Source organism: Adiantum capillus-veneris, chromosome 21, assembly GCF_014529385.1.
Source record: "Adiantum capillus-veneris isolate H3 chromosome 21, ASM1452938v2, whole genome shotgun sequence".
Taxonomy (NCBI): Eukaryota; Viridiplantae; Streptophyta; class Polypodiopsida; order Polypodiales; family Pteridaceae; genus Adiantum; species Adiantum capillus-veneris.
In genome coordinates, this window is record NC_140951.1 from 12,278,483 (window position 1) to 12,350,571 (window position 72,089).

Genomic DNA, 72,089 nt, shown 5'->3' on the forward strand with positions numbered 1-72,089 from the left:
CTAAAGGCCCGCCGGGCTAAGTATTTAACCCGCCGGGTAAAGCCGTGGCTATATAAAGACGACGCCGGTGCTTGTCTTTTTCACAAGAGAGGTACATTAAAAAGTCTTCTTCACCAAACTTTCTCGCAGCTTTCCACATTCTCAAAGCAGTGTAGCCGTAATTTTTTAATCCTTTATTGATGTTTTTTTGAGTTTTTTGCGTTAAAACTCAAAGGTATAAAATTTCTTTTATCAAATCATCGTACGTGGATACACTGGCATATGGTTGCAATTGCGGCTAGGTGTGTCATTGCAAAAGCGTACGATGATTATGTTTTATATTGCTCCCAGTCATTCATGCTTCGGCACATGGTTGCAATTGCGACTAGGTGTGTTGCTGCTAGATTGACGGTAGCATCTGTTTGAAAGAAGTCACCGTGTGTGGATGCACTGGCACATGGTTGCAATTGCAGCAGGTGTGTCATTGCAAAAGCGTAGGGTGACTATGTTTTATGTTGCTCCCAGTCATTCATGCTTCGGCACATGGTTGCAAATGCGACTAGGTGTGTTGCTGCTAGAATGACAGGAGCATCTGTTAGAAAGAACTCACCGTGCGTGGATGCACTGGCACATGTTTGCAATTGCGGCTAGGTGTGTCATTGCAAAAATGCAAGATGACTATGTTTTATGTTGCTTCCCGTCATTTATGCTTCGGCACATGGTTGCAGTTGCGACTAGGTGTGTTGCTGCTAGAATAACGATAGCATCTAATGCATGAATGTGTGCTCAAATAATTTCATAATGTTTCATATGCTTGAATCTTGAAAGAAGACATCATGCGTGGATGCATTGGCACATGGTTGCAATTGCGACTAGGTGTGTCATTGCAAAAGCATAGGATGACTATGTTTTATGTCGCTCCCAGTCATTCATGCTTCGGCACATGGTTGCAATTGCGACTAGGTGTGTTGCTGCTAGATTGACGGTAGCTCCTGTTTGAAAGAAGTCACCGTGCATGGATGCACTGGCACATGGTTCAATTGCGGCTAGGTGTGTCATTGCAAAAGCGTAGGGTGACTATGTTTTATGTTGCTCCCAGTCATTCATGCTTCGGCACATGGTTGCAATTGCGACTAGGTGTGTTGCTGCTAGAATGACAGGAGCATCTGTTTGAAAGAACTCACCGTGCGTGGATGCACTAGCACATGGTTGCAATTGCGGCTAGGTGTGTCATTGCAAAAGCATAGGGTGACTATGTTTTATGTTGCTCCCAGTCATTCAGTCTTCGGCACATGGTTGCAATTGTGACTAGGTGTGTTGCTGCTAGAATGACAGGAGCATTTGTTTGTAAGTTGTTGTACGGTGAGGCATACTGCACTTTTTCTTTCACGTAGAAAAGATCCAAATGGAGTGGCACATAGTTATATTTCACAATGTGTTGTTTGCAATAATACCATTGCAAGCAAAATGGATCCTTCTGCTACTTCAGTGATAGAGTTCAAAAAGAAAATTAGACAATTGTTGATTACAATCGTCAGTGCACTAGATCCCGACGATATAGCGCAGATTGTTGCAGATGAGTCTAGATTGCAATCATTATACAGTGAGATTGCCCACAAAATTTTGTTGTTATATCCAGATAAAACAACCGAATCAATAATCTCATTACTGAGCAGTTGGGTGGGCAATTTGCCCAAGGTGGCCTCTGATTTGAAAGAGGAATGCCCTCAAGAAGTAGACAAGGGTAAGCTAGAGCATTGGAACGCGAGATGGAGAGCTGAAAAGGAGAGCATCCCACATAGACACACAGTTTGGCCAAAGCAAGAAAATGCGAATGGCTATCACGAGAGTTATGGGGAGCAGCCAAGTTGGAGAACCGTTTATTGAGGAGGCTGCCATTGAGGGAACATCGGGTGCTACTGCTTCTGCCAGTCACCTGGAGAGTAGTATATACAATTCTCAATGTAGTATGACTTTGGGAATTCCAAATAAGTCCATTAAGAAGATCAAGAAACTTGGGTCAAGGGCTTATGGCACAGGGTGGCAAGTTCAAATCAAAGGGATCAGTTTCCTTCCTGCAACGAATACTTATTGTGCCAAGGAGTTCAAAGGACAGGCCAAGCATCACTGGAAAAGCTTTGCATCAGAAAGTGGAGTAGATCTCAACCATAGAGGGATTGTGAGGAGTATTGCCCACTCTGTAACGTTGCCATGGTTTCTGATATTCCCCTACTTCAATGGGGGGAGTTTAGGTGATCTTATGGAGATAGTGCCCCTTCCACATGGCTCTTTCACGACGCTTGTAGCGCATCAAGAGGGGAAAGGAAAGATCCTTGAAGACTTTAAATGGGAGCAGCCCTCTGAAGACAAGAAAACACGTATCAAGAGCCTGTGCAATCATGCTCCCTCGTTGATCCATGCCTTGGTGAAGGCATTGCGATTCGCACATAACGAGGGAGTGATCCACAATGATCTCCATCCATGGAACATCATGTTGGAATTTACCAAGGATCTCACTCCCCATATTGGAATAATTGATTGGGGATTGGCTCTGCGTGTTGGCTTAGAGACACAAAAGACCAACAATACCGATGAAAACTAGCAAAAGATTCATCCTTGGCGAGCTCCTGCGTTACTAGATGGCAAGAATTTATGCCCATGGACCAAGGCCACAAATGTGTACGCCATAGGATGGGTGATATGGAAATTTTGTAAGTTTTGTGGAGAGTTCTCTGACTACTACAGCACAGATTGCTTCAAACATAAGGTTTCATTGTAGGTACAAGCCAGATCTAGGATTGTTGTGGAAGGTTGGGTGAGGAAGAAATCCACAGACAGAAAGACCTTGGCACTTTTGGACGAAGAATTAGAAAGATTTGAAGCCCAGCCAGAACGATGCTTACGCCCTCCCTCTGAAATGAGTGTAGCCTTTTTTTGATGGATATATGATGTACTTTATTAAGCAGGGTTTTCTGAGACTTGTGACTTATAAAAGCACTTTTAAAAATTGGGTTTTATGCGCAATGGATGATGTATGAGTAATAAAAACACTTTGTTATATCTCAATAGACAACAAATTTTCTATGAGTTTTTTTTTCTCTTAAGTTTCAAGCAATAAGCCACGTGGAGTCACTGATTGTCATTCATTGATTTAAAAAATGGTGGTTACTCTTATATCAATTGATTGTCATAAGATGGTGGTTATTCTAATATCAATTGATTAACGTAAAATGGTGGTTACTCTTATAGCAATTGATTATCATTAAGTTTGTATGCCGTAACTGAAGTATAGTGTTTAATCAGGATATGGATAATGATAATCAAAGGGCTAAGCGCGCTTTTGAGCATCTTAGATCCATGTGTCAAGGCGGTGGAGTGAACGACACCGCTCGAATTGCTGCTCGTTGCTCCCAGTGGGTACACAATGGAAAGAGGTGAACACTAGGATTGACCGAGAAATGGTGAAATCCATATGGCCAAGCGTTGCAGATGAAAACGTCAAGAAAGGCCGACTCAAGCTAACACAATGCATTAATGCAGACATACGAGACAATGGAGAGAACATATATCTCGATGTTATGGGTCATCCAGATATGCATCATATGGATTGTCCATTGTGGTTTGCCAAGATGTTATACATGCATTATGTCTTGGGTGAAGCAGTGGACTTTAGCTCAAGGACACCTCACATGACATCTCTTGCAATCACCGTCACACGGCAAGAGATGTCATTGGCACTAGAAGGTGCATCAATGGAAGTGCATCAAGTTAAGGAGGAGCTTCGAACTCAACTCAGGCAAGCATCACAAGCTACACAAGGCTCTCATGCAGAAGAAACCCTAAATAGAGACTTGCAAAGGGAGGTGAAGGTGCTATCTCGCCACGTAAAAGAGTTAGAGGTGACTATAAAAAAACAAAATGCTGCCACATTGATTGAGCACCCAACATCTATTGAGGCCCCTCCAGCTTCTAGTGAGCACGGTGGTCCTTGCCCCATATGTAGATCATTCTTTCATGAGTGGTGTGGTCACTTCAGTTTGCCATGCGGACATATGTATCATATATCATGCTTGATGCAAAGCATGATGAATAACTTTCATTGTGCTATATGTGAGTTTGAGATATCCAAAAAGCTATATGCAATGTTAAAAATGTCCGAAGACTATAATAAGCTTAAATGTCAGCGTGAACAGGAGAATGAAGATATTCTCACAAATATTTCACTATCACTTGGATAGTTTTTTAACATTGACTCGTTGTCTTGCGAGAATTTATTAGTGAATTGTGAATTGTCTTCTCTTCAGCTTCAATTATGATATGTGATAATGCAACGATTTGTTAGGGCTTTGTATATTATGAAGCTTTAATAGTGATTTGTGGCCTTGTAAAGGTTTTTATTAAGGGCTTCTTTTATTATTAAGCAAATGTCTAAACCTTAAACTAAATATAAAAAAAGCTTATAAGATAAACAACTTCTGAACTTAAGCAGAAGTCACTCAATGGATTCGATAATCTATTAATTAAACCACCGTCGCTTGCTGCGACGGGTCAAAGTTGGTTCAATTTCCAAATTCTCTTCAATCTCTTCTAAAGTACATGTAGTTTCTACTTCATGAGATTCCCCTTGCAGCTCACTGTCTTCGTCCACCTCATCATTGGTTACATCATAAGTCCAACGCGGCATCTCCTCTTTGTAGTTCTCAGCTTGCACTCCTACCAATAGCCGATGGTTGCAGTACATATACACCAATTTTTCAACTCTTGAATTTAGAAGGCGGTTTCAGATGGTGGAATGTACATATTTATATGCACTCCAGTTTCTCTCAGAACTTGAATTGGATGCACATTGGGCTAGGATTCTAATAGCTAGGAGTTTAAGGGTGGGTGCACTACCACCATTCATCATCCACCACTTCCACACTGGTTGCTCCGTGGCAAGTTTCTGCACAAATTCTGTACCAAACTTACCCTCTTTGAGTTTAAACTTCATAAGATCAGTAACAGCTGATGCATGCTCATCAGGATCATCATAAAACCTACCTATCACATCATAAAAGCCTTCCAGCACCTCCTCATCAAGTTTGTCTATTTCCATTGCCCAATACTCTGGATCCAATAAGAAAGCTACGCTGTGTAGTGGACTATGTGCTCCAACCCATCGACCATGCACATACTTTCTCAAAATTTCCCTCCTCTTTTGAGTGAATGGTGTCTTCCAACGCTTCACAATTGGCTCCTGGGGCTCCTCTTGATTTGCAAGGCTTTCTTGAACAGTCCACCAAGCCATCCACACCTTACCTATGTTAGGCAAGGCAGAATCCAGTTGGCGGAATGCGAGCATAATGGGCATCATGACATTGTGCACATCCACCACATCATCCCAGAAGTGGCAATCAGCTAGTAGATCTCTGATCACCCCTATTTTGCTTTTTATCTTCTCCCTTTGACCAGCCTCCCATTTTGAAAAAGTGGCACAAACAAATGTCTCCATCACAGCATTCTTATTTTTTATTAGTGATTCTAAAGTATAGTAGTTGGTGCAAAATCTAGTTTCGCACGGCAGTTTTAACATAGTAGACATCCTCTGATGGTACATGTCAAGAACCCTCTGACGCTTCAAAACAAGCGAGCATTGTCTACTGTCCATTTGAACCACTCTATATCCTCCCTCTCGTACCAATCTTGCAATACCAAGTTCAAGCTGTGTGTACTGCAACCAGCACTATATAGATGAGAGAAGTGACTTTCAAGTATTCTACCTGTTGCCCTGCAAATTTTGGCATTGTCCATGATTACTTGGAAAACATTTTCTTTTCCAAGTTCCTCAACTGCGTCGCCAATGATGTCAGCTATAAAACTCCCAGACTTTATTTGACCAGAGCTATCCACAGCTTTGATAAAACATTCACCACGAGGACATACAAGCATGATGTTGATCAATGGCCGCCTTTGAACGTTGGACCAACCATCACTAACTATGGTGTATCCAGATTGTTCTATTGCATTTAATATTACCCTTTGAATTATTATGGAATTGATATTTTATTATTTTTTGCAGCTGACAGGTAAAAAAAGACTGGGACAGAGCTAGGCCTATGCAAATGAAATTATATACATTGTACATTTTATTATTCAAGTGCTCTTTTATGAGCTTTGGCCATTTATGACCGGCCGACCAGTTTGTACTCAATTTGACCATTTAAGAAATCTATAAATGAAATACGTGCAAGAGGGAAATGGTCACTCTTGCACAGGGGGAGATTGTACCCAGTGCTTGTGTCTTGTTCTCTCCTCTCCTCTCTTCTCTCTCACCGTGCCGGCGTAGCACTCCGCTCTAGGAGGTGTGGCTGCACGTGTTCTTTTGCTCTCTCCCGCTCTCTATCTCTCTCTGTTCGTGTACGACTTGATTATATGCTCACATGCTTTGTCAGGTATGCGTATTTGCGGTGTTTTGTTGTTTCCACTACAAGAGGCTATTCATATTAGCAACGCTCACACAGCGACGCTCAAAAAAACAATTATCGGCGTCGCTATGAGCGTCGCAAATTTACAAAGAAATTTGCGACGCTCATAGCGACGCTGGCTGGGCTAAAAAAATAACCGAGCGCGCCCAAAAACTCAGATCTCATATCTGAGTTTTTCGGCGCCCTCAAGCAAGGAGCAGGTAACACTCTCCCTCTCTCTCTCTCTCTCTCTCTCTCTCTCTTTTTCTTCTCCACACACACACACACACACACACACGAGGAGAGGAAGGAGAGCCAGGAATGCTCCTTCCCTCTCCTCATTCTCATGTTCCCTTCCCCTCTTTCTCTCTCCCTCTCTCTCTCTCTCACACACATATACACACACACACACATAGTGTTTTTGAGAGAGAGAGAGAGAGAGAGAGAGAGAGAGAGTACAAACATAAACAAAAACGCACACACACATACATAAACAAAGAATGCACACACACATTGAGAGAGGAAAAGAGAGAGAGAACATGCATAAACAAAAAACGCACGCATTAAGAGAGGAAAAGAGAGAGAGAACATGCATAAACAAAAAACGCACACATTGAGAGAGGAAAAGAGAGAGAAAACATGCATACGATCCAAAAGAACGCACACACATTGAGAGAGAGAGAGAGAGAAACTAGATTAACGTCGTAGGAAACTAATTAAAATTAAAAGACCTAAAGATCTAGCCGACGAGGAGTTGAACTCAAGACCTATTATTCAAGAGGGAAATGGCATAATCAATCTATCATACTTGGCATGGGTGATAGAAAGGTTATACCATTTATCTCTTTTTATTGGCACACACATCCACACACGCGCACACACACAAGAAGAAGAGAGTTAGAACGTCGTAGGAAACTATCTTAAAAGACGTTAAAGATTAGGTTAGATGTAGACTTACGTTAAATTAGATTTAGGTTTATTTAAGTTAAATTAGATTAGATTTAGGTTTATTTTTAACTATATTTACGTTTATTTACGCTAGATTTAGATTTACGTTATATTATATTAGATTTAGGTCTCCATAGACTGCGATGCCTGCATGAAGCGGGTGAAGAAAGCCCTCAATGGAATATAGGGTATTGCTGCCTTCACTCATGGTGGGCTCCGTCGATCCAAAAGTACTGGTGAAATGTGTTCAGAAGATAGGGAAGAAGGTGGATCTTCAGGACGGCAAGAGTCACTACATCCCCGACACAATGACCATCTAGACAACCTCTAGTCATTCAACAGCAACTTCAAAGTTAGTAACAAGAGCAAGAACGGTCTAAAGGGCCAATTGCTGTCGTCAGATGTGGATGGAGATGAGGCAGCATCACCGCCGGAAGTTAACTCTCACATCTTTAGTGATGAGAATGCCAACTCTTGCCGAGTTATGTGAAAAATTATGTGTTAAATCAGTTTAAAGGTTCTTATAATCCCTGTTAGTTTAGTTCTTTGTTTTTAATATAACATAATTTACGTTAGATTTAGATTTATGTTATATTAGATTAGACTTAGGTTTATTTAGGTTTACCCACACACATACACACACACACAAGAAGAAGAGAGTTTTAACATCGTAGGAAACTATCCCAAAAGACGTTAAAGATTAGGTTAGATGTAGACTTACGTTAAATTAGATTTAGGTTTATTTTTAGTTAGATTTACGTTTATTTAGATTTACGCTTATTTACGTTAGATCGAGTCCACGCAAGAATTACTTACGGTTTAGGGTTTAGAGTTAGACGAATAGTGAAAAGATGTTAAGATGCTGTGAAGTGCTACAGCTAGAGAAGAGGCAAAGGGGTTTTGTCCACTACATGCAGTATCATGTAGACGTGGGTGTGTAGATTTCTTGTACCCACAAATATAGGCATTTACCAATAAAGACGAGATTATAACCCGGTGCTTCTGATCTCTGTGCACCTCTAGACCGAGGTGTGCGGGGATTGGACATGACTAGAGAATGTGAGGTAAAGAGAGAGAGAGAGAGAGAGAGAGAGAGAGAGAGAGAGAGAGAGAGAGAGAGAGAGAGAGAGAGAGAGAGAGAGAGAGAGATAAGACGAAGAATGCCAATAGAATATTAAATTTGTTGTCCAGGTTATAAGATTTTTATCCTCATTATGAGTATTGACGAGGATGTGGGACCGTCCAACCGAAACACCTATCTCTCAACGAGGGTCTTATGTCCTTGTAATCAATGCAAGCATGCTGTGCGACGGACAAGACGTGTTTCTTTGCAGCACGTTCGTGAATTTGGCGAGTTCGATCCATGTATTATAGATCGAGTTTTTGCCAATTATAACTCGTCGGACTCTGACGCTGGCCAACAAGCAGCAATCTTGCAACCCAATAGACGTGTTCGCAGGCGCTTTGGTCAAGCAGCATATGTGAGGCCACAAGATGTAGCCTCTGACAGCTCGGGGGATGATCATGCAGAGCACATTCCCAACAAGGCAATGTTTGAGCCCGAGATTGATGAAATGATCAAGACAATCATGGATTCAGAAAGGCTTATCTATGATGATATGAAAAGTGAAGCCGATACGCCATTGTATAATGGAGCACGTATGTCTATATTGAAAGCACTCCTAGTTCTTCTCAACATGCAGGCAAAGTTTGGATGGAGTGACACTAGCGTCACGGCGCTTTTTAGGTGATCTATTACAATTAGTTTACTTTAATAAAACTCTAAATGTATAATAATCTGATAGATTTTTACACGACTGTATCGTATTTTTATGTTGTGTAGATTGCTGAAAGAGCACATACTACCAGCTGACAATGTGATGCCAGATTCCCGAGATGAAGCAAGAAAGATTTTGCGAAACTTGGGGATGGATTACAATTCTATCCACGCTTGTCCTAATGACTGCATTCTTTTCAGAGGGGAATACATAGACATGGAGAAGTGTCCGAAATGTGATTCCGAAAGATATCGAGTACATCTCCACGGGACAAAAATTCCACAAAAGTTTTTGCGACATTTTCCTCTGCTTCCTCGCATCAAGCATTTCTTCGAATGTAAGTCCATGGCCGCCCTAGCATCATGGCATGAGGAGAATAAATCTTCGGATGGTGTGCTACGAATTCCTGCAGATTGCGCAGCCTGGAAACATATAGATGGAACATGGTCGGATTTTGCCAGGGAAGCTCGAAATTTGCGCTTAGGCCTGGCTATGGATGGCGTAAATCCATTTGGTCAAAGATCAACATCTTACAGTGTATGGCCCGTTGTCATCGTCAACTACAACATTCCCCCGTGGTTGACTACGAAGAAGGGGCACCTATGGCTAAGCTTGATTGTGCCACGGCGATATAAAGTGGGGAATATGGATGTGTATCTTCGTCCACTATTGGAAGAGCTACAACAATTGTGGATTGGCATAGAGGTGGTGGATATGAGCCGACACACAGGACGACGGAATGCTTTGATCAGAGGCATTCTAATGTGGACCATGCATGACTATCCCGGGCTAACAGAATGCTCAGGTGATCTATTGACACTCCTCAGTCAGACACTGTAAATCTTGTTTTTTCCCATGGTTGATCTATTATCATGTGTATACATGCAGGGCTTCAAACAAGCGGATACAGAGCATGTGTCACATGTGGACCTAGACTGAATGCACGTAGGGCACCCACACTGAAGAAGCAAATCTACGAAGGTCATCAAGCGTATCTTCCAGAGAATCATGTGTTACGCGATGGCTTTTTGGGAAGAGAGCCACCAAGATGTCTGCACAAGCATGGTTAGAGCAGAAGGAGATGTGCGATGACGGATTGCCTCCAGGGATGAAGAGACTATCTCTATGGTACGAGTTACCATACTGGCCCGACTCATGATCAATCACTTGCTCGATCCAATGCACATATTCAAGAATGTGGGTAATCTACTATGGGACCATCTGACCGTCAAGAAAGATACTTTGGGAGCCAGAGTTGACCTTAGAAATGTGGATCGTATGGAGCAATATTGGCCGCAAACAGCGTCTGATGGATCGATAAAACTCCCTAAAGCACCATGGATTTTCACAGGAGCCCAAGAACGCAAAGTAAAAGAGACCATTCGATCTTTGCGGACCCCCACTGGCGTAATGCACTCGCTCCGAATGTGTTTTACTAAAAAAGGAAAGCTTACCGGTTTGAAGTCACACGATTGGCATAAAATGTGTCAGGTACGTTCATAGTGGACTTTAATATCATTGCATAAAATGTGGACTTTAATATCATTGCTGCACATACTTTACAGTTTATTTTACCGGTTGCCATTGAGGGATGTTTGTCTCTCAACAACCGTAACACAATCTACAAACTTGCAAAGCTGGTGCAATGGATCTCACAAAAGGAGATCAACGTAGAATCCATACCATTCGCCAAACTAAATGCTGCGGAGCTTGTGTGCATGTTTGAGAAACATTTTCCTACTACCATGCTAACCATTCAGGTGCATCTTCTTGTTCACATAGTTGATGAGGTGGAAATAGCTGGCACAGTTCATTCCAGATGGATGTTCTTCTTAGAACGTTTCATGAAAACGCTTAAGGGATATGTGCGTCAAAAGGCACGTCCGGAGGGTAGCATGGCAGAAGGTTGGTTGGTATCAGAGTCCCTAGTGTACATTGGAGAGTGGCTAGACGGATTTGATAAGGCCCGGGACACGCTATGGTGAACCATAGATGATGAGCGCATATCTGGGATTGTCATGTGCAATCTCGGTGTTGAGAAGAAGATGACGGAAGATCTAGAGGCTAAAATCAACCGATTTTGCATGCTTCACAATCCAATGATGCAAAAGTGGATTTCACAATATGAGGATGCAAAGCAAGAGCGACAAAGGGCACGAATCGAGTGGAGACGGGGAAGACGACCACCGATGCACTATCCAGCGGTTCTGGAGAGCCTACCAACCTTCATGAGCTTAAGATGGTTGCACAACCAATTGAAAAGCGCACAACAATGCGGTGACGAAGTGACTGAGGAAGAGTGGGAGTACTCTCGGGGTTGCGCGACCAAGGTAAGTTTGCAATGTACGACTAGCAAGTGACTTTATTTATAAACGTTTGAACGGCCACTCATAATCTTTGTTCCTTGTAGTATAAGTCATACACAGCAGCATGGTGTAAAGGTCGACATTTTAGGGTGGAACGGATCGACAAAAAGCGTTTTACTCAAGATTGTGGAATCATGGCAAAATTTGAACAGTCTAGTCGACGACGTTCCTCTGATGCAGATCTTGTGGTGGCGGAACTCACTTACTTCGGCACGCTGCAAGAGATTTTGAGGATCGATTACAAAGGATTTTTTGTCGACTTGTTCGACGTGCAATGGTTCAAGATAATCATGGAGGGTCGCAACGCTACTGTGCGTAGAGGAGAGTCTGGTTTTCTTGAGGTGGATTCTACTAAGAAATGGACTGACCTAAGAGACACTTTCGTACTACCCGAGCATTGTGAACAAGTAAGTATGTAAATAGTTAACATCCCCCTTTTACAAGTTATGTGCTTGAAAGCTCTCATGTAAGTTATGTGGCTCTGGCAGGTAATATTTCATCCTACAAATTCTACATCAAACTGGTGGTACGTCATAGAGGTAGCCCCTCGTAGTGCAAGGACGTATGAAGGCTACTATGTGCCAATCACAACGGCATCAATGGAGGAGATCAGAGAAGATGCTCAATCAGAAGCCGCTACGGTGGTGCCAGACGAGCATCAAGATGCTACTACTCTATATGGGGTGCATGCAGAGGAGCTACAAAATGAAACAGAGGATATGTGTTTAAACGGAGAGCTCTATAAAGATATAGGAAGTTATGCTGAGTTATGCGAGGATGAGAGAGAGATCTCTTAAAGCCACAAATATTGTATGAACAATTTTGCTCCGTGTTGTAAAAGCTCTGGCTCTCTAAGTACCTTCCATGGTGTATAACGCTCTTTTCTACTCGCACTCACATCTTTTGATTGAAAATTCTGAGTTTTCGACTTGCCTCTTCTATCACTCAATTTATTGCGTCATTGTATTTATATGCGTCATTACGTCATTGTATTTAATGGTCTTTGCGTCATTGTCTACTCTATTCATTCAATATTAATTTTAAATATTCGTGTGTTTAATGCAGGTATGGATGATGAGGAGTTCCTTTCTTCTTTGTCACCACAGCAGAGACAGTGGTACGTGGAGTGTCATCGCTCTAGCGCATCATCTCGCGTTCCTACTCCATCCGCATCTCCCTCTCTTTCGGAGCATTCGGCGCGCTCCGAAGCTTCGGTGTCGACGAGACGAGCTTCACACTCGTCTAGACACCGACGCTCTAGTGGTGGCGGTGGCGGTTGTTGTGGGGATTCCGCCACCGATGCCTCCACACCGCCTCGTGTTCGACGAGGCTCTTTACCCTCCCCTTCTTTCCCCGCCCCCACACCAGCCACAGCATCGCCATCTACGCCAGGTTTTGCACGGCTGACTGTTCCTAGAAGCTACACACCTCTACCTACTCCGCCAGGAGCCACCCCACTCGACACTCCTCGCTTCGGGGCCCAGACGCCGGTGGAGACACGTGACGTCCGTACCCCCATCGACACGCCGCTAGAGACCCCTGCCGGGACACCCAGGTTCAGGCGTCATCGGCCAGAGGGCTTGTCTTACTCCGTCGACTTCAGCGGCGGCATCATCATGGATGATGACGGCAAGAAGGTGATCTCGCGCATGCGTGGTCTTTGCTCTCAGCTGTTTAGACACTACATACTAAACAAATGGAGTGAAGTACCATGTGATTTAAAAAACAGAGTCATCAGCATACTTCGTGATGAGTTTCCCGTTCCAACACGGGATCAGCGCTTCAATGAATACCTGATGAAGATTCGAATGCACGAATACTTCAAACACAAGCGTTTCGAAGTGCAAAAAGCAATCAAGCATGGGTGGAACAGGCCAAATTGGCTGGCCAAAGAAGATTGGAAGAATGCGAAGAAAGCAGCGCGCGAGAATCCCGACAAGTGGAAGCAACAAAAGGATGCAGCTACAGCGCGAGTAGAGGCAAGGAGCTCGCACCACTTGGGGAGCGGTGGATGGGCATCATTTGAGGCCGATTTTGTAAGTGTTTTCGCATTGCTCTTTATGTTCGATAGTTTAGGGTTTATGAGTTTTTTAATTCTAACATAATGAAATCTTTGTATGTTTTGACAGTGGTCGATGACAAGACGTGATCCCACACCGTACGAGCGCGAGTACGCAGGCAGGAAGGGCTTAAACGCCCTGATGGACATTCTCACTTCTCGCGGCGGCATGGTTAGTATTAGGGTTTACTCTTTTCTATTTTTTGTATTGTTTTATAAATGTCGTTATATGTTTATACTTACTGAAAGCTGTTTTATTGTCTTTTTTTGTAGAATCTGACAGATACGCCGCTTGGACGCGATGAGACGTCTGACTAGACGACGTCAGTTTAGCCGTAGCTAGATAGCATTAGTTTAGGGTTTCTCATAGCTTATGTATCATGAGACGGATTTTATACGTCTTTTTGAACCATGTATATTATTACATTTGTCACCGCAGTTCCTTTTCCCAATCAATTCTTTATGCCTATGATGTTGTACAATTGTCATTATTACATTTGCCAATCAATTCATTTTGCCTATGATGTGTACAATTGTCAATTTTGCAAACAATGCGTCTTGTGGGTGACTATTTTGGGTCTATTATCTACCCTTGCACTTTTTTTAAAAAGTGAATCAAGTACAATATGGTTGATGGGTGGCAAAGCATTCAATGTCCTGCCACCAAAAAAAATTCTCTCGGGCGTCGCTATAACCGTCGCTATTTATGGCTCTGTAGCGTCGCTATGAGCGTCGCTATAGTCTTCTGTGTAAACGTCGCTATAACCGTCACTATGAACGTCGCTATGAGCGTTTCTATATAGCAACGCTTATAGCGACGCATATATCGACGCTCTCGTAGCGACGCTCGTAGCGACGGTTTTAGCGATGTCGGGGGTTATAAAAACCCAGTGTATTTCCGTCGCTAACAGCGTCACAAGAGCACACAACCTCTTGTAGTGTTCCATCATGCTATTTGGGGTATTCTGCAGGGACGCTACGTCTTCCGTCTGTAGCAGTGGTATCAGAGCCCAAGCTACGCTCCAAAGATTAAGGATATCAATAATCAAAAGCTAAGTAGATCATTTTTTAATTATGTCTCTATTTTGCTTGAATATGCTTTTAATTGATTGAATTGTGATTGTACATGCTCACTATCGAACTTTTTTTTCTTGATTGGTTAGAACCAATATGAAAATTAGAGTATCTAGGTTAATAAACATGTGAAGCATCTGATGTTTAAAGTAGTTCGTGTTATGATTTCTAAGAATTATAGATTAAATTAATTAGGTGAAGATATACAATTCCAGAAAGGAGGGTGTATAGGCTTTGTTTGGGATTTGTAGAAGAAAAAGAAGGTGGAAGAGAGATTTTAAGAGAATAGGAGTAATTCGATCCTGCAGCAACGGCCCCAAAGCCCTCACTACTTGTGTGCGCATGCAAACTACAAGAGCTCTCTCTGGTCGAATAACGATCACAATCACACGCAGTCCTACCACTCTCTCTCAGTTATCGCTCACCATGCAACCCGCCCTAGATCACTATAGCTGCCGACTATGTGCCACACAACTCTCTCTCTCTCTCATCTGTCTCTCTCTTCAGCCCCACCAGTAACCTTCCCTCTCCCCTTTTGCAGCGTCGTTGTCCTCTCACCTCCTTTTTGTCTTCATCACACAGTGAGAGAATCTGAAGAAAGTCTCATGCTTAAGTCTGAGTTGTAAGGAAACCATTGTATTTTGCGTCCCACAGTTTGTCGAGTCTGCGTGTTTGTGAACAACTCTCTCTCTCAATCGGCATGCAAGGCGGCCCTCGTGCAGTACACACGCACACCAACTTACAGCCATTGGCTTGCAGCCACCCAATACATCGAGTCATCATCCGACTCCCCCCCCCTCTCTCTCTCTCTCTCTCTATCTCTCTCATCAACAGCTGGCGGCCATTTCTACCTTGAGCCTCCCTTCCCATGCACCAAACACACACCTCACCATCGTTGATGGCAGCTGCTTTCCAGCTTGTAGTGGTAGGTTTATACAACCACGTCGCCTATGCCCACTGACTCGCTGAGTACCAACCACTGCATGGACCCCTCACAGCACTTAGCCCTCCTGCAAACCACGTCTCCCACCCATGCGCAGGCCGCCATGCAACTCACTCTTGCGCCACCAATACCCACCGAGGGCACTGCAGTGTCGTCATGCATCGTAGTAACCAGCAGGCTTTTTCTCTCTTTGCCCTACTGGAAGCCACACAACCGCGAACCCCAACTTTTTCTCTCTCTCTCTTTCCCTCTTGCATGGCAGCGCCAATTATTTATATTGTGGTTTTCCTGCATGGGGCACCAATTTGTTTTTATTACTAGCCATCACGAGCAACTGAAACAGCCACTTCTCTCTCAGACCCGCCATCCATCACTCTTTCACTCTATCTCTCTCTACCTATCTGTCCGTCCCTCCCTCCCGACTCTCTGTGAGGCCCATTAGCTGCCAAGATCAGGCTCCATAGCTGCATCACACACTCTCTCTATAGTGGTAATGAGCAATACCCCCTCGTCTGCTGCTTCTGCCACCCACACACCAGTGGCGCCTCTCTCAGTACATATAATTTGCAAAGATGGATATTGAAGCAGCACTTCATCCTCTTGAGCCATAATCCCTCTATTTTTCTCTCTCTCTCTCCCACTGTGTACAGAAGAGAACATTGACGAAGCTCGACAATGACTGCTGGATACTTTCTCAGACACCGTCAGGGCATTGACGATGCTACTATTGAGGACTCTTGGGATAGTTTCCTACGACGTTAAAATAGTCTTCTTCGCTACTCTCTCCTAGTACAACTCCCTACAGAAGAGGACATTGCGAAGTTCTTCAATGATGTTCTATTACTCTTCAGACATTGGATTCGTCGATCCACAAGGAGTGTATCAGTCTGGAGCTTGGTTCTCACAACTCTCCTCACAAAAGCCAGTTCTATCGACATCATCAATCGCTTTTCCATCGGGTCACTCGAAACTTCTCTCCCCAATGCTCCTCACATTTACACCATCACCTATGGCTTTGTCTTCGCCCAACAAAACAACCGACATCCTTAACACCTCCCAGTCCTTGCAAGATGAGCTCACACAACTTTGGCGAGACTACGACCGCTTGGAAGACCGCTTCTGAAAGCTTCGCCTTAGCCTTTTGGATGTGCAAGCCTCCGTCCATGCCTTAAAAATCTATTTTAATGAGCCTCACCAAACACCTCTTCCGACACACACCCTCCAGTGACACCAAGAAAATCTGGTCTTGACTCTCCTAGCAGCACTACTTTCCCCGACCCTACACCATCGACACGTTTTTAAAAATATATATATATATATTTTTTTTGTAATAAGCCTATCAAGGCTCCCTTCTGCCCTCCTTTCATAGATCTCTAATGTAGTCGGCTACCGTCTAACTACAGGGGTTCATACCTAGTGTTCTGAGTTGTCAATACTTCTCGTAGCACACGCAGTCTAGCATGATTTTTTTTTTTAAATGATTTTTTTCTTACGTACACAAACACATTATTTTTCACAATTTTGTCCGCATTGTATTAAAAATAAATAAACTATTAGCACAAGCTATTATAAAATTTGATCCTCTCATATCTACAAATACCCCCACTAAAACTCTCCGTTTTAACCACTTTCTGCAATGTGTATCATGATACTACATCGTCTTTTGTGATACGTTCAAGTTATAAAAAGTCATGAACTCACTTGTAGGGATTCAAATTTGATGTACTTGCAACTTTGTGAAAAAAATTTCTTGCTAAATTACTCTCTCATATTTTTCTACTTCTTAGTAAATTTGCTCCACATGCCTATCTTTATTACACTCACCACACCTTTAGGAAAATATGACTATGTGTTCCGCCAACATGCACCCATATGAGAGCATTTTCACAACTTATCTCATGTCCAATCATTCCGATATAGCCACGCAGACCAGAATGGCCACTATTTTCTTTTGAGATCATTATAAGCATATCATTAACTACAAATCGGTGCTTATTCGATTGTGTATACTGGCCATTTTATACAAGACATGGCTACCCCATCTTCTTACATAATCTAAAGCAGAATAATCCCACTTTCTCATCAATCCAAGACTAATCATGATAGGCCTCGGTAAGTAGTCAACATACTTTTATCCTTTAGATCGAGTTGTAATGATTCTACCAAATTTTATTTTTACTTCTTTTTTGGCCCATTGTAACAACTTAGACTAGTTTGGTTCTTACATTGTTTTTTATGTGTTTGTGGCATTAGTGGATCTATGCGAGAACTGCAAAGTATATCTTCTCGCTACATTGTCTCACACTTCAGTTTCAGTAAGGATACCCTCATGGAGTTTTGTTGAGATGCTTTGTGAATAAGCTATGTAGTTACGCTAAGGTGCTTTGGGATACTAAACAACAATTCGTAAGTGCTTTGATATACTGCATTGTGATGTCAACAACGTAGTAAATATACTTTTTCTCATTTATGTCGTGTCTAGTCCATTGGTCACATGCACACAGATTCGCCGATTTAGGCAGCACAACAACAAACTACAGATTCACGCTTTTTAAACAATATCCAATGCAGATTCGCCGATTTAGGCAGCATTAGTGCAGATTCGCCGATTTAGGCAGCACGTTTTATTGGTGTAGACTCGCCGGATGAGGCAACACCGATCACAAAATCATGCTGCAATGGCTGGCCATCACTGCAACTGGTATGATTTTGTTACCCAGATACATAATGAAAGTGATTTGGATTTGGACTTATATTGTGGAATTGGAATTGGATTGGGATTTGGTATCTTGTGATTATTACGGCGGTGCTTATGCGACTTGACATTATGAGATTGATGATGAGTGTGACCAATGATATCCTGATTCATCAGGGTATGACATATACTGCTTATTCTAGTGGTATGGGACACTAAAATAGGTAGTATGTGGATGACGACAGGCATAAGAAATATTGTCTAATTTTATGAATTTTGTTACTATTTGATACAGATTTCTAATCATTGTTTTTGACAAGTATTATTTGCAGATTTCTATCTTCGCAACTGAGGACAGTTGCTTTCCAACGGAGAGGTATGTTATGGAATTGATATTTTATTATTTGTTGCAGCTGACAGGTGAAAAAAGACTGGGACCGAGCTAGGCCTATGCAAATGAAATTATATACATTGTACATTTTATTATTCAAGTGCTCTTTTATGAGCTTTGGCCATTTATGACCGGCCGACCAGTTTGTACTCAATTTGACCATTTAAGAAATCTATAAATGAAATACGTGCAAGAGGGAAATGGTCACTCTTGCACAGGGGGAGATTGTACCCAGTGATTGTGTCTTGTTCTCTTCTCTCCTCTCTTCTCTTTTGCCGTGCTGCACTACAAAGGCTATTCATATTAGCGACGCTCACACAGCGACGCTCATAGCGACGCCGGGATTTTTTTTTTTTGAGCTCATAGCGATGCCGGCTGGGCTAAAAAAAATAACAGAGAGCGCCCAAAAACTCAGATCTGAGTTTTTCGGCGCCCTCAAGCAAGGAGCAGGTAACGCTCTCCCTCTCTCTCTCTCTCTCTCTCTCTCTCTCTCTCTCTCTCTCCCTTTCTTCTCCACACACACACACACACACACACACACACACACACCCACACACACGAGGAGAGGAAGGAGAGCCAGGTATGCTCCTTCCCTCTCCTCACTCTCATGTTCCCTTCCCCTCTTTCTCTCTCCTTCTCTCTCTCTCTCTCTCTCTCTCTCTCTCTCTCTCACACACACACACACACACACATAGTGTTTTTGAGAGAGAGAGAGAGAGAGAGAGAGAGAGAGAGAGAGAGAGAGAGGGAGAGAGTACAAACATAAACAAAAACGCACACACACATACATAAACAAAGAATGCACACACACATTGAGAGAGGAAAAGAGAGAGAGAGCATGCATAAACAAAAAACGCACACATTGAGAGGGGAAAAGAGAGAGAGAACATGCAGCATAAACAAAAAACGCACACATTGAGAGAGGAAAAGAGAGAGAAAACATGCATAAACAAAAAAAAGCACACACATTGAGAGAGAAAGAGAGAGAAACTAATTTAACGTCGTAGGAAACTAATTAAAATTAAAAGACCTAAAGATCTAGCCGAGGAGGAGTTGAACTCAAGACCTATTATTCAAGAGGGAAATGACATAACCAATCTATCATACTTGGCATGGGTGATAGAAAGGTTATACCATTTATCTCTTTTTATTGGCACACACATCCACACACGCGTACACACACAAGAAGAAGAGAGTTATAACGTCCTAGGAAACTATCCTAAAAGACGTTAAAGATTAGGTTAGATGTAGACTTACGTTAAATTAGATTTAGGTTTATTTTTAGTTAGATTTACGTTTATTTACGCTAGATTTAGATTTACGTTATATTATATTAGATTTAGGTCTCCATAGACTGCGATGCCTGCATGAAGCGGGTGAAGAAAGCCCTCAATGGAATATAGGGTATTGCTGCCTTCACTCATGGTGGGCTCCGTCAATCCAAAAGTACTGGTGAAATGTCTTCAGAAGATAGGGAAGAAGGTGGATCTTCAAGGCAGCAAGAGTCACTACATCCCCGACAATGACCATCTAGACAACCTCTAGTCATTCAACAGCAACTTCAAAGTTAGTAACAAGAGCAAGAACGGTCCAAAGGGCCAATTGCTGTCGTCAGAATGGAGATGAGGCAGCGTCACCGCCGGAAGTTAACTCTCACATCTTTAGTGATGAGAATTCCAACTCTTGCCGAGTTATGTGAAAAATTATGTGTTAAATCAGTTTTAAGGTTCTTATAATCCCTGTTAATTAGTTTAGTTCTTTGTTTTTAATATAACATAATTTACGTTAGATTTAGATTTATGTTATATTAGATTAGACTTAGGTTTATTTAGGTTTACCCACACACACACACACACACACACACAAGAAGAAGAGAGTTTTAACGTCGTAGGAAACTATCCCAAAAGACGTTAAAGATTAGGTTAGATGTAGACTTACGTTAAATTAGATTTAGGTTTATTTTTAGATAGATTTACGTTTATTTAGATTTACGCTTATTTACGTTAGATCGAGTCCACGGAAGAATTACTTACGGTTTAGGGTTTAGAGTTAGACGATTAGTGAAAAGATCTACTGTGAAAAGATGTTAAGATGCTATGAAGTGCTACAGCTAGAGAAGAGGCAAAGGGGTTTTGTCCACTACATGCAGTATCATGTAAACGTGGGTCTGTAGATTTCTTGTACCCACAAATATAGGTATTGACCAATAAAGACGAGATTATAGCCCGGTGGTTCTGATCTCCGTGCACCTCTAGACCGAGGTGTGCGGGGATTGGACATGACTAGAGAATGTGAGGTAGAGAGAGAGAGAGAGAGAGAGAGAGAGAGAGAGAGAGAGAGAGAGAGAGAGAGAGAGAGATAAGTCGAAGAATGCCAATAGAATATTAAAATTGTTGTCCAGGTTATAAGATTTTTATCCTCATTATGAGTAGTGACGAGGATGTGCGACATTTTCCTCTGCTTCCTCGCATAAAGCATTTCTTCGAATGTAAGTCCATGGCCGCCCTAGCATCATGGCATTTGGAGAATAAATCTTCGGATGGTGTGCTACGAATTCCTGCAGATTGCGCAGCCTGGAAACATATAGATGGAACATGGTCGGATTTTGCCAGGGAAGCTCGAAATTTGCGCTTAGGCCTGGCTATGGATGGCGTAAATCCATTTGGTCAAAGATCAACATCTTACCATGCCAAACTAAATGCTGCGGAGCTTGTGTGCATGTTTAAGAAACATTTTCCTACTACCATGCTAACCATTTAGGTGCATCTTCTTGTTCACATAGTTGATGAGGTGGAAATAGCTGGCACAGTTCATTCCAGATGGATGTTCTTCTTAGAACGTTTCATGAAAATGCTTAAGGGATATGTGCGTCAAAAGGCACGTCTGGAGGGTAGCATGGCAGAAGGTTGGTTGGTATCAGAGTCCCTAGTGTTCATTGGAGAGTGGCTAGACGGATTTGATAAAGCCCGGGACACGCTATGGCGAACCATAGATGATGAGCGCATATCTGGGATTGTCATGTGCAATCTCGGTGTTGAGAAGAAGATGACAGAAGATCTAGAGGCTAAAATCAACCGATTTTGCATGCTTCACAATCCAGTGATGCAAAAGTGGATTTCACAATATGAGGATCCAAAGCAGGAGCGACAAAGGGCACGAATCGAGTGGAGACGGGGAAGACGACCACCGATTCACTATCCGACGGGTCTGGAGAGCCTACCAACCTTCATGAGCTTAAGATGGTTGCACAACCAATTGAAAAGCGCACAACAATGCGGTGACGAAGTGACTGAGGAAGAGTGGGAGTACTCTCGGGGTTGCGCGACCAAGGTAAGTTTGCAATGTACGACTAGCAAGTGACTTTATTTATAAACGTTTGAACGGCCACTCATAATCTTTGTTCGTTGTAGTATAAGTCATACACAGCAGCATGGTGTAAAGGTCGACATTTTAGGGTGGAACGGATCGACAAAAAGCGTTTTACTCAAGATTGTGGAATCATGGCAAAATTTGAACAGTCTAGTCGACGACGTTCCTCTGATGCAGATCTTGTGGTGGCGGAACTCACTTACTTCGGCACGCTGCAAGAGATTTTGAGGATCGATTACAGAGGATTTTTTGTCGACTTGTTCGACGTGCAATGGTTCAAGATAATCATGGAGGGTCGCAACGCTACTGTGCGTAGAGGAGAGTCTGGTTTTCTTGAGGTGGATTCTACTAAGAAATGGACTGACCTAAGAGACACTTTCGTACTACCCGAGCATTGTGAACAAGTAAGTATGTAAATAGTTAACATCCCCCTTTTACAAGTTATGTGCTTGAAAGCTCTCATGTAAGTTATGTGGCTCTGGCAGGTAATATTTCATCCTACAAATTCTACATCAAACTGGTGGTACGTCATAGAGGTAGCCCCTCGTAGTGCAAGGACGTATGAAGGCTACCATGTGCCAATCACAACGGCATCAATGGAGGAGATCAGAGAAGATGCTCAATCAGAAGCCGCTACGGTGGTGCCAGACGAGCATCAAGATGCTACTACTCTATATGGGGTGCATGCAGAGGAGCTACAAAATGAAACAGAGGATATGTGTTTAAACGGAGAGCTCTATAAAGATATAGGAAGTTATGCTGAGTTATGCGAGGATGAGAGAGAGATCTCTTAAAGCCACAAATATTGTATTTGAACAATTTTGCTCCGTGTTGTAAAATCTCTGGCTCTCTAAGTACCTTCCATGGTGTATAACGCTCTTTTCTACTCGCGCTCACATCTTTTGATTGAAAATTCTGAGTTTTCGACTTGCCTCTTCTATCACTCAATTTATTGCGTCATTGTATTTATATGCGTCATTACGTCATTGTATTTAATGGTCTTTGCGTCATTGTCTACTCTATTCATTCAATATTAATTTTAAATATTCGTGTGTTTAATGCAGGTATGGATGATGAGGAGTTCCTTTCTTCTTTGTCACCACAGCAGAGACAGTGGTACGTGGAGTGTCATCGCTCTAGCGCATCATCTCGCGTTCCTACTCCATCCGCATCTCCCTCTCTTTCGGAGCATTCGGCGCGCTCCGAAGCTTCGGCGTCGACGAGACGAGCTTCACACTCGTCTAGACACCGGCGCTCTAGTGGTGGCGGTGGCTGTTGTTGTGGGGATTCCACCACCGATGCCTCCACACCGCCTCGTGTTCGACGAGGCTCTTTACCCTCCCCTTCTTTCCCCGCCCCCACACCAGCCACAGCATCGCCATCTACGCCAGGTTTTGCACGGCTGACTGTTCCTAGAAGCTACACACCTCTACCTACTCTGCCAGGAGCCACCCCACTCGACACTCCTCGCTTCGGGGCTCAGACGCCGGTGAAGACACCTGACGTCCGTACCCCCATCGACACGCCGCTAGAGACCCCTGCCGGGACACCCAGGTTCACGCGTCACCGGCCAGAGGGCTTGCCTTACTCCGTCGACTTCAGCGGCGGCATCATCATGGATGATGACGGCAAGAAGGTGATCTCGCACATGCGTGGTCTTTGCTCTCAGCTGTTTAGACACTACATACTAAACAAATGGAGTGAAGTACCAAGTGATTTAAAGCCAGAGTCATCAGCATACTTCATGATGCATTTTCCGTTCCAACACGGGATCATCGCTTCAATGAAGACCTGATGAAGATTTGAATGCGCGAATACTTCAAACACAAGCGTTCCGAAGTGCAAAAAGCAATCAAGCATGGGTGGAACAGGCCAGATTGGCTGGCCAAAGAAGATTGGAAGAATGCGAAGAAAGTAGCGCGCGAGAATCCCGACAAGTGGAAGCAACAAAAGGATGCAGCCACAGCGCGAGTAGAGGCAGGGAGCTCGCACCACTTGGGGAGCGGTGGATGGGCATCATTTGAGGCTGATTTTGTAAGTGTTTTCGCATTGCTCTTTATGTTCGATAGTTTAGGGTTTATGAGTTTTTGAATTCTAACATAATGAAATCTTTGTATGTTTTGACAGTGGTCGATGACAGGACGTGGTCCCACACCATACGAGCGCGAGTACGCAGGCAGGAAGGGCTTAAACGCACTCATGGACATTCTCACTTCTCGCGGCGGCATGGTTAGTATTAGGGTTTACTCTTTTCTATTTTTTGTATTGTTTTATAAATGTCGTTATATGTTTATACTTACTGAAAGCTGTCTTATTGTCTTTTTTTGTAGAATCCGACAAATACGCCGCAGTTCATTTTCCCAATCAATTCTTTATGCCTATGATGTTGTACAGTTGTCATTATTACATTTGCCAATCAATTCGTTTTGCCTATGATCTGTACAATTGTCAATTTTACGCTTGTCAATTTTGCAAACATGCGTCTTGTGGGTGACTATTTTGGGTCTATTATCTACCCTTGCACTTTTTTTAAAAAGTGAATCAAGTACAATATGGTTGATGGGTGGCAGGGCATTCAATGCCCTGTCACCAAAAAAAATTTCTCTCGGGCGTCGCTGTAACCGTCGCTATTTATGGCTCTGGAGCGTCGCTATAAGCGTCGCTATAGACTTCTGTGTAAACGTCGCTATAACCGTCGCTATGACCGTCGCTATAAGCCTCTCTATATAGCGACGCCTATAGCGAGGCATATAGCGACGCATATAGCGACACATATAGCGCCGGATATAGCGACGGTTTTAGCGACGCCAGGGGTTATAAAAACCCAGTGTATTTCCGTCGCTAACAGCGTCACAAGAGCACACAACCTCTTGTAGTGCCGGCGTAGCACTCCGCTCTAGGAGGTGCGCCTGCACGTTTTCTTTCGCTCTCTCCCGCTCTCTATCTCTCTCTGTTCGTGTACGACTTGATTATATGCTCACAGGCTTTGTCAGGTATGCGTATTTGCGGTGTTTTGTTGTTTCCATCATTCTATTCGGGGTATTTTGCAGGGACGCTACGTCTTCCGTCTGTAGCATGAATATCCTGTTGTGTGCTTGTGTAACATTTATCCAACAGTTGGTTTCTCATATGGTGATATGTTGGAGAGGTAAATCCAGTACCATACTCCCCAATGCGTTTCCAAGCTGACTTCCATGCATCACGGGTGACAATGGCCAATGATCCCCCAGTGAAATAGACGGCTTTAGCTAGTGCAAGTTGTGCTTCTTCTAAGGCAAGTATTTTGAAGCTCGTCTGTAAGCTAACCTGTTTACTTTTTGACGATCCTACCTGAAAGTCAGGAGATCCATGGTTTGGAGGAGTACTTCCATTGATATGAGAAGTTGGTTCCCTACTTTGAGTGCTTCCATTGGTGGGCGTTACACCCAATGATCCCTCATACTGGTTTGATCTTATCGATACGGAGGTGTGATGGTCGAAAGTAGAGAGTTTTGATATTTTTCTCGTGGAAATTAGCTTACCAATTAAAGCTTTTAAGCGCATAGCTGCTTCTTCTGCACCTAAGCCCTTGCACTTTCCTCCTTGAATTCTGGTATTGCCACCTAGCAAATGATCCCTTATTCTTGGTGCTCCTCCAGATTTCTCTTCGCCACAAAAGTTACATTTCCAATCTTGATACTTATTTAAATTTGTGGCAAAATTCCACTCGGGTCCTGGACTTTTTCCACCTGCCTTTCGCTTGCCCTGCGAAGTGGTGCCCTGCGAAGCAGGACCTGGCATCGAGGTAGGAGGTCTTCTCAAGGAAGCCAGGCTTGGGACACCAACACCACCGCTGACATTCCCGGTGGAAGACATACTTATTGGATGCCTGCAATACCAATAAACATAGCTCAGTATGCTATCTCTTCTTTCAAGTATTATTCAAACCAAACATTAGTGTTATAATCAATATCACACACAAGCGTAGTAGTGAAGCCTGAAGGGAATAACCTCAATCTACTCAAACATGAGCAAACAAATACAACGGTGAATCAAATATGTGATCAGTCCATCCCAAAAGTAGAGATATCGACCCAAAGATTCACCTTCCTACCCCTTTCATGAATCAGTCCAGTCCAAAAAAGAACTAATGACCCATGATTGAAGCTCTAATCGAAATAGCAAGCAAATACAACGGTGAATCAAACATGTGATCAGTCCATCCCAAAAGTAGAGATATCGACCCAAAGATTCACCTTCCTACCTCCTTTCCTGAATCAGTCCAGTCCAAAAAAGAACTAATAACCCATGATTGGAGCTCTAATCGGAATAGCAAGCAAATACAAAGGTGAATCAAACATGTGATCAGTCCATCCCAAAAGTAGAGATATCGACCCAAAGATTCACCTTTCTATCTCTTTTCAAGAATCAGTTCAGTCCAAAAAAGAACTAATGACCCATGATAGAAGTTCTAATCAATATAGCAATCAATTTAGCAAATATAACGGTGAACAAAACATGAGATTAGTCCATCCCAAATGTAGAGATACCGACCCAAAGATTCACCTTTCTACCTCCTTTCAAGAGTCATTTCAGTCCAAAAAAGAACTAATGATCCATGATCAGAGTTTCATTAAGTTTTAATTTTTTTAAAAGACTATTCATTCTTTTACCTTTAGTTTTTCTTCTAAAATTTAAAGGATGACCAAATTTAGAGGAAGCGGTGATGTGATGTGATGTCTACTACAGGGTTATATAGAGCCGCCAAATATGGAGGGGGTACATGAGAGGGCCGGCGGGATTCTTGCTTTGCCCGCCGGGATTCATAATATGCCCGCCGGGCTTGCCGGGGTTTGTGGTTGCCCCGCCGGTTCTACGTTTTCTACCGGTTTTCGTAAGTCATGACATTAGATATGTTATTAACATGAAAAAAATAGTGATAATAACAACAATAATTAACATTTAACACAATGCGTCATCGCGTACTTAAAATCCCTGATTTGGATTCCACATTATGCACATGTAGCAAAATCTTTGTACCAACTCTTGAGAAAGAACCCAAAATTCCAATGGGAAGAAATGCATACACATGCTATGAGAAATTAAAGAAGTTGTTTCTTATGTCTCCAAGTTTGAGGAAAGTAAACTATGAATGTAGAAGACACGTACTTGTGATAGTGGATACTATCTCCACACGAATTGGATGGGCGACTCGGCAAGACGATAATGATGGAAAGTGATATATGGTGATACTGGAGAAAAGGTCCTAAGTGCTCATCAAAAAAACTACCCACATGAAAAAAGAGAGTTATGGGGAGTAGTCACAACATTGAAGTGTGAAGAGTATTTAGTAGGAGAAAATGTAATAGTAGAGACTGATTGTTACCCCTTCTTCGAATGATCAGAAGCTGCTCAACACCCGACATTTCTATGTTGAGATGGTGTAGCAGGCTACAGTGTCACTTTCACAGGAGACACAGCTAGTACAGTTGGTCTGGTCAGGTCCACATTGGACGGACTCTTTGGGTCGACAATGACACGTGGCAGGATATGGACAGTGGTTTAGTGGACATTGTGGCCAGGTCAGCACCACCAATCAGTTTGGATATTGGCTTAGGTGGCTGACATTTATGAGCCGTTGGTGGATCATCTTCTTCATATATGGTCCAACGTCATCGTCTAGAGTAGCGAGTCTATACACACAGCACGTTGGTGCACCCAAACCGTGTCAACCTGTGGAAGTGTCAACAGCAGGGATATGGCATCAGGCAGGTTGATGGTATCGTACTTTGGCAGGATTCATATGCATGTTGGAGAAAATCTCACAGTGATGTGGATGCCAGATGCGGCCTTTAATTGGTCAAGTTGTGATTTTGGAGCTCTACTAGTCGGGATGCTTACAAATGCCTAAAGATCGGTGATTGATATGTTTTTCTGTAGCCTCGGTGGTGCTCTACACCTCAGGTTTTTGGCTTGTCATTTAGAGTTCTAGGGAGGAAGCTCTGCCAGGATGACGGTCGAGCTCGATCTTTTGGGAATTGTTGAATGTCTCATTGAGCTCGAAGTTGAAAGCAATCATGGCGATCGTCTCCCCACCCGGTGGAGATCTCGACATCAGAGGATCGACTTTGGGAGCGGTTTCTATTTACTTGCAGCCATGATGGCCTTGACACAAGAGCATGAAGCCCCATGTTGAGGTATGCGGAGCTAAGAACGATTACTCGATCGGGGATTGCTTTGATCGGGGATTGCTTTGCTCGCGGGAACATGGTCCAAGCCATAAGTCAAAAAGAAAAATATATATTTTCTTAAAATTAGTCATGCTAAAAACCGAGCTGCAGTTGATAGAAGGTGGCAGGGAGGGCGCTGTCTGCATGCGGGCTGAAGGCCATAAGTGGCTGCAGGGGCTGCAGTTGTATGGGGGGCCGGGCCGGCTGCATAGGAGAGCCCGCCAGCTGGTTGCAGAGGAAGGGACCTGCAGGACCGTGAACTGCATGACAATGAGGGCCGCCAGTGATTGGGGGCATCAAGGGAGCGCTGTAGAGGAAAAGGGTGGTAATTGTGAGGTCGGGAGGAGTAAAGGGTTATGAGGGGCACTTGCCAGTAGCCAGGGCAACCTCTGCAAGAGCTTGGAGACCCGAGAGCTGCAGATTGGAGAGGGCTACAAAGGCTAGCTTCAGGGGAAGGAGATGCATGAGAAGGGTGACCTGCAAAGAGAGGAGGCCGCCATCTGCAAAGGATGATGAAAGCCGCGAGCTGAGTAGCAGCCAGAGGGAGTCGCCCCTTCCAATGGAGAGCTGACCACAATGCAGGGCTGAGCCAGGTAGCTTGGGTTGGGGCTTGGAGAGCGTGTTGCTCAAAAGGTTACCGAGTGGGTGTCTATAGAGGCCAGAAAGGCCACCCAGGACTAGCGTCCAGGGAGGAGAAAAGGGGAGCTCCGATAGCGGTAGGAGGGAGCGGCATAAAGAGGCTATGAGCATGGAATGGTCGTCCGGGGACAACCAGAAGAGGAGATCTGCAGGGAAAGAGGGGTTGTCACCTACATAGGATAAAGTCCGTGAGCGCAGTAGAGGAAGCCGCCAGGCAGGAGCATGGAAGAAAGGTGGGAGGTTGGTCGTCTTCGTAGAAGATCATCGAGAAGGATGGAAACAGTTATGCTCCAAAACACTTGTCTTGCGGGCTCCATCATTGCCCAGCTGTGTGATAAGATACTGCCATGATATCGATCCATTCCACTCACCAACTAATGATTATTGTCTCTCTCATCCTCATGTCTCGTTAGGCATCAACCATGTATGGGTTTTCCGTGTGTGTCGAGTGCATGAGTTTATATGTGGGGAAACATTATAGGCCAAGCGGGTGCCTTGTTGCATATGAATTTGTGAATGTTAGAAGTTTAATATGCTTTTAGGTGTGTGAAATCCGGGAGTCGAGAGTTTGGGTGAAGGAAGGTTGTAAGCTTATAAGCAAACTTGTGTTTTCATCAATCTCGAATTGTCTGAGAGTGTCAAGGTTGTTTTGCTTGGCATAAGGTTCTTTGAAAGGGGTGGAAGCTTAAGCCACGCTTGCTGGCTTTGTGGTTGAGTGGGTGTAGTTGGAGTTGGTTAAATATGAGTCTGGGCAACAATTGCTCTAACAGATTAGGCCTCTGTGTGTATGTCAAATAGGGGATAGGGGTGCTGTGAAATCACTGGGCTATAGAGAGGCATTCAATGAGTGTGCTGGTGGTTTTTTCATTTCCCCCTTTCCATTTTGTGGTGGCCCCACTGAGGATCCACTGATTGCTTCCTAACAAAGTGTTCGTGAATCAAGATGAAGCAGGAGTTTGGTCCAGTGTTTAAAGGAGATGAAGATGCAGACGACTGGATTGCTGATTTTGAGCTATTTATGTTGACGGTATTGCAAATTCTAGGTGATGAAGCAAAGCTCCAGACTCTACCTTTGGTGTTGCGAGGTAAATCAAAAGTTTGGTTCGATGGCTTAGAAGATGTGCACAAGCAGAATTGGATCAGATTTCAAGAGCACTTTCTACAAAGGTATCGAAAGGTGTTGGCTGCTTCGGAAGCAGATACAAAGATCAAAGGTTTGCAGCAGGATGTAAGTGCAAATTTTGATGCTTTTGTTGATAAATTTGAACCTTATTGGGGGGATTTTGCGACTGCTACCCAAGCAACCCAAGTGGGATACTTTAAGCTGGAAAGTTTCTATCTTGCTTGTATCCCTATGTTCGTGAGAGGGTGGACTATGAAGACCCAAGGAACTTTGATGAAGCTGTGAGAGTTGCCAGATGAAGAAGAAGATGGAGGCAGGATTGTTGCAGTCAGTAATCATGACAGCTAGTGGACCTAAGCCCAAACAAATTAAAGAGTATCAAGAGGTAAAAGCTCCTTTTGTTGATATGCATGTAATCAAAGCACATGAAGGTGATGCCATGCTAGAAGAGGTAGAACAAGTGCCAACCAGGTCTCAAAAGATACAGAGAGGCATATTCAGAGTGCCACCCAGCTTGCTTGCTCAAGAAGACGAGGTGATAGAAGATCTCTGTTCTAGAGCCAGCAACAAGGATGACAGCAAAGGTGCAAGAACCGGCAAGATCAGAAGAGGAGTTTGATAGCTCTCATAGCTTTAACAGTGCTTTGGACACAGATAGCATGTGGGAGAAAGAATCCCTATCTTCTAGGTATGAAACTTATGATGTTTTTCATATAGATGAAGTTGAGAGAGATATATACGAGTTGCATGCTAGTCATTTTAAGGTAAAAGAGGAGCATAGTGCAAGTGTGGAGATGCCTTGTGTGAACAGGCCAGTCGAGCAGCCCTATCTTGTGTCTGGTGGTTGCTCGACTATCTTGTGTCTGGTGGTGGTGAGTGCTTGCTAGAAGAAATGTGGTTTGATTGTGCATCCAGTTTGATTGAAGAGAAGGTTTCTGAGGATGACTTGCAGGAGCTAGGAATAGAAGATGTGGTAGATCAAGTTGATTTATTTATGCACCGGGTGGGGCAACCTTGCCTTGATGGGCATGTCGAGGTGTACTTTGAAGTTTCAGAGTTTGTGTGTAGCCGTGGAGAGCTAGCTCCGGCAGATGACTCTATGGAAACTAATACAGGTGCAGCCTTAAGGGAGAAGTTCCATGCAGAGAGGAAGGTACCACCAACCTTGTTGGTGATGAGGTGTTTGAAGAACAGGTTGAAGCTCTAGCAGGTCATACTCTTAGTATGACCTGCTAGAGGGTTTGGATACAGGTTTGCAAAGGGATCAGGTTTGCTTGGCTACGCAACAGGTGAAGGCAAATTGCAGGGTTTTGCTACTTTATGTGGTGCTATGGATACATGTATTATTGGAGGTTGCTTTACAAGTATCTTTATATCAATTGCAAGGTTTTTTTGAAGTGGACTCTACTATGGACGGTTCTGTAGCAGATGACATGATAGCGACTTGTGGTACCGGTGCTTCAAGTGTTTGAAAGTATGCTTATGGTTGGCAGGAAGGATTATGGATGCATGGTGCTGAAGAATTATGCTATGAAAAGTTGAAGTCAACTATCTTTTGGCCTACAAGTGCAAAGGAAGGCTTGAAGATGTATGCTTTACAGGTGGTTGGCCATGGCTAATGTTTTATTTTTGATCTAGGTGGACTCTACACCATGGTTGGGGAGGCTTTGAGCTTTCCATTTGATATTGGCGGATGATGCAGCAGATGCTTTTCTCTCTATCTCTATCCTATCTATATAGCCAATATATCATCATTTTTCTTATGCAGTCTATATAGCTATTTTATATCATTCTCTCTATACAGTCTTCTTTTATCTAAATAATACTGTGGTTGAGCATGAATTCTCAATGAGGGGGTGGGCAATGATGGGGCACCCAAACTGTGTCGACCTGTGGAAGTGTCAACAACAGGGATATGGCATCAGGCAAGTTGATGGTATCATACTTTGGCAGGATTCAGATCCATGTTGGAGAAAATCTCACAGTGATGTGTATGCCAAATGCGGCCTTTAACTAGTCAAGTTGTGATTTTGGAGCTCTACAAGTCGGGATGCTTACAAATGCCTAAAGCTCGGTGATTGATATCTTTTTCTGTAGCCTCGGTGGTGCTCTACAACTCAAGTTTTTGGCTTGTCATTCAGAGTTCTAGGGAGGAAGCTGTGCCAAGATGAAGGTCGAGCTCAATCTCTTGGGAATTGTTGAATGTCGCATTGAGCTTGAAGTCAAAAGCGATCATGGAGATCGTCTCCTCACCCGACGGAGATCTCGACATCAGAGGATCGACTTTGGGAGTGGTTTCTATTTACTTGCGGCCATGATGGCCTTGACAAAAGAGCATGAAGCCCCATGTTGAGGTATGTGCAGCTAAGCACGATTACTCGGTCACGGCTTGCTTTGCTCGCGGGAACATGGTCCAAGTCATAAGTCAAAAAGAAAAATATATATTTTCTAAAAAATATTCATGCTAAACATCGAGCTCCAGTTGCTAGAAGGTGGCTCCATCTGGAGGGAGGGCGTTGTCTGCATTCGGGTTGAAGGCCGCAGGTGGCTGCAGGGGCTGCAGTTGTATGGGGGGCCGGGCCGGCTGCATAGGAGAGCCTGCCAGTTGGTTGCAGAGGAAAGGACCTGCAGGACCGGGAACTGCATGACAATGAGGTCCACCAGTGATTGGGGGCATCAAGGGAGCACTGCAGAGGAAAAGGGTGGTAGTTGTGAGGTCGGGAGGAGTAAAGGGTTATGAGGGGCACTTGCCAGTAGCCAGGGCGACCTGTGCAAGAGCTTGGAGGGCCGAGAGCTACAGATTGGAGAGGGCTACAGAGGCTAGCTTTAGGGGAAGGAGATGCATGAGAAGGGTGACCTGCAAAGAGAGGAGGCCGCCATCTGCAAAGGATGATGAAAGCCGCGAGCTGAGGAGCAGCCAGAGGGAGTCGCCCCTTCCAATGGAGATCCGACCACAATGCAGGGCTGAGCCAGATAGCTTGGGTTGGGGCTTGGAGAGCGTGTTGCTCAAAAGGTTACCGAGTGGGTGTCTATAGAGGCCAGAAAGGCCACCCAGGACTAGCTTCTAGGGAGGAGCAAAGGGGAGCTCCGATAGCGGCAGGAGGGAGCTGCATAAAGAGGCTATGAGCATGGAATGGTTGGCCGGAGACAACCAGAAGAGGAGATCTGCACGTAAAGAGTCGGCCAACTGCACAAGGAGAGGGGTCTTCACCTACATTGGATAAAGGCCGGGAGTGCAGTAGAGGAAGCCGCCAGGCAGGAGCATGGAAGAAAGGTGGGAGGTTCTTCGTCTTCGTAGAAGATCATCGAGTCGGCCAACTGCACAAGGAGAGGGGTCGTCACCTACATAGGATAAAGGCCGGGAGTGCAGTAGAGGAAGCCGCCAGGCAGGAGCATGGAAGAAAGGTGGGAGGTTCTTCGTCTTCGTCGAAGATCATCGAGAAGGATGGAAACAGTTATGCTCCAAAACACTTGTATTATGGGTTCCATCATTGCTGAACTGTGTGATAAGATACTGCCATGATATCGATCCATTCCAGTCACCAACTTATGATTATTGTCTCTCTCATCCTCATGTCTCGCTAGGCATCAGCCATGTATGGGTTTTCGGTGTGTGAAGAGTGCATGAGTTTCTATGTGTGGAAACATTATAGGCCAAGCGGGTGCCTTGTTGCATATGAATTTGTGAATGTTAGAAGTTTAATATGCTTTGAGGTGTGTGAAATCGGGGAGTCAAGAGTCCGGGTGTAAGAAGGTTGTAAGCTTATAAGCAAACTTGTGTTTTCATCAATCTCGAATTGTTTGAGAGTGTCAAGGTTGTTTTGCTTGGTATAAGGTTCTTTGAAAGGGGTGGAAGCTTAAGCCAAGCTTGCTTGCTTTGTGGTCGAGTGGGTGTAGTCGGAGTTGGTTAGGTATGGGTCTCGACAACAATTGCTAACAGATTAGGCCTCTGTGTGTATGTCAAATAGGGGATAGGGGTACTGTGAAATCACTGGGCTATAGAGGCATTCACTGAGTGTGCTGGTGGTTTTCTCATTTCCCCCTTTCCAACGTCTCACAATCCCTGCACATCTGAGCCTCGACACCCCCATTGTAGCGGTTAGTTCTGGGCTGGAGCTAAGTGTGCTGCCATGCCAGAGTTTGTATCGGTTCTTTGAGATAGTGAAGTCCTATGTTCTGGTCTGCTCTTCTGTCTCTATGTGATCAGTTGTTATCTATTGTTCCTTTGTTTTCAGTTTGTTTTGAGTGAGATTGTCACGTACATTGCATTGAGGAGAACCCAATGTAAAAAGAATGACACACTATCCGCGCTACAGGTGCTCTCATTTTTGGCACACCCGGTGGGACCTCAACTGAGGTCTCACTCTCTATTGAGGTACAAATCAAGGAGCTAGCTGGTTTTTACCTAGCTTCACCTACTTTGCCTTGAACTGTGCAACCTGCTGGTCTGGTCCCCTCTCGCCCTAGTCCAACCAGCTCTTGTCCTGGTCTAGGCCTTCCTCGTCCCTCATCTACCCTTCCTTGTCCTTGGTCTAGCTAGGTGGTCAAGCTAGGTGGTCTAGTCACTTGCCCTGGTCCTGGACCATGCGGTCTAGTCACTTACCTTGTCTAGAGAGTCTAGACCTGTGTTCCTTAAGCCAGTTGAAGGTCTTCTTGCTCAAAGCTTCTATGGGATTTTGGTTACTGCATGACACATACAAGGCAGTCAAAAGAGAAGCAAAGCCCACTACTCAATCCTTTGAAGTACTACCACAGGAAACGACAACCCTTCGTGCCAAGAAGAAGTCCACCAGCTCTAGTACCCCTACCTTCCCCTGCAGCTACCTCCATTCCCTCAACAAGTTCTATACCTCTCCACTCACCCAAATCAATAAACTTCTCATCCCATGTGTTACTCCAAGCTCTAGTGCAACAAGCTCTTGCACAATCAGCCATGGAGGAGCTCAAAATCATTCTAGCTAATGTGAATATTAAGTTTCCCAATTTCAAGGGTCTCTCCTCAGAGGATGATGACGACCATGCCCGGATGTTTGTTTCTCTCTGTAGAGGTCGTGGCCTCAACCGAGAAGATGCCTACTTAGTACTCTTCCCATCTACCTTGGATGGCTTAGCAGACAAGTGGTACAGTCAGTTTGCAGAGAACCACTTTGCAACTTGGGCCACTTTACAACAGCAGTTTTGTGCAGCATTCAAGCCAGGCAACTACCAGGAAAAGGTTTTGGATGAGTTGGCCAACATGGTGCTCTAACCAGAGGAGACTTTTGCAGAACCTATGACTAAAATCAAGTCTCTAGTTGCCAAGATTTCTTAGCATCTAGGGGAATTTATGGTTAAGAAGTGGCTGGATAAGGCTTTTCCCAAAACTTCCCAACAAAAACTCCGAGAGAGTCTCCAACCTGACGCCACTCTGGAGGAGTTTGTCGCGACTGCTGCTAGGATAGAGGGAGTTAGGAAGTTGTTCACCATCTCTAATCAGGTAGAAACCCCCTCAGTGTTTTTGGAAAGTCCTTCTAATCCGTTAACTTCTTTACGCAGGGAACTGGAAGCCCTAAAGTTACAATGAGCTCTTCAAGAGGAGAGCTCCTTCTCTCTTCGACAGGAGAAGCCTCCACATCACGAGGCATTGAACAGATCAAGCACAAGCTAGAAGAGCCCAAGTATCATCAGGAGACTAAGGCTATGGTTTGGTGTAGCTTATGCCGCTCTCCTGGGCACCCTCCACAAGAATGCTCCCTTTGGGTTTACTGCCACTTCTATGAAAAGTCTGGACATGAGGACAAGGACTGCTACTACCTAAAGGGATTGTGACAAATACAACAAAGTCTTGGTCCTACTCTTCAACAAGGGCCACCACCTGCATCCAACATGGTTTCTCTCTGTGGCCATCCACACCATATGCCACCTTTGTTGACAGCCCCTCCTATGCAAGTATGCATACACTTTTCCCTCTCAGAGATTTTATCATACCAATGCTCCCTCATCACTCAAAGCTTCTATGCCTCCACCTCCAGCTCCATGCACCAGGAGCAAGGACCACCTCGTCCTTCAACTCGCCCATTGAATCGGCCCATTTTGTGCTACAGATGTGGGGAATATGATCGCTACCAAAGCAAATGACCTCTGCTTGAAGGGTCTCCTCCCTGTCATCATTGCCCTAAAATGAAGGGTCACTACAGTAAGGATTGCCCTAAACTTCATGCATCCACGCCTCGAACCCAGGTCAAAGACAGAATGAGTTTACCTTTCCCAAGTTCAATCTGATAGCAGTTATCACTGTTCCTCAGCCGTCCCCTTCTACCCACGTAGTTACCCCACAAAATAAGCTGCAGCTGGTAGAGGAGCCATCAGGTTTCCTCACTGGGACCCAGAAAGCCGCTCTTGGTCTCATCATTCTAGCAAGTTCAACTCCCCCACACATTCTCACAGCAATGGATACTCTGCCTTCAGTTGGTGCCAAGCCCTTAGTCAGTGACAAGCAAGAATCCAAAACTTTGCTCTCCGATCTTGATGAAGCTTTCTTTGAAGCAGTTTTAGATCTATAGAAGATCGAGGTACGAGAGAAACCACTGGTAGAACAAGAAAAGCTTACAGTAGAGACGGTCTTGAAGAACACTTCCCAACAAGTGTCCCTCTATGACACTTTGTGGCTAGATGCGAGTTTCAGAAGTGAGACCCTTGCAGCTATTCAATCCCTTTACCCCGGAGTAAGACCTAGTGGCGAGCACCTCCCAGTGCAACCATCAGAGTCCTATATGATATCCAATCTCACTGCTCCCCTCACTGATTATAGAAGCCCTCGCCTGACAGTGTCCGTCTTGGGTCGGCAATTTTCACGAGTAGTTGTGGATGGTGGATCTGGCATCAATATGATGCATGATTTCACTATGATGGCTTTAGGCCTGTAGCCTACTCAACCTGCCCCTTTCATAGTAACATTGCCAACCAGAGGACAATATACCATATGGGCATAGTGGAAAAGGTGCCTCTGTAGGTACAAGATTTCACTTTTAGGTTGGATTTTATGGTGGTTCGTCTTCCACATGTCGAGGGTGGATTTCCCCTACTCATCAGTAGACCATGGTTGTGACACACTAGATGATGTCTTAGTGAACTATTACTAATCACATCATATTATTTATAGACTCTTGGAGTGGTGATGGTGTGCTTTTTAAAAACTGTGGATTGAAGCATGCAAGGCTTTTATGTAAAGCACTAGAGACTGATATGTAGAGGCCATGGGCTTTGCTGCCAAGATGCTTTGTGAAGGATGATGGTCTCACAAATGGAAAGCATGTGCATTTGGTTGTGAAAATTTTAGAATAACCAGTAGTGACAATCAGAACAATTAGTTGCAAGAAGCATACTTTCAAATTTGACAGGAAGGAAGAGCATTCAAGATGAAATATAGGTTATTAATGAAAGAAGTTAGATTTGTAGCTGACAAGCAGCAATTGGTGCTGAAAGGTCCGAATCTCAAATGATGAAATCCAAATTGAGTAATTTTCAGGGGGGATGATGCTACAATGCACTTATTTTTAAGCAACATTGTAAAAGTAATAAGGCATGCCATTGGGGCTGACATAAGAGGTATTAGAAGTTTCTCAAAAAGTGAGGGGCACACAACTTAATGTTGCACATAAAAATGAGGACGCTTCGCTTTCATCAAGCAAAGTAGAAGCAAAATTTGACAATCTTTACCTGACAAAAATTGGTGATAATGTTGAAAACTTCTCAAAATGTAGCATATTGTCACTGGTGTAGATCTCATGGAGTGTGTTAAAAGTGGTCTATAAGAGGGACATGCTCCTATTTTAGCTCATGATGGGTCTCAAGGTGTATATTTTATGCAAGATGAGTTTGAATCTTCCATTGTTGGAGTTTTCAAACCAGCACTATGACAAACATATGGCTGTAAATAACCCTAAGGGTATACCTATAACTCAGAATGGAGAGGTCTTAAAAAAGAGTGCTTTATATGGATTATAAGGCTGATGATGAAACATGCATGTAAAAAGCTCACTGGTTTTGCAAGAGTCCTGAAATTTCACCGCATGAATCTTTTGGCTAGTTAAAAATTGTAAAAACTACTTCGACCCTTCCAAAAATAGGGTCTTTTTGAATGTATGTACATGCTTGAAGAAACTATGAAGTATACATGGGCCTGGCTCAGTTACCTGTACAAGAACTTACAAAATATTTTTGTTCTTGACATATGCCTTGCTAATATTGACAAAAATCGCAAAAACATATTGGCTTGCAAGGAATCAAATGATTCCGAATGGAGCAGCATGTTGGAGAAGTAGATGATTCAAAATAGAAGCGTGCATTGGGGAAGTCAATTCCACACGTCAGGCGTTGGCATCAAGAAGCTACTACTTGCACGTGTGGACACGATATGCAAAATCTGCTAAGTTGGTTGCTACACACATAGCTACGTTCTCCCAACACTACTTGAGCTCGCTATGATGGCTCGATGCAATTAAGTGTGTGGTTGTGTGTGGGGAGAAGTGGTCGGCCCATTCATGCAATGGAGAGCGCCAACCATAGAGAGACAGAGAAAGAGAGAAAGAGAGAGAGAGAGGAGGAGGAGGAGGAGGATGCAGGTCTTCTAGGCCTTTCTCACCTGCCACCACACTTTCACACTCTCCCCTTTCTTCCATTGTAATTGAAGATAGCCATGGCTGATGATGACCTCACAAAGGACGTCATAAAATATAATATCTAACTTTACCAAATGATTTTCTCACATTAAACTAATCATTTAATGTGGGAGAATAAACGAAAACAAGAGTTAGAATAGTGACATGTGCTTCTAGACCTATCTCAACACGGGACCAAAAGGAGAGATGGTTACATCTCAATAGGGATCCAAAAGGAGATGGTCTATCAAAGAGCGATGTGCAATAAGCGCTTCTAGACTTACCTCAGCAGGGGACCAAGAGGAGAGATGTTTGCATCTCAATAGGGGTCCAAAAGGAGGTAGTCTATCAAAGAGAAATGTGCATCTAATGAATCTTAAAAGACCTTATGGTTAGCTTCATTAAATACCTCCAATGGTTAGTGTTAAAAGTACTTTGACATTAGGCAAGCTAGGGCTGATCTTGAGGTGGGAACCCAACCTTACCTTTGACCTTAGGCAAGCTAGGACTGAGCTTGAGGTGGGAACCTAACCTAAACTTGCCTTTGACCTTACGCAAGCTAGGGCTGAGCTTGAGGTGGGAACTCCACCTAAGGTGCTTCTCATGCTTGATGACTAAGGTACTTGAGGTACTTGTCATACTTAGCGAGGAAGTTGCTTGAGAAGCTTCTTATGCATGGGAGGTAAGATGCTTGAGTCAAAAAAAGACCCTACACACTTAGTGAGGAAGTTGGTTGAGAAGCTTCCTATGCATGGGGGGTAAGATGCTTGAGTCAAAAAGAGACCCTACACACTTAATGAGGAAGTTTCTTGAGAAGCTTCCTATGCATGGGGGGTAAGATGCTTGAGTCAAAAAGAGACCCGACACACTTAATGAGGAAGTTGCTTGAGAAGCTTCCTATGCATAAGGGGTAAGATGCTTGAGTCAAAAAGAGACCCTACACACTTAATGAGGAAGTTGCTTGAGAAGCTTCCTATGCATAAAAGTCCCAAATTTAGGGGAATCTTTGACCTAACTTTCCACTCACCCAAGGGGTACCCCTTTTCTAAAAGGGAACATGGAACACATTTCAGACTCTCACTAAGCTTAACCACATGGTGTTCTTGAATGCTATTGGTTGGGCTAAAGAGGGGTCCAATGAGCTTCTACTTCCATCCAAAAAATAGCTAGATATTTTTAAGCTCTCTCTCTCTAAGGGGTAAGGAGGAAACTTGTCAAAAGACTACCCATGTACTTGACTGCATGCTGTATGTGATTGGCTAGGGGGAGAGGGTTCCAATGAGCTTGTAGCATGTAGAAATTTCACCCAAAACAAGGAAGTGGGCTGCTAGGGAGATATACTCCACACACACACACTCATTTTCAAGGGCATTCTCACTTGGTGAAAGTTGAGGAACATCACCTCCTTCTCCAAGATTTCGAGAAGTGAGAGCCTACATCAACACTCTTGGCTATGTAATACAAATCCAACCAAGATCCATGCTTCAATGCTTAAGCTTTCCATCTTCTCCATCTCCATTACTATGCTATTATGTATGCTATTAAGAAGAGTAATGATAAGTGAGGAAATATTTCTTTCTCCTATGGAATGTTTCTTCTTCCTCTTTCCTACCCTCATTTCCTACTAGGTCTCTCCACCTTTGAAGGAGTTTGAGGCCTTGGGACTGAGGCTTGGGATAGTTAATGCTTTCTACAATTTCATGTTATGCTTGTGATGCATGAAGCTTTCCATCTTCATTGCATCATGTAGGTTACAAGGAGCACAAAGATTGTATTGTACCAAGTCTCTTTTGATGGGAGAAACTATAATACAAATGCCTATTGGAGGGGGGACCGGCTCCATATGAATGCGGTCCTCAACTATTGTCATGTTCTCTAAACTCTCTCTCTCTCTCTTGCAAAAGTATTGCTCATGCCAAGTTAACTAAGTACCATGTTTATGTTTCTACCATCAATTAAGTTCACCCACTATGCTCACAAAGTAATCTCTGAAAAGTGCTTCACCTAATTTCCTAATTCTGCTACTCTCAAAGTTCATAGGCCATTTCCATTACATTGGTATTAGATCATTTGGTTTCTTATTTCTTGCTTAAGAAGAGGGGTCCTTAATTATCCTATTAATGGTTGATTTTATTAATTATATTAGGGTAAGTGGAACTGGGATCTATTATCGATTTTGTTGAGCCCACTATGTGGGATATGGTGCACACCTTGGGAGCTTTGTTCTTAATAATGGAGTCTTTTTAGACTTGCCTATGGCTTTACCATTATTGAGCCATAAGAATTCTGAAAGGAGCTATCCCTTGGCCACTCTGCTATGTTAGACCCACTCCACTACTCTCTATACTTAACCAAATCGAGCCGTGGGTGTAGATACTTAAGTGCCTATTTTTCAAGGGCTAGGTGAATTGCCAAAGCATACACTAAGTAAACACCTAAGTTTAATTAACATGGCTAACAATAACCAAGAGAGTATAATGAACATTGATAACTTTGATTTTGCACATGAAGGTAGTTACAACTTTAAGTACGTAATTACAACCTTTGCAATAGGGAAGAAGAAAAGAACCATTCACCTTGAAGGATGGTTATCCTCCAAACGGCAATAGGCATGTGTAAATCACCCATACAATAAGAAAGTCATGTATGAATCCCATACTTCTCCTTATGCGGGGCAAAGAGGGATGCCATAGTCTACTCTTCGAGGAGTAGAAATGTATTTCTATTGGTCTACCATGAAAAGTAAACATACAAGAGTATGTTCAAAATGCGTGGTATACCAAAAGTTGAAATTTGATCGAGGGAAGCGACTTGGATTGTTTCGACAGGATTAACAAGAAAACAAACTCTATGCCTGTCAAAAAGACTATTAAGACACATCAAATGGCAACCCTCTTCAGATATCAAATTTTCAAGCATCATGGATTTCCAACACCCATAGTGTCGGACAAAGATCCTAGAATGACCAGTAATTTCTAAAAGGGTCTCTTTGAGAATCTAGGAAGTAGATTAAATTTGTCTTTCAACCTATCACCCACAAATGGATGACCAAAGTGAAATAAGTAATCTAACGATTCTTGATATACTAAAAGCTTATGTCATGGAAGTAGAACAGTGTTTTCAATGATAGAAGTACTTACCTCTTATAGAGTATGCGTACAATGATATTGTACATATTCCTATGCGTAAAGTACCTTTTGAGGTTAAAGAAGGAAGATCCAAAATTCCCTTACTACTTAAAGTACATGGGAAGATCTTCGTTGATGATAAATATAGCCGAGACCTACAAGAATCTTTTCCAAAGATTAAAGCGGTTATATCCATCTCACATGAAAGGCAAAAAGGGTTGCTGCTAATAAGCACAGAAGACCCTTAGCCTTTAAGGAAAATGATTGGGTCTTGCTAAAGTTTCTCAAGGCTCATCTGAGGCATACTACGGGCAAGAGTCCTATGGACCACCAAGAGTATGATGCTTAACTAGTAAAAAGATACTATGGTCCTTCAAATTCTTAAGCCAGTCAATGAGATGGCTTATCAATTGAAGGTGCCCAACCATTGGCTCATGCACAATGTTTTCCATGAGAACCTACATAAGCCTTACAAAGAAGCTCCATCAAAAGAAGCAATAGTTGCAGACCCTCCAAAAATTGAAGAGCAAGAAGAAGTACTTCAATCTAAGTCCATCCTATGACATGAAAACAAGGTATTAAGAAACAGTAACATTATCTGACATATCTTATTAAGTTAAAGAATTATCCTTTTAAGTATACTAAATGGATGCAAGGAACCTAGCTTAAGGATAGTATGAACCTTGTCAATGCTTACAATGAAAACGCATTTTAAATCAAAAATATTTTTGTCTTATAATACTAGTTCTCTTTTTATTGTGCACAAATTTAAATAGTATGCATGCTTAGAATCATGTTTGTGGTGACGACGTCTCCCAAACACCAAGTAGAATTTGTCACTCTACTTTGGAAGTATGATATGGACTAAAGAGCAGACATGCTTGTGGCAGCTACGTCTCCCAAGCACCAAATGGACTAGTCATCCATCTTGGAATAATGTCATAGGGTAAAAAAGGATCCTCTACCAGCTAAGAAACATGGACTAATGACTAGGCTTTATCTTCTCTACCTCATTGTCGAGGACTCCTATGATTTCGAGAGAGAGGTAATGTCATAAAATATAATATCTAACTTTACTAAATAATTTACTCATATTAAACTGATCATTTAATGTGGGAGAATGAACGGAAACAAGAGTTAGAATAGTGACATGTGCTTCTAGACCTATCTCACCACAGGACCAAAAGGAGAGATGGTTACATCTCAATATGGATCCAAAAGGAGATCGTCTATCAAAGAGAAATGTGCAATAAACGCTTCTAGACTTACCTCGGCAGGGGACCAAGAGGAGAGATGTTTGCATCTCAATAGGGGTCCAAAATGAGGTAGGCTATCAAAGAGAAATGTGCATCTAATGAATCTTATAGGACATTAAGGTTAGCTTCATTAAAGACCTCCAATGGTAAGTGTTAAAAGTCCTTTGACCTAAGGCAAGCTAGGGCTGAGCTTGAGGTGGAAACCCAACCTAAACTTACCTTTGACCTTAGGCAAGCTAGGGTTGAGCTTGAGGTGGGAACCCGACCTAAACTTGCCTTTGAACTTAGGAAAGCTAGGGCTGAGCTTGAGGTGGGAACCCAACCTAGACTTACCTTTGACCTTAGGCAAGCTAAGGCTGAGCTTGAGGTGGGAACCCGACCTAAACATGCCTTTGACCTCAGGCAAGCTAGGGCTGAGCTTGAGGTGGAAACTCCACCTAAGGTGCTTCTCATGCTTGATGACTAATGTACTTGAGGTACTTGTCTTACTTAATGAGGAAGTTGCCTGAGAAGCTTCCTATGCATGGGGGGTAAGATGCTTGAGTCAAAAAAAGACCCTACACACTTGATGAGGAAACTGCTTGAGAAGCTTCCTATGCATGGGGGGTAAGATTCTTGAGTCAAAAAGAGACCCTACACACTTAATGAGGAAGTTGCTTGAGAAGCTTTCTATGCATGGGCGGTAAGATGCTTGAGTCAAAAAGAGATCCTACACACTTAATGAGGAAGTTGCTTGAGAAGCTTCCTATGCATAAAAGTCCCAAAGTTAGGGGAATCTTTGACCTAACCTTCCACTCACCCAAGGGGTACTCCTTTTTTAAAAGGGCACATGGAACACATGTCAAACCCTCACTAAGCTTAACCACATGGTGTACTTGAATGCTATTGGTTGAGCTAAAGAGGGGTCCAATGAGCTTCTACTTCCAACCAACAAATATCTAGATATTTTCAATCTCTGTCTCTAAGGGGTAAGGAGGACACTTGTCAAAAGACTACCCATGTACTTGACTGCATGCTACATGTGATTGGCTAGGGGAAGACGGGTCCAATGATCTTGTAGCATGTAGAAATTTTTCCCAAAGCAAGGAAGGGGGGTGCTAGGGAGATATACTCCACACACACACACACACTCATTTGCAAGGCCATCCTCACTTGGTGAAAGTTGAGGAACACCACCTCCTTCTCCAAGCTTGTGATAAGTGAGAGCCCACATCAACACTCTTGGTTATGGAATGTAAATCCAACTAAGATCCATGCTTCAATGCTTAAGCTTGCCATCTTCTCCATCTCCATTACTCTGCTATTATGTATGCTAGCAAGAAGAGTAATGATAAGTGAGGAGCTATTCCTTTCTCCTATGGAATGTTTCTTCTTTCTTTTCCCTTTATGTGGAGCAATTTTCTTCTTCTTACAGTTTGCGCCAATGTTTTCATCAAGACGGCACATCCAAATATTCCCCAGCAATTGGTTTTATGTCCATAGACGAACAATCAGTGTGAGATGGTTCATTGTGTCACCAAATGCAGGCCAAATGTTCTATGTATGCACTACATCCATGTCAATTGTATTTCAAGGGCTATGGAGCTGGCATACATTTTTTAACTGATGTTTTTCTAAGTTTTTTTGTGTGCATATCACTAGAAGGGTTAATTCACTCCTTTGTTGCAAATAAGTGGTGCTAGCCTATTCTATCAAATGCAATAACATATCGTACGTTGCAAGGCCAAGTTGTTTGATAGGGTCAAAATTGAAGTAAAAAATGTTAAACGTGTTGTTTTTTAGAGAGACAGAGAGAGAGAGAGAGAGAGAGAGAGAGAGAGAGAGAGAGAGAGAGAGAGAGAGAGAGAGAGAGAGAGAGAGAGAGAGAGAGAGAGAGAGAGAGAGCAGTTCAGGACACTAGCATGCTTGACCCAAGGCTTGACCCTTTTGTACGAACACAGCTACATCACTTTTCTTTAGTAGAGCTGATGCAAAAGAGGGTGGAGTCATAAATCATATGTTCAATCTAGTCAACCCCGTTAATTCAGCCATTAGTTTTTATCTAGCTTCTAATCCCATCAGCAAGTACTGCCCTCATCATGTCAATGTTGTTACTAGATCATCTACATGTATTCACAATTTTTATAAGTCCTTGATTGCATGACATCTCTTAGTCGTTCCTCTAAATCTGGTTTTCATGTGCTCAATCATGTCATTGAACATTAAACATATCAATAAGTAGAGAAGAAGATGAAGAATCTCATAAGATAATTTTTTTCAATGTTGTAGCAACAATCTCAATAGACCTATAAGTTCTATGCAATGGGGCTTGAGCTTAGACGCTTTACTCAAGTGGGAGCTCAGATAACCAATGTACAACTTGGGACTTTCCTTTTCTTATTCATATATAGTATGCCCCCCCCCCCCCCCACCCCCCCCACCCCCCCCCCCCCCCCTTCACTCACACACACACACACACACACACACACACACACACACACAGACCCACCCATTAGAAGAGAATTTTTTAGAGTAATTTTCACCACAAAGAAACAATCACAAGAGGCCTCAATATCTACGAGATGAGCTGAAATTTGGAGTCTTGAAGAGAGAGAGAGAGAGAGAGAGAGAGAGAGAGAGAGAGAGAGAGAGAGAGAGAGAGAGAGAGAGAGAGAGAGAGAGAGAGAGAGAGAGAGAGAGAGAGAGAGAGAGAGAGAGAGAGATAGTTCTATTATCGTCCTGGGAGGTCAAATATGACCTATGGGACCAAATGAACATGTCACGTGGTGTGAGTGGAGTTCATAAGTGACTCTTGATGCTCAAAAATGGTTGAAACGAGCGTCGCAATAGAGATTCCACATCGTGGTTGGGAGAGGAAGGTATGTAGGGAGAGATCATGGCTGAATATATGGGGAAAAGAGGACCTAATGTGGTCAAAAGCTGAGCACTCAAGTAGTGTGTGGTACTCACTCTCTCGCACTTGACGAGGGCATAAGGTGCAAAGTCGATGACACTCCTCGCCAGTGCCCCAACGTCCTGTCTCGCAGCGTAGAGAATGGGAGCTAAGACGAATGGAGGCAATGGTACGGATCGCACTCAACGGGATGGGCTCAAGGATGTAGGAATGGGTTCGGTTACCTCGTTCCGAGAAGAAGAGAGATTTGTAGTTTGGGACAACGTGTGCGGTGTAATGGCTGAAGCGAGAACCTCCGGATTTCTCCCAAGCCGTGATACATTGGCATTGTAAGAAGGTCTCATTAACTTGGGAGTCGATCGACGCATCCTTGACCAAGTGACATGCATCCCATCTTTCAAACCATTTCTTGATATCAAGCATCCACCCCGAACTTAGTATTTTGCTCTTGCATGTCTTTTGAACCATTTGACTTGCTTCATATGCGATTCTAGGAAGTCGATGCAAAGGGCTACGTTGTGTCTTACGCATGTACTCCACAACCCTTTGCATGCCCAAGACCTCAATGGGAAGCAATCCGGACTCAAGAAGTAAGAGCATGTAGGGTGTTTGTGTCTTGACTTGGAGAAAGTTGGTGAGAAAACGCTTTTGGACATTCTCAAACTCTTTCCAAGTAGACTTCCCGATGCTTCCACCCCACACCTCCACTCCATAAAGAAGCACCGGTGTCACCAATGTGTCAAAGAGGTACTTTTTGAGAGCCCAACACTTGATCTCTCCTGCATTTCACATGTTCTCAAATGCATAATAGGCCCTCTTTCCGGCTTCCAAGCGACGCATTGCACAATCCTTCCATTTATGATTGGATGGAACCTCAAGGCCAAGGTACTTGAAGTGATCTACCACTTCAAGTTTCTCATTGTTATATACAATGCATGGATTTTCATCATTGAGGGTCTTTACAAGCATAACCTTGGTTTTGGATCCATTCACGATCAGCCCGCTATGTAGGCAAAAGCGTTCCAAGACATTCATAAGCTTTTGTGCATCTTCTAAGGTATGTGCCAAGAGCACTACATCATCGGCATAAAGCAAAAGCATGATCACTGCATTTCCAAACTTAACCTCTTCTATGCCTTCTTGCTGCATAAAGTCAAGAACCATGCATTCCAATTCATCAATGAGTAGCCCAAAGAGGGTTGGGAAAAGTGGGCATCCTTGTTTGACACCAATAGTGCTTGCAAAAAATTCTGAAATTCCATCTCCCATACGTAATCGACATATCACTTTTTGGTAGATGCGAAAGACTGCATGCATAAATTCTCTCGGCACTTGAAGGCTTTGCATACGTCTCCAAAGATTTCCTCGCGGTACCATGTCAAAAGCTTTCTTGAAATCCACAAAGCAACAATACAACTTTTTTCCTTTCAATCGAGACGCTTCCATAAGAACTCGAAGAGTGACAAGGTGATCAATAGTGCTATGATGCTTTCGAAAACCTGCTTGGCCAAGTGCACGTTTGCCATTCTTTTCAGCCCATTCACTTATCTTCATCTCCATGATACATCCAAATAACTTTTCCATTAAAGAACCAACCATTATAGTGCGATAGTTGTTCACATTGTTTACATCTCCTCCTTTGTGCAAAGGTTTGATCCAATTTGCACTCCAGTCATGAGGCATGCCATACTGAAGTGCAAGGTTAAACATTGATAGCCGTTTTTCGGCTCTCCATAATTGCCATAGTAAGTTACTCCACCCTACCAAATTCACCCAAACGCTATGGCTATCCCTACCATTTCCCTGTACATAGGCGTGTGTGAGTTAGGGGGCTTTTCCCATATCTTCTTAAAAACCCTCAGCTAGCTAGTCACTAGGCTACTTGAGCCAAAAAAATAAAAAAAATAAAAAAATAAAAGTATATTATGGCCTCTTTGTGTGTAAATATTTCATTGTATATATGGCCTAAATATAGGGATTTTTTATAATTATTTTGGTATTTTATTTAAATATTTCTACTTAGGTGTGTGTTTTATTAAACCTATGTACACCTTCTTTCATCCTCTTACACCATAATGATATTTTTTGCCAATATGTACATACTCTAACCTTATATTTTTCCTTTATACAAATCAATCCCACATTTTCACCCTCACCCTCGTGAAAACAAAAAATTGATTTCTACTCATTGGTTACTTTTATTATATTATTTACTTGCATACCTTTTTCTCTTTCACCCAAAATAATTCAAGGAGGGACCATATCATATGATTCCAATATCTTTCCATATCCATAACTCCTCCATATTTTTATTATTATTTTTACTCATTATTCTAACACCATGTGCTCATTGAGCTAAAGTCCATGAATAGTCCATACACTAGTCCCACCATGTATATATTTCTTTATTCACCAATAATCCTCCTCCATGCATGGGTCAAGGGCAACTTGGATGCTTTGTATTATAATATGACAAAGGAGGGGCTCACTCTTGGATGCATTGTACAAATTCAACAAAGGAGGGGGCCACTAAAAGACTTTTGCAGGCATAAAAAACAGGCTTTTTGGTGAGAATTTTGACACCTATCTCCACTCTAAATTTGGAGCGGTGGTAAAAAGAGAAAATGTAGCCCACGCTCTGAATAATCACCTCAAAATTTTTCATGATTGTTGGAGCTACCAGCGGTGAGCTATGATTTTTTGAGTGGACCCCAGTCTGCCCACTTTTCTCACAAGTAGCCCTTAGTCTTCTCTCACCCTTCCACACACCTACTCACTCTTACACATCCCTCCCTCTCCTTCCCTCACTCAAACCTGCAATTTCCATGGCTTCTCCCACCCTCTTCACCATTACCCTTCTCTCTCATCCCTATAGTTCTTTTATGAACCTCTACATACATACACCATCTCCATGTCTCTCTCTATTGCTTCTATGTTACAATTTCATTTACCTCTCCTAAAAATATCTAAAATTCAGCATCTTAACCATGATAACTTCTGCAAATTGAGGATTTTTCATCAACAAATCCTCTTTTCATCGTGGTGGTCAACCGTGGCGACGGTGTAAAGAAGCGAAGAAGAAGAAGAAGACCAGCGGTCATTTTTTCCACAATCTACACAAGGGTGAGTTCAAGCTTCTTCAAAGCTTCACGATCTCAATGATTCTCTTTTAATTCACCCCTCTTCCTTCATCAAATCAACTCATCCTACCCATTGTAAATATATCACTAACAATTCTAGTGATTATTACCACTAACAACTAACTTCTCTTGTAAAAATGCACCCACACTATCAACATATGGAGTAGGCAACCGCACAAGTAAACCAAATTCACTCACTCCCATGGAAGTTTCTCTCCTTTCACCACATCAATAATTCTCTTACTTGAGCCCACATCCATGTGACTCAAGAGAAAAGAGAGACCCCATTCTCATTTGAAATTCATAAAAATTCATAATCCTTGATCTTTCCTAATAAAATTGATTAGGCTTAATCCTAATCAAGGATTCTAAAACCTATAAATAGAACCCATTCCTCCTTGTAAAATACATCACTATACCATTGCACACTAGATTGAGCGTACCACACGCCAGTTCTATCTTGGTTGTAAAGAGAGAGTAAGCTTTCTATACACCATCACCTTGGTGCATAGAAAAGCTTGAGCTAGTTTGAGTGAGTGCGAGTAGAAGATATTCTTCCTACCATTGTTGTATCTACCCCAACATCAATGAATTGGTAGTTTTGGGTGCAATTCATGTCCAAAGGCTCACACTTCTCCTCCAATTTGGCTTGGCAAACTCATACAGCTTCATAAGGTGATTTGTTTCATTGAAGGTTGTTGTTTTGTTGCTTGTGATTCATTGGCTATTGTTTGGCTACCATTGTAAGAGGGTGGATGGTGAGAGGTATCCCATAACCCTAAGACAATGTGCTAGTGATGCTATAACCAAATCTTGTCACTTGATTCCGCAAGCTCTAAGTTCCTTTTTGTGCAAAATATAAAGTTGAAGCTAAGTTGTACACCATCTCTCTCTCTCTCTCTCTCTCTCTCTCTCTCTCTCTCTCTCTCTCTCTCGCGTTTTAGTGTGTGAGAGTGTTCCATTGGTGCTAAGGTTAGTGTAAATTCCTTGCTTGTTTGTGGGTTGCTCTAACGATTCTCCTCTTTTGCGGCCTAGTTCGCTCTTAAACTAGGTGGTGCCCCTTGTGTAGTTGGGATTTGGCTGTGGGTTTGTTGTTTTGGTTTGTGTTGTGTTTTTCCCCAGCCCCATTGAGCAGCACAGGAGCCTTGAAGGGTGTCTAGAGGTTGCTCTTCTTGTTGTCCGCCTCGGACCGCCTCAACATATCGCATATCCAATATCGTGTTTTCTTGCTTGTCCATTTAATCATTTTAGCCTTGACACCTTGAAGGTCACTTGCCTTGTGAGTAGCAAGTTTCTCAAGCGCGCGGCATACATCTTCAATGGTAAAGAAGGGAGACATAAACGGAAGGGAGCTACAACACTCCATCTTATCAACATTGGGTTGCTCATAGAGGTTCTTACAATGCATATACATATCCTCAAGAGTCAAGTCACCAAAGCTCTCAACGCGCTTGCCTTTTAGATTTTGCCAAAACTTGCCACATGTATGTGCTTTCTCTTGTGCTAAAAGAAGTTGTTTTTCGACTTTCCACCTTCTCCTCTTCTTTTGAACAAGTGCTTTGTATGTGTGTGAACATTCCAAGTAAACTTCCTTGTCTTTGATTACATCCAATCTTAGCAAGTGTTTTCGGGCTTGACTGCATTCCATGTCAAACCATTTCTTCTTGGTGCTACCCTTCTTAGACCTTTTGCAAGACATGTGTTTCACTGAAAAGCATTCCTTCGCACAAGAGAAATATACTTCTTTGAAAACTTTCCACTTGCATTCTAATGTTGGGCTCTCTTGATGCTCTATCATGCTTAACATTTGGTCCACCATATTAGCATATATAAGTGCTCGTTTGAAGTCTAGACGTAGGTACAAATGATTCACATCATGATTGGAGGCTACATGCTCGGGCCGTGTACCACACTTGAGGTCAATACATAACATCCTATGATCCGATTCCGGATTCCATTCACCAAGTGTAAAGCTTTGTATGCATTCTAGAGTGGCTTCCGAGAACAACATATAGTCAATCACGCTAGCATCAAGAAGAAATGTGGTGGGGGACTTCTTTGGTAGCCATAAACAAATGTGATAGGGCAAGGCTCAACACCACCAGCCAGTTGAGATATCAGACCCACCACCAACTCACAAACTCTTCTACAAATCCAAAATCCATGGATTATCAACTACTCTCCACGAGATTGACCAAAGAACGTTTGCAATTAGTAGACATTGGCAAATTACCAACTTGCAATCAGTCTCTGGGCGACACACAAATGGCGAGTGAGGATTGAAATCAATCACTGTGTAAAATGGGAGCACAACAAATCCCCTTGAACAAAATGTGAAGCACTTTTTACATCATCAAATTAACCAGCTACAATGAGAAAGCCCCAAAGAGAGAGAGAGAGAGAGAGAGAGAGAGAGAGAGAGAGAGAGAGAGAGAGAGAGAGAGAGAGAGAGGATTCTTGAGCTCAAGAGCTTATACACACACATACATACACAACGAGAGACTCAATGATGCTTGAAGACTATGGAGCATGGAAACTCACAATCCATGGAGTGACCGAACAAAAAGTTATGTAGGTGGTTCAAGATAAATGTAGGGTAGGTTGCTCAGACTCTCAAATTTGCAAGGTACGTGTAAGAGATTATTTTTCAATAATGCCTGGGGAACTCAAGTAGGGTAGGTTGCTCAGACTCTCAAATTTGCAAGGTACGTGTAAGAGATTATTTTTCAATAATGCCTTAACAACTGGTCTATGTACATTGGTGGAGTGGGAGATAAGCCAAATGGTTTTTATGGTATAGATTGCAAGTAAGGGAATAGGTTGAAGCATATAAATGGTTTCACACAATCTTCTCTCTCATACATGCTTTTGTAATTTGGGATTGGTGGAGAGAGAGAGAGAGAGAGAGAGAGAGAGAGAGAGAGAGAGAGAGAGAGAGAGAGAGAGTAAGTACATGCTTACGAGCCACACCATCAGTTGGCAACACACCCTTCAATTTCATGATGCATAAAACACTTGCAAAGGTAAGCAACTCAATGATCTATGTTTACTTCCATTGCTATCAAGTTTTAAGGTGCCAGTGGCACTTAAATACAATGATAAATAATATGTGTACCCTTCCTCTCTCTCTCACTGATTGCCAACATGGTGCCCATGTGGCTTGTCCACGACCATTGAGTGCACGTTGGGGAATTAGAGCATTGTCTAGAAGCCCTCAAATAGCGGGTGCTCGACGTATGAAGATCTGTGTACGCCATTCAGCAACAGCTAAGAAGAGAGAGAGAGAGAGAGAGAGAGGGGAGCAAATGGTCGTTCAAAGGGGATTGTAGGTCATCCAACAGCTTGAGGAGACTATGTTGCAACCTGTGTGTGTGTGTGTGTGTGTGTGTGTGAGAGAGAGAGAGAGAGAGAGAGAGAGAGAGAGAGATATTTTCTTGCTTTTTGCGTGTAGGCATCTGGTAGGGCCATAAGGAACTTCTTTGGTGGCCATAAACAAATGTGACAGGGCAAGACTCAACACCACCAACCAGTTGAGATATCAGATCCACCACCAACTCACAAACTCTTCTACAAATCCAAAATCCATGGATTATCAACTACTCTCCATGAGATTGACCAAAGAACGTTTGCAATTAGTAGACATTGGCAAATTACCAACTTGCAATCAGTCTCTGGGTGACACACAAATGGCGAGTGAGGACTGAAATCAATCGACTGTGCAAAATGGGAGAACAACAAATCCCCTTGAACAAAATGTGAAGCACTTTCTACATCATCAAATTAACCAACTACAATGAGAAAGCCCCAAAGAGAGAGAGAGAGAGAGAGAGAGAGAGAGAGAGAGAGAGAGAGAGAGAGAGAGAGAGAGAGAGAGAGAGAGAGAGAGAGGATTCTTGAGCTCAAGTGCTTACACACACCCATACATACACACAAGGAGAGACTCAATGATGCTTGAAGACTATGGAGGATGGAAACTCACAATCCATGGAGTGGCCAAACAAAAAGTTACGTAGGCAGTGGTCCAAGATAAATATGAGGAACAGACTCTCAAATTTGCAAGGTACGTGCATACACCAAGAGATTACTTTTTAATAATGCCTCAACAACTGGTCTATGTACATTGGTGGAGTGGGATCTAAGCCAAATGGTTTCTATGGTACAGATTGCAGGTAAGGGAATAGGTTGAAGCATATAGATGGTTGCACACAATCTTCTCTCTCATACATGCTTTTGTAATTTGGGTTTGGTGGAGAGAGAGAGAGAGAGAGAGAGAGAGAGAGAGAGAGAGAGAGAGAGAGAGAGAGAGAGAGAGAGAGAGAGTAAGTACATGCTTACGAGCCACACCATCAGTTGGCAACACACCCTTCAATTTCATGATGCATAAAACACTTGCAAAGATAAGCATATCAATGATCTATGTTTACTTCCATTGCTATCAAGTTTTAAGGTGCCAGTGGCACTTAAATACAATGATAAACAATATGTGTCTTATATCTAGAATGAAAGCATTGATGTTTTTCACCTTAAAGATGGTAGTTTACGACTAGAGGCCATTTTGTTTGTAGCCGCAAGCGCGGGTCACATACTAGTCATAATAAAAGGACACTCTTGTAAATTGCATGTGATTTCTAGAGGAGGTCAAAACTGTGTCCTTGTACTTTTGAGCTTATCATAATAAAGAAATGGACCCATAAAGGATTCTCTTATGAAATTGCATGTTATTTTTTTAAGAATAGGTATTATATTCGTAGGAAAAAATAATGAGGCCTAAAAAGTACTTTACTCATTATTTATAGGATTTCTGTATACTTTTATAAGTTTCACCTAATAGAAAATGACTTTGAAACTGTATTAATGTATGAAGCTACATGTGTCCAATACATAACTTTCATACATTTTAACATGCTTGAAATAAAACAAGGTGAAAGTTCATTGTGGCCTCCATAATGCTATTGAGAGGAATATAATGAGAGGGTTCTTTGTGGAAAAATGAGAAATTTACACTAGATTGTTTTTAGTATTTTGAAATAGTGTAACAATGACTTATTTAGATTCCATTATATTTCACAAGTATAAAAAACAATGACTAAACCAATATTCAATGGCCTTCTTTAAAGAGAGAGGTACACAAATGTCAACACCTCTCACAAAAACCTAGAAAAAATATAAGAAAAAAAGGTTTTTGCCATGTGACACTAATTTGCAACCTTTATCCAGTGATCCACAATTGCACAAAAAATCCAACGTTTTACTAAGGACTCCTTATTTAGTCCAAAATTATAATTATATAATTTTGAGGTGCATCATGCTATATATGCTATATATGCAAATATGATATCTAAGCAATTTTATTTTTTATTTTGTTGTAAACTCACAATTGTAAGTGATTGTATTATAGATTCACCAATAGATCACAAATCAGTCTCAAGATCAAGCCGAACCTCGAGGGACAGAGAATTACAACCTGTAGAGAATGAGGATGCAAGAGAGCTACACAAGACAAGCACAAAGCACACAGAGATGGAAATCTTCTTCTTCTTCTTCACAGAAAAGAGAGTACAAAATGACTAAGTGCTAAATCTGAAAAGTAGCACATATGTACATGCGGTCACTGAGTGTGAACTCGCTAGAAGCGTACTAGGCTGGCACTATATGTGTAGTCCAGCTGTAGAATCACTGGCAGAGATCCTCCGTGTAGGTCACCTAACGCGCCAGTGAGTAAATGCCGTAAGCGGCCAAGACCCGTAGTGGATGCCAGCTCAAGGTGTAGAGCTCGACATCTCAACACTCCCCCTCGAGCTCTGCATGTCGCAGAGTCCAAGCATAGTCCGAAAACGCCGAAGCTTCTCAGCTCTGAGGGCCTTGGTAAAGATATCCACTATCTGCTCCTCAGTGCTGACGTAGACCAAGTCGATGTTGCCCGCCAACGCTCGCTCTCGAACGTAGTGGTAATGGACCTCTATGTGTTTGGTCCTGGCATGGAACACTGGGTTCCTAGCCAACTACATGCTGCTGAGGTTGTCACAATGGATGAAAATCTGCTGGTCCACCTGCACTCCCAAGTCCTTAAGTAATGTGCGTAGCCAAGCTACCTCGCACGCCGCAACTGCTGCACCTCTGTACTCGGCCTCTGTGCTCGATAAAGCAACCGTAGGCTACTTTTTGCTGCTCCAAGTAACAGCAGCACTCCCAAAAGAGAACATGAAGCCACTCGTAGATCTCCTATCAACAATGCTACCTGCCCAATCTACATCTGTATACCCATACAATGCTAATGGTGCATCTGGTGCATAGAACAATGCGTAGTCAAGAGTACCTTGCACATACCTAAGTGTGCGTCGTACTCCATCCAAATGTGGCTTCCTCGGAAGCTGCATGAACTAACTCTCCAAGCCTACTTTGTAGCTCAAGTCTGGCCTCGTGATAGTCAAGTAGATTAGACTACCCACAATCTTCCTGTACATGTTGACATCCTCAACAACATCACCCTTCTCTGCACTCAGCTTTGCATTCACATCCAAGGGAATAGAAATTGGCCTACAATCAGCCATACCATACTTTGACAACATGTCCAAAGCATACTGTCTCTGTGATAGCCATACACCCTCTGGAGTCCTGATCACCTCAATGCCAAGAAAGTAGAGCACCTTGCCTAAATCTTTCATTTCAAACTCTTTTTTGTGAAGACCCTTCACATGGTCAATCTCCATAGCATTGTCACCAACAATAATAAGGTCATCTACATATATGGGAATGACCACAATCCCCACATCACTCTCACGTACATAGAGTGAATGATCAGCATGAGCTCTCCTAAAACCAATACTGACAAGATACTTGGAAATCCTGTCATACCATGCTCTAGAGCCCTGCTTCAAACCATACAAAGCTTTGAGAAGTCTGCATACATAATCTGGGTAACCTGGATCGACATAACCAGGTGGTTGATCCATATACACTTCCTCTTGCAACTCACCATTCAAGAAGGCATTCTTTACATCCATTTGATGCATAATCCATCCTCTAGATGCAGCCACTGCTATGACATCTCTCACAGTTGTCATCTTTGCCACTGAAGCAAAGGTCTCCTCATAGTCTATGCCATACGTTTGTGCATAACCCTTTGCGACCAGCCTTGCCTTGTAATGCTCAATGTTACCATCAGCCTTATGCTTGGTTTTATACACCCATTTACAGCCAATAGCTTTCTTGCCACTTGGCAATGGCACCAACTCCCATGTGTCGTTTGGTTCCAATGCAGCCATCTCTTCATTCATTACATCATCCCAATGCACATTTCCAACTGCATCCTCAAAACATGTGGGCTCCACATCTTGTATCACCTTAGCCATGTAGGCTTGGTGATGCGCTAGATACCCATCATAAGTCAATTTCTGAACTGGATTTCTGACTCTATTAGATATGCGCGGTCCTGAGTCACTCCTTTGCCCTCTAGCATCTTCTTATACTTTCCTTACACCAGGTGTCCTGACAGCCAGAATTCCAAATTCCTCATCAAGACTTTGTTCAGAACCATCTGAATCCATGTCTACATGTGAAAAACGTGATGATGCATCAGCCAAAAAGGGAGGTTCATCAACCTTTTCCTTTCCTTTTCGTGATACATTCCCTGTACCTGTTGGTGGAGTAACCTGCGTACGTAGTCTACCATTCCATGGTTTCTCAACAGAGCCACGAGAAGAGGACTCTTGTGGTCCACTCAAAACCTGTGACTGTGGCCTCACATTTTGTACAACCACATCATCTTTTACATCAGCCCCAATAGTGCCATGTGCATTATTGTACCAGCTGCTCATCTCATCAAAGACCATATCTCTGCTCACTCGTAATTCTCGTGTAGTAGGATTGTAGCACCAGTACCCCTTTTTTTCAAGGGAATATCCCACAAGAATACATTTCTCTGCTTTAGGATCCAATTTCCTACGCAACTCATCTGGTACATGCACGTAAGCTATGCAACCAAACACTTTCAAGTGTGCCAAATCAGGCTTTGTACCTGTAAACTTTTCCTCAGGTGTTACATCATGCACCGCAGCTGTAGGTGTCCTGTTCATAATGTACACAACTGTATTTACGACTTCAGCCCAGAAATGATGAGGCATGTTCTTCTCATTCATCAATGCACGTGCAACCTCTGCAATGTGCCTATTTTTCCTTTCTGCGACCCCATTCTGTTGTGGAGTATATCTGCATGTAAACTGCCTGCGTATACCATGCATTCGCAGAAAATCTGAAAAATCATTGGAGAAGTACTCTCCCCCTCCATCTGACCTCAATGTCTTGATTTGCATATCTGTCTCCTTCTCAATCATGACTTTGAAGTCTTGAAAGTGACCAAACACTTCACTTTTGTTACGCATGAAGTAGACCCATACTTTCCTTGTATGGTCATCAATGAAAGAGACATAATACCTGCAACCATGTATACTTGCAGTATCGGTTGGACCCCAAACATCTATGTGCACCACCTCAAGTGGCTTTTTACATACATTGCGCTCATGTGGAAATGAGCCCTTTGACTGTTTTCCAAACTGGCATGCTGCACACACTTTATGCATACCATCCACCTTGAATTTGGGAAAACCTTTTACAATCTGTTTTGATTGCATGCTGCGCAATCTCTGCTCATTGACATGGCCAATGCGTTTGTGCCAAATGTCAACATCAGCCACAACACCTGTGCCCTGTGCAAATAATGCAGCTTTTACCTCATGCATGTCTACATTCAGCGTAAACATTCTGCCCACACATTTTCCCTTTGTGATCAGCTTACAGCCATTCTGGAAATCTTCTGCATAACAGCCATTTGGATTGAAGCGAACCTGCAAACCCTGCTCAACCATTTGTCCAACAGAAACAAGATTCTTTGTAATGTTTGGCACATGAAGTACATCTGCTAAGTACTTTGATTGCCCACTCTTTGTATTTAGAGGTATGTCCCCTACATGAGCAATGGGGTGAGCTGTGTCATCTCCTGTCTGCACATAGCCTGACACATCTGGTTTGCGCATATCTCTAAACCACTCTCCACGAGACTTCATGTGATTAGAGGCACTATATGTGTAGTCCAGCTGTAGAATCACTGGCAGAGATCCTCCGTGTGGGTCACCTAACGCGCCAGTGAGTAAATGCCGTAAGCGGCCGAGACCCATAGTGGATGCTAGCTCAAGGTGTAGAGCTCGACATCTCAACATAACCGAGCTTAGCTACAAGTACCTAGTATTACATAGGGCACGAGTGGATGGCGAGGGATGCCCTTAGTCAATCCTTTGAGCTGTACCTTTTAATTACCACATATATTATCTCCTTAATTTCTTGTACAATCTCTGAGAAGCTAGACACCAAGAGGTCATTATCAAAGACACGACATTTATTGGACTTCCAGATGTTATTGAAGAAGCAAAATCTAACAATTCAAGTACAAATAAGTAGTTCATAACTTTGAAATTGTATGCCATCAAGGCACAAATCCTTCTTGAAATACCCAATTCTCCACGTCCTTTGTATCCATTTGCACTCCTTTCCAGCAAGGCTTCTAATGGTTGGGCATTCTAATGGTTGGGCATTCCATGAAAAGGTGGCAGAGGTCTTTGCTAGCTAATCTGCACCTGAAACATCTATCGGGTTCGATACCACACGCGTGGATCTTGACGCCTATCGGCAAGGCCCCCTAGAGTACTTTTCACAAAAAATTATTCATAAATTGAGGCCACTGCAGATTCCAGGTGTTCTTTGTGACCTCTACCCATCAAGCGTCCGAACATTGCCTTCTTCCACTGCTTGTTTAAAGGACAGAACCAATCAGCTTCATGGATTAACATTTGGTAAATGCCCTTGGTATGGGGTTTAGAGAATCAACTACTCGTGGGCCATTTCCAAGATTTCCACTCAAAAGTAGATTCACATATCGGCATGAGAACACGGTCCAAGCCTTCTACAACCCTGTTGACAAGTAGTTGGTCAGTGCCATTGAGTTGAAACTGGATAACCACCTGGTCTAAGGATTCTAGAACTTGCTATTACTATCCTAGAAGTGGCTCAGCCGTTATAGTCCTTTACTATTATCCTTCTTGCAATTTCACTCCAATAACAGTTCAAGACAATCCCAGCAGCTTTAGACAGCCAGGGGGACTAGTGCAAGATGGAGTTCTAGAAGTATCTAGAAACTTCACCCCATTCTAGTGCCCCTATTGCTCTATTGCATTTTTGCACCCATTCTCCTATGATACCACTCAGTCTTAAGCTATCCCACCTAGGGGCTAGAAATCTGTCATGCACCTCGATCCCTTTCCACTACCCACCTTCAGAGAAAAGTTTGGCCTTGTCAATCATATCCTTGGTCATGACAACCCAAGCTTGGTCTTGATTTGTGATTGAGACCACAAACTTGACACACAGGTCCTCAACATGAACAACGAGGTTGAGAATTTCAATGCCACCTTGGACGATCGGATGAGCGATAACTTCCCACTTTTCCCATTGGGATAGTGGTGAAGTTTATGTGTTTTTCCTCCATAAGAATCTTTTAATTGGTTTCAGAAACTCCTTCCAGTTAGGTTTGGCTATTTTGAGGAGCAAGCTAGTGAAGGAAATATAAGGAAGTACACAATAGTTATCACTTTGAATCGACTTTGTAAGGGGAGCATCACATACTCCTACCTTATCATTTTCCTCTGAGTCTTCTCAAGGACCCACTAGACCCTTTGCTTGTGAGCCGTTGTAGTCCTTTACTATTTATCCTTCTTGCAATTTCACTCCAATAATAGTTCAAGATAATCCCAGCAGCTTTAGACATCCAGGGGGACTAGTGCAAGATGGAGTTCTAGAAGTATCTACAAACTTCACCCCATTCTAGTGCCCCTATTGATCTATTGCATTTTTGCACCCATTCTCCTGTGATACCACTCCGTCTTAAGCTAGCCCACCTAGGGGCTAGAAGTTTGTCATGCACCTCAAATCCTTTCCACTACCCACCTTCAGAGCAAAGTTTTGCCTTGTCAATCATATCCTTGGTCATAACAACCCAAGCTTGGTCTTGAATTTTGATTGAGACCACAAACTTGACACACAAGTCCTCAACATGAACAACGAGGTTGAAAATTCCAATGCCACCTTGGACCATCAGACGAGCGATAACTTCCCACTTTTCCCATTGGGACAGTGCCGAGGTTTTAGTGTTGTTCCTCCATAAGAATATTTTAATTGGTTTTAGAAACTTCTTCCAGTTACATTTGGCTATTTTGAGGAGCGGGCTAGTGAAGGCAATATAAGGAAGTACAAAATAGTTGATCACTTTGACTCGACTTTGTAAGGTGAGCATCACATACTCCTACCTTCTCATTTTCCTCTGAGTCTTCTCAAGGAACCACTAGAACCTTTGCTTGTGAGTAGCGTCCACCCTTAAGGGGGGCCCTAGATGCCTAAAGATCCTACCTTTGGACACAATCTCCCCTAACCAGACCGATCGGTCAAAGAAGTCGTTTTTCATCAGGGCGATCAATCTCGACTTTTCAATATTACACTTGGACCCAAAAGCCACAACCAAAGTCTGCACAATCTCAAGGGCCTTCCTGAGCAATTGAGGGCAGGATTTCAAGAAGAGGAGGGATTTGTCCACAAATAGCTTGGCCATGAACTGGTTGTTATCAGGCAGAGTTAACCCTTGTATTTCCCCAGCAGCAGCTTCGAGCATCGTTAATAGAGGATGTGATCCAATAGAAAAGAGAAGCAGGGCCAAGCAGCATCCTTGCTTGATTGATCTTTTGGCTTCAAAGGATCCCACAATTCTATCATTCAACAAGAGCTCCAAATGGCTACCCACACCTAGAGTGTGTATAAGGTGGCAGAGGCATGGCCCAAAGCCCCATGATTTCATGATATCTTCAATGAAGGACCACACAATCCTATCATAAGGTCTAGCCGTAGCAGAATGCACTCCTGCTTCGTGAAGGCTGCATATTCAATACCAACCATTGCTATCAATATGTTGTCATAATTTGACGTTCCTTTAATAAAGCCGTGCTGATGAGGGGGGATGACTTTGTCAAGGAGGGGGGCCATTCTGAGAGTGACTGCCTTGGCAATGATTTTGTATGCAATCAACATCATGGTTATGGGACATCAATGCTCAAGCTGTGAGCAACAAACTTGTTTCGGGATAGGATTAATAAGTCCTCTTTTCACATTAATGAGTCCTTTTTTCACATTGAGATCCAAGGACCCCTTTCCCAGAGCCTGGTTAGCCATACATGTGATCGGGACATTGAGGTCCTCCTAGAACTCGCTGAAGAACTCAATGGTCAGACCATCCTAACCAGGGAGTTTCTCCTTGCCAAGAGCTTGAAGAGCAAGCGAGCATTCATCTTTAGAGAGGCCATCTCAAGGCAACTAGCTTCAGGTTGGGAGACTTGCCTGTTGACACTCTCGAGCAAGGTTGCTTTGGCTTCATCCACCTCTTGAGAGTGTGTCTCTGGTAGTCCAATGATTTGGCTAAGGTGATCGAGCATCAACCTAGCCATTTCGTCTTGGTCTTGTGTAGAATTCCCAATCTCATCTGTGAGCAAGTGGACGGAGCTGCAACTTTTCTTGATTTTTAGGGCCGTGAAAAAGCCCCTTTGACTGGAGGAAGATATCTTGAGATATCAGTCTCACCCTTTTTACCTCCTCGAGTTGCTGCTCAATCACGTTGGCTTTGTCTTCCAGCCACCATATGTGTTCTTTTATGATATCTAAGTAATACTTAAGAGGATCATTATTGATGCTTGTGTAAAGTACAAGTTGGAGCTTTTGATACATTGCAAAACTATGCACATAAAAAAATCTCATTTTTCACATAGCTATTAAAGTGACAATAAGTTCAATTTTTTTGTTGATATCAATAAACCACAGTATATTCCTTAAGAAAATTCCCTTGGTGCATTTACAATCTCATTTGCATGCTTGTTCTAGTCGAAAGTTAATGTTTTGACAAATTTTGATCGATTTATATGATCTATGCATATATGTTTATATATTGGTTTTAATTTCTAGATCAATTTATGCAATTTGTGCAAGATTGAATTCAAATATATAATCTATAGATCACTTTAGATAATACCTTTGCTACTAAACCACCATCGATTCTTTGATATGAGCTTTGAAAGACTGTAAAATGTCTCTTAGTCCGCATTTTGAAATTTGTGAATTTTTTAAAAACTTATATAAAGGAATCGAAACTACGCTTTGATGACAAATTTTAACTTTTCGAGTGTGATTACCTATCGAAAATGACTCATTATCATGAGAAAATAAGTTGTGTTGAGAGAATAGAGAATCTTTGTAAAATTTTAAAGTTAAAACTTTTGACATAGAAAAAAAAATCAATTCCTCAATTTTCTTCAAGCCATTAACGAACTAGACAATCAAAAAAATCTCAAATTTTTATTTGTATCTATGTAGTAAAGTTTTCGTACTTTTCATTACCTTATTGATTCGATTTTCTACTCTCTCTCAAAAAAAAGTTAATTTTGGCCACGAAACCGAAGCTTCTAAATAACCATAAAACTAAGTTCTAAATAACAATAAAACTAAGTTACAAATGATAAAGTTTCAATCCTTTTATCTCTTGATTTTTATTTTTATTTTTTTCCAAGACTCACAATATGTGAGCGCGAATTGTATTAAGAACCACAAAGCTTACAAAGCATCTTGAATCTCATGGTATCTACCAACCATATCAAATCACAAGGGCTATCCTAGGCAAGTGGGCATCCAACATCATCCGCCCATCAAGGCGGGGGGAATGGCCTGATCCCACTCTTTTGAGTTCCTCCTTTTTCCAAGGGTAGAAATCATTTCCTTGATCTCCTAGACAATTTCCGTGAAGGTCGCAATTGAGAAATCATTTTCAAATACTCATCAATTTCTAGCCTTCCAAACATGTTGAAAAAAAAACCCTAACTATTTGTAAGCATACCAAAATTTCTTGACTTTTCATCATCATCCCTCGAAAGAACAGATCGTTCTTGGACAACCTTATCTTCTAGGTCCTTTGGACCCATTTGCATATCTTCCCTGCTAGGCCACAAATCATCGAGCATCTATTGAACAAGTGAGAGAGGTCCCACTTGACTTTTTACAGCCCGAACACCTATCTGACCCAATAGCTTTGGCCATGACCTTCACTCCTATCAACAAAGCCCCCCCATTACCTTCCATAAGAATATCTTTATCAAGTATGGCCACTCTAGGTTCCAGATGTTATTTGTAACCGTTATTCATTTTGCTTCTGGCCATTGCAAGTCCCATTGCTTGTTAAGGGGGTAGAACCAATTAGTCTTTAGCATTAAAGTGTGGTATATAGTCTTAGTATGTGGGATACCAAATTGCCTACATTTTGGCCATCTCTAGGCTTTCCACTCAAGGCTCGACTTGCAAATAGGCATCACATGCTTTCCCAATCCTTCCACAATTGTGTTCACCAATAGTCTTTTAGTGTCTTTTCAGTGGTGCTCAATAGCCAATTGGTGTGATTCTCTCCAGCTCTTACTGTTGACATTAGAATGGGCCAAACATCAAAGAACTTTTTTGTTCACTTTTCTGGCTATTTCTCTCCAATATGGGTTGGAGAGTACAACACCTACTTTGGAAATCCAAGGGATCAATTTGATATGGAATTTTGGAAATACCTGGTAACCTCTCTCCATTCTAGGACCTCTGAAGCTTTGCAAATTGTAACACTTGCTCACGAGTGCCCCTGTTGAGCCACCTAGTCGCATGGTGTACCATTTAGTAATTTGTCATGAGCTTCTACCCCTTTCCAATGCCATCCTTGGGAGACAAGCTTATTTTTTTCCATCATATCCTTAGTCATAATAGCGCATGCCTAGTCCTGTTTGGCAATTGATACCACAAACATGGCACATTGGGCTTTTGCATGAACAATAGGGTTGAGTATCCCAATACCTCCATCCTTAGTGTTCTTTTTCCATCGGAATCTTTTTACACATTTTAAGAATTCTTTCCAATTGCACTTGGCCATCTTTAGGATCGGCCAAGTGAAGGCAATGTGCGGGATCATGAACAAATTGATCACTTTAATCATGCTTGAAAAGGGAAGTAACACATACTCCCATCTTGCCCTTTAATTTGTCTACAATCCACTCGAATCTTTGTTTGTGGGTAATGTCAACCCCCTAGTGGGGCTACAAAGTGTTGAAAGATGTGTCATTTTGTAACAATTTCTCTATCTACCAAAAGGGGAGGGGGGGGGGAGCGAGAGAGAGAGAGAGAGAGAGAGAGAGAGAGAGAGAGAGAGAGAGAGAGAGAGAGAGAGAGAGAGAGAGAGAGAGAGAGAGAGAGAGAAGTGGGCCCAGTAAATGATGTGCATTGAGTGCACCACTCCGATCGTCTTTCACAAAGTGACCTTGGCCTTGTGCATCCCGAAAGTGCTTGTTTGGGATTATTCTAAGTGAGAGAGGGTGTAATGGCTATTGCCCGCACAGGAGCAATAGGCATTACGGGAATGATTTCCCGCAACTAGATTATATGAACATCAACATATAGAATGACAAGAGAAGGAAGTACACAATACACAGGAACAGAACACCTCTTGCTTCATTCATGTATATTTCGGACTCAGAGTTACAACAGTAGATGCCATGAATATCATAGAGATTGGTTAAGTTACATCAAAAGACAGGTATGCCCCTCCATATACAACCGCTGCTCCAGCGCAGATCGGGAACGGTGCACACACTCCTGTCCCATGATATCCCATGAAGAACTGCCGCAACTGCCACCACATACCGCATGACTCCTGATCCGCAGTGTCTAGACCTCCGCAGGACCGCACGACTGCATGTGCGGCTAATGCCGTAACATCTGACACGCACGGTGGATTGCGCGAATCCACACTCAGTGCCTCCGGTTGGAAGGTTGCGGTGGTTGCTCTGCACCCTGTTATGGTGAAGAGGAAATATCAATATAGCCAAAGCCTCTAAAATCTGTAGTATGTGCCTGATAGACCTCATCTAGAAGATGTGGATCTATCTCAATTTGTTCCGGCTAGGCAGCCCGAGGAATGAACTGCGTTGGCAAAGAGATAGATTGAGGCGGCTGTGGCAGAGGAGCAAGAGGTGTATGTAACGGATAATAGCGAGAAAGGTATATATTAAGAGAAGACCAAAATGGAGGGCAAGGTGGTAGACTGAGAGAAAAAGAATGAGCTAAGGTCTCCACCCAAAAACAGACCTTGCGCAGCTCCTTACGAAATCAACGAATCATTTTCTCTGTCAGTGTTGGATGACTCGGGTTGGCGCACCACAACCTGCTGAGTGGGTGGCTGTGCTCTCACCTCAGCAGCCAAGCGTGTGCTCCAGCTTTGTAACTGATTATCTAAAAAAAATTGGAGATCTTCTTGCATCTCCACTGCCGATGCGTCCAAATCAGTCATGTTGATCATTACATAGCCAGGATGCGAGGCTAAGTAGGAGGCTAGGCTATGCTGTGTTCTCAACTGAAGAAGTTCCTGTTGGATAGAGGCCACAAACTCAGCATTAGCCTCTCTTAACATTTGTATTTCCGCCCCTTGCTGGCGAGTTGTGGCAGTCAGCTCTTCATTCTAAGTGGTTAACTCGGCAATGCGAGTCTGCGAGGCCGCTACCTGCGCTTCCAACTCATTGACTCGTCCCTTTGTGGCTGGGGCTGGCCAGGCCGCACAAATAGACTCTACAAGTCTGCTAAAAAATGTGCCGCATGCCTGTAATTGGTCAGCAGGGGTCGCTGCTACCGTAGCCTCCTAGGGTAGCGCTGTGGGGAGAGTACCTCCAGTCGAGGCAGCCGCATTAGTAGTACCCGAAGTTTCTGGTTGAGTGGGGACATCCGCAGCTGGAGAAGAGCTCATCCGCAAAGGAGTAGCATTACTCACTCTCTCCTGCATTCGGCGACGCCAGCAAGCCACGACAGAATCTTCCGAAACAAGAGATACAGTTGCCGGAGGTGGTGTCGAAAATTGTTGTTCCTCCCTGCCACGCTTGCGGCTTGCTGATCCTGCACTTGCAGTGGCCATCTCTTGGGATCCAAAAGATACCACTGCTGTCGATGGACCAGGCAATTCCCTAACGCCCACCTGCTGCTGCTATGTTTCCCTCTCAGCCGGCACTGCCAAGCTTTCTGTTTGCGACAGCGGAGCATTAGTGCCTTGGACGATCAAGCGATCATCTTCAAAGCGGCAGAGAGGACGCAGGGCGAGAGGAAAAACTTCTCTCAACGGAAAAATCAATGTGAGCAGTTGGCCCACCTTTGTATTGGTTGGGGTATTCCTCCCAAACTGTGCCATTACTCGTTGGCATTCCGCCAGCAGTCGTTCTCTGACCACCGCTGCCCAAGCTACTGGCCAAAAGTTGGCCAAATGCAACACATTTCTTGCTCGGGTCGAAATGGTATAAGTTTTGACCTGCAGCCAAATGGCCTCGAGAAACCACCTATATGCATCTCTGATTGCTACATCTGACAACCCTAACAGTTTATACTCCCCTTTGACCTTCAAACCAAATTCTTGTTCTACATTTGCAGCAGAGATCACATGAGAGGCGCGCACCACGCCATCATTGGGCAAACAACAACACCTTGAAATCCTTTCTGCTGTCAATTGAATCTGCTGATTATTCAGCACCACCATATTGCCAGCAGCGAGTTGCTCAATCAAACCTGCTGCCTGCGGGTGAACTAGGATCCCTTGCCAATCTAGGTTGGCGAACACATGCAGCCGCAAGTCTTGCAGCCATACGTCCACTCGTCGAAGTGAGAGCTGCTGCACGGGAGTGAAAGGGACACATTGCAGAAGGGAAGTTGTCATGGTGACGATGAGATGAAGGAGCAGAGAGTAGAGCACTAAGATTGCACGACACACGAAACAAGAGAACCACAATAAAAATCGTCTGCATGCAGTAGTAACCTTTCCACAATGAGTTTCCAAAATAGGGCGATCCACGGTGTCACAACCATCATAGATCCTTCCCTGCTTTCCAAGATTGCATGCAAAAGAATCCCCAATCATGAGTAGGGCAGCTTCCGGCTCTTGTACCACAGCAAAGGGGCACTGAATCGTGGTAGGTGAAACATAATGGCGCAGTCTGAAACCATTGACCGGCACAGAAATAACCTCCCCCCTTAAACTTTCCAAATAAAAAGAGATGGGTCCGCACGATTGAAAAATCCAGAATGGTCTTGACCACTGTAATTTAAGCTTCCCCGGCGTCTTCCCGAGACAGAAATTGAAGACAAGGACCAGCTATCCCCGAACATATTGCCGTGCTTTCGGGCGATCCAACCATTTTTTCCGCCTAGACTGCAAATCCTGCAGCACCGCAAAACTATTCAGCTGCTCTTCATCCAATTCCTGCAAAACATCCAATCGATAAATCACAGAATCCTCCGGAAGAAGCCGATCCACAATCAACATCCGCATACTCGGAATCACATGCTCCACCGGAGTGATTGCCTCCATGCCAAATGCCAACTTAAAAGGAGTCAATCCTGTTGCCACTTTATAAGCTGTCCGATAGGCCCATAAGGCAGAAGGAAGTTTCACATCCCAATCCGTCCGATGCATATTCACCAACTTTGTTAAAATCCAAATCAACTGCTTATTAGTTGATTCTGCTTGCCCATTCGCCTGAGGATAATATGGAGAAGATTTCCTGTGTAATACAAAATAGAACCGTAGCATTCTCTCCATCACCTTATTCAAAAAATGACTTCCCCTGTCACTAACCAACTCAATAGGGCAGCCATATCTAGAAAAGATATCCTTATATAAGCATCCCGCCACAGAAATTGCAGTGTTGTCTTTCAAAGGCCATGCCTCCACCCATTTGGTAGCGTAATCCATGGCTGTAAAGATATACTTATTTCCTGTGTGAGCTGCCACTGGTTTAAAAGCACCAACAAAATCCAAACCCCACTTTTGAAAAGGCCCCAAAGGCAGAACTGGCTGAAAAGGCATTCTGGACCGTTCGGTAGGTTGCCCCAACCGCTGACACACATCACACTGTTGCACATAATTTCTCGCATCCTGAAACAATGTGGGCCACCATAATCCAGATTGGAGAACCTTTCGAGCTGTGATTAATGCTGCAAAGTGACCTCCCGCAATACCAGTATGGAATTTCTCTAATACTGCTTCCTGCTCCTATGGTAGCACACATCGGAGTAACAACTCTACCACTGTACGATAATAGAGCTTTCCCATAATAATCTCAAAATTCTGGCTTCAGATAGCCATATGTTTCCTCTGATGGATGGACAAGAAAGAAGGCATTTCACCGCTGTCGAGCAAATGAAACATCTCCTCATACCATGTCCATGGAATGCTAGGAATAACCCTCACCTTTTGTGGGAATGTGCTATCCTCTGCAGCTACTCCTGTTAGAAACAAAGACGCATCCGGAAATTCATCAGCTACACCTGTCGGCGGCTCTCCGGAATCTAACCTAGATAGGTAGTCAGCCACCGCATGCTGGGCCCCTAGCCGATGTATGACCTCAAAGTCATATTCCTGCAGCAAAAGCACCCATCTGGCCAATCTTCCCGTCAAATTCTGTTGCCTTACCAGGTATAAAAGAGTTGCATGGTCCACATGGAAGAAAAACCGTCGGCCCAACAGATAGTGCCGGAATTTCTTCACTGAATAAATCATCCCTAAACATTCCCTTTCAGTTACGAAATAATTTCTTTCTGCGGATGATAATGGTCTACTGGCATAATAGACAGGTCGGAACCATCCTTGACTCTGTTCTTGCATCAGCACACTGCCAATAGCTCGATCCGAAGCATCCACGAACACATGAAAATCCTCACCCCAATTTTGTGCCAGCATAATCGGAGCTTTGGATAGCTGCAGTTTTAATCTCCGAAAAGACAAATCACATTCCTGTGTCCATTCAAAATCTATAGCATGAGCTGCCTGAGTAATCGGGATCGCCAAATGCGCGACAAACCGCAAATGCCTCCCATGCCATCGGGCTTGACCTAGGAAAATCTAACATTGCTTCTGGTTCCGCGGTGCAGTAGCTTCCATAATTTCGGAAATTTTATCCGGATCCACAGAAATACCATCTTTAGAAATGATATGCCCTAGTAACTTGCCACTGCGGACAACAAATGCACACTTTAAAGGATTCAAACTGAATTTCACCTCTCTGCATTTCATAAAGCATAACCGTAATTGTTTCAAATGCTCCAATTGTGCTCCAAAAACACTGAGATCATCTAGAAAAATCCTCATAAAATCCATCAAATAAGGCCCAAAGATTTGAAACATATCCCTTTGAAAAGTGGAAGGTGCATTCCGCAATCCAAACCACATTACTGTACAAGCAAATACTCCCCATGCGGTAATAAAAGCTATTTTTGGCTGATCCCGCAATGCCATTCGGATTTGATTATATCCACTAAATCCATCCAAAAAAGTATACATCTCATGTCCTGCTACATCATCCAAAATGGAATCCAAAAACGAAAGAGGAAAAGGATCTGGAACAGTAGCTGCATTCAATTTTCGGTAATCCACACAAATTCGAATTTGCTTATTTTTCTTTAGTACGACCACAATTGGAGAAATCCACTCCGGATTATCAATAGGGGTAATAAAACCCACTTCCAATAGGCGATCAATTTCCATATTAACTTTCTTTGCCACATTTGGATTCATCCTATATGAGTGCTGCTTCACTGGCACCGCATCCAGTTTCAGATTGATCGTGTGATGATAAAACTTAGGATTCAATTCCTGCATATCCGCATATTCCCATGCGAAAACATCCTTAAACTTTGTCAGTAACTTGATCAAATCATCTCTAAAACTTGCCTCCAGCTGCTTATTAATGTATATGGGCTGCGACTCCGCTTGCTCCCCAAGAAAAACCTTCTCTAATTCATCTTCCTTAACCCTTGTAATTTTTCCCATTTGCGCCTCAAACGCTCGTTCTTGTTGAATCATGTCCTCCAATGATTCAGGACTCGGAAGCACCTGTTGTTGCTCCCCTATTCCTCCTGGAGTTCCTGAAACCCCCACCGAATTCCCTTTTGAAATCAAAGAAATATCCGCAAAGTATAGAGAAACCAAATCTGGGTTAGCTTTGAGAAATTGTTCCTCTTCATCCTCTTCTAATCCTTCCACCATATTAACTGTTTCAGCTATCACCGGCCATGCTGCCTGAACTGGTTGTCGGCATGTTCCCAGCATCACACGCACTTTTCTTTTACCCTTATTTATTCGAAGCATATTTGCTTCCCAATTATGCTTTACCCTCGATTGTCGTAACCAAGGTCTTCCCAAGATAATGTGATAATCCTGATTATGATCTTCAATATTCAAGACTACTAAGGAAACAGCAAAGGATAAGCCCGCCACATCCAAAACAATGCCCCGAAGTAAACCCACTGGTTGCACTCTTCTTTGATCTTCCATGCAGACTACAAAGGGTGCAGGCTCCCAATCACTGAGATCAAAACGCTCACACGCTGCTTGGGTGATAATGTTTACCCCCGCTCCTCCATCCAAGAGTACCTTGTCAATGTATGTGCCATGGTATCGAACTGAAAGCTCCGGAATGAGGGTATCTGTGATCCTATTCATCGGCAACGGGACTGAATCATCATCCTCGCTTTCAACCTTCCCAATGGCGACTTCCCGCAGCTCAGTGGCCGATTGTTGCAGCAATGCATTATGGAAATTCAGGACTAATTTCAGCAATGAACCCAGAGGTACTTGAATTGGTGACATGAGAACCTCTTTCCAAACTGAATTCCACTCCTCCTGTTCTTTAATATCATACTTATTTCCAGCTTTCCATTCCTTTATTTCCAGACCCACAGTCGATGGCATAGTCAATGTCGATGGTCCTGCTGTCTTCACTAATGGTGCGGATTGTGGCAACCAGGACACAGTCTTTTTCTGCACTTCTTTCTGAACCGTCCAATCCGAAATTTTCACATTGGGAGTTGGAACCACAATTTTACCCGATCACGTGATTAATGAAACCACTGGGTCAGACTCCTCCAGTCCTTCAATCTGAACCATAGCCACACTAGGCTGTTTCCCTGTAGCACGTTCCTGCTTTTTCCGATCGTATTCCATAGCTTCAGTACACTCAGATCGCCAATGTCCATCCCCCAAACAAAAAAGGCATGTCTTGGGGCGATTAGGATCTCGGCCACCTCTTTCGCGACCTCGTCCTCACCCTTGACCCCGTCCTCCTGCTTGACCTTGCACAGGCGTCTCTGATGTCTGAGCATGAGCGATCTCCACAGCAGGCTCTTGTCCCAGCCCTATCTCTGGTTGTTGCCAGGTAGAAGAGTCCCTCTACTCCGACGACCCCGGCCATTGAAATAACATTCCATTGTATTATGAGTATTGGTCCTGCAAATCGCACACCACTTCTGATTCATTACACATTCCTGAGCACCATGGCCCGGATTCCGACATTGGGTACACCATATTTCCTTTAGACTTTTAGCCACTGCAGCCGATTCCGTCGATCCGGATGATACACCTTTCCCGTGACGCTGGGATTTTTCCCGCGGTGTCTCCTCCGATTCTTTCCTCGAATCGCTGTTGCCTAAGTCCGAGGAATCAGATACTGCGGATTCCGACTTTGAACTATCACTGCCACTGTCCTGTGACTTCCGATGAGATTTCTTCTTGTCTTTCTTCTTTGACTTCTTTGGATATTCCATATTCTCTAAAGCCTCTCCTGCTACTACAGCCCTAGCCATTACAGTATCCAGTGGAGTAGTTACCTTATCCAGTGTTGCCATAGCCATTCTAAGATCCTTGTTGAGCCCCCGCAAAAAAAAATCATACAGCACTTCGGCTGCCGGCCTTTGTGCCTGAGGTAACCTGTGCAAAAGCATCCGAAATTTTGCAGCGTAATCCTCCACTGGCAATGACTTCTGCCGGAGCGTTCGAAGCTTCTCCAAATGTTGAGGAACTGTCTTTTCCGTTCGAAACCTT

The 72,089-nt window shown here is 43.2% G+C and overlaps 2 protein-coding genes and 3 pseudogenes across 2 annotated transcripts; all 5 read left to right on the top strand.

Moving 5' to 3' along the window:
• Positions 1-16,717: 16,717 nt before the first annotated feature.
• LOC147430550 (uncharacterized) lies at positions 16,718-24,503 on the top strand. Its single transcript, XM_086493155.1, has 5 exons — positions 16,718-18,291; positions 18,699-19,126; positions 23,110-24,079; positions 24,173-24,274; positions 24,376-24,503. The coding sequence occupies exons 2-3, from the start codon at positions 18,877-18,879 to the stop codon at positions 23,838-23,840; spliced, it is 981 nt and encodes a 326-aa protein (XP_086349281.1). The 5' UTR covers positions 16,718-18,291; positions 18,699-18,876; the 3' UTR covers positions 23,841-24,079; positions 24,173-24,274; positions 24,376-24,503.
• A 4,214-nt stretch (positions 24,504-28,717) lies between these two features.
• On the top strand, positions 28,718-29,228 carry LOC147430551 (uncharacterized; annotated as a pseudogene).
• A 1,782-nt stretch (positions 29,229-31,010) lies between these two features.
• On the top strand, positions 31,011-31,488 carry LOC147430552 (uncharacterized; annotated as a pseudogene).
• Positions 31,489-32,726: 1,238 nt separating this feature from the next.
• On the top strand, positions 32,727-33,659 carry LOC147430553 (uncharacterized). Its single transcript, XM_086494425.1, has 2 exons — positions 32,727-33,029; positions 33,172-33,659. Exons 1-2 carry the CDS (start codon positions 32,860-32,862, stop codon positions 33,512-33,514), a joined length of 513 nt encoding a protein of 170 aa, XP_086350551.1. The 5' UTR covers positions 32,727-32,859; the 3' UTR covers positions 33,515-33,659.
• Positions 33,660-37,205: 3,546 nt separating this feature from the next.
• LOC147430554 (phosphatidylinositol 4-kinase gamma 3-like) lies at positions 37,206-38,319 on the top strand (annotated as a pseudogene).
• The last annotated feature ends 33,770 nt before the right edge of the window (positions 38,320-72,089 follow it).

Bases quoted from the DNA above. Each gene is read 5' to 3' on its own strand.
- LOC147430550 (XM_086493155.1), top strand. From the start codon at position 18,877: ATGGTCACTCTTGCACAGGGGGAGATTGTACCCAGTGATTGTGTCTTG. The intron at 19,127-23,109 runs GTAACGCTCTCC...TGTTTAATGCAG, and splicing joins CGCCCTCAAGCAAGGAGCAG to GTATGGATGATGAGGAGTTC.
- LOC147430553 (XM_086494425.1), top strand. From the start codon at position 32,860: ATGAGAAGGGTGACCTGCAAAGAGAGGAGGCCGCCATCTGCAAAGGAT. The intron at 33,030-33,171 runs GTTACCGAGTGG...GGAGACAACCAG, and splicing joins GAGAGCGTGTTGCTCAAAAG to AAGAGGAGATCTGCACGTAA.